This window comes from Eptatretus burgeri, chromosome 17 (assembly GCF_056783735.1).
Source record: "Eptatretus burgeri isolate ZD-2024b chromosome 17, Ebu_testis_v1, whole genome shotgun sequence".
NCBI classification, from domain to species: domain Eukaryota; kingdom Metazoa; phylum Chordata; class Myxini; order Myxiniformes; family Myxinidae; genus Eptatretus; species Eptatretus burgeri.
In genome coordinates, this window is record NC_140977.1 from 49,220,468 (window position 1) to 49,292,556 (window position 72,089).

Sequence of the window (72,089 nt, forward strand, 5' to 3'; positions counted from 1 at the left end):
CATGGGGGACATAAGACAAGAGAGGAGGGAGTGGGAAGGACAAAACAGTGGGGAATAGAGACAATAGATCAGTGGAAAGGAGAGGGATGGGACGGTGAAAATAGGGACTAGAAGATGGACATTACAGGGAATTTCAGGAAGGAAAGCAGGGAATTTGAAGGTGGGCTTGGGTGGATTATCGGGGGTGGAAAATATCGAGGATTTGGATGGGGGATGTTAAGAGGTGGTGGTGAACAGCTGTTTTGAAGGCCTGGAGAGAAGAATGGGAATGAATAGAGTGAGGGAGTTTATTCCAAAGGCGGGAAAAAAGAGGAATGAAAGAGTGAAGGTGAGCAGTGATTCGTGATTTTGGTAGTTTTGCCAGAAGGGGGTTGTTGGCGGACCTTGAGCGCCCTGTGGAAATGTGGTGGGGACAAATTGCATAGAGAGCTGAGGGGCGAGGCTGGAGAGGAGACCGTAAAAGACAGAAAGACCACCGATCAACCTGCGGTGAATGAGGGAGAGGCCCAAAGACTCAGCCTCATTGCGGGAGATGCGAACGATCCGAAATGCCTTGGTTTCTACAGGGTGAAGCCGAGAAAGGTGGGAGGCAGGAGCACCAGCCCAGAGGGAAGAGCAGTACTCCATCAGGCTGCGGACAAAAGCTTTGTAAGTGGTCAGGAGCTCAGGTGGGCCAAGGAAAGACTTTGCACGACGGAGGATTCCCAGTCGGTGACTGGCTTTGGAGGCGAGGTTTGAAATGTGGCTTTCCCAGGAAAGGCCATGGCAGATAGTAAGACCCAGAAGCTTGAAAGAAAGGACTTCTTGCAGGGATTGTTGAGAAAGTGGATGGGGGGGGTTTTCTAAACGGTCCTTTCGAAGAGACAAAGTGAGAGTGTGAGATTTGTCCGGATTGAAAGACATGTTCCACATGTTGGACCAGTTTGTAATTTTATCCAGATCTGCAGTGAGCGAAGAAGCTGCTGCTTGCCGGTCTGCGGGATGACCGATGGTACGGCAGAGGGTGGAGTCATCAGCAAAGAGATATAGAGGATCTTCCAGAGAGTCAGAGAGATCATTGATGGAAACCAGAAAAATAACAGGGCCCAGAACGCTACCTTGAGGAACTCCACCTTGGACATGAAGAGGGGATGAAAGAACTCCATTTAGGGCCACACGGTGACTGCAACAGTAGAGGAAGTCTGCGAGCCGTGAGTGGAGATGGCCTTCGATACCATCGGAAGAGAGTTTGGTGAGCAGGGCAGGGTGCCAAACTGTGTCAAAAGCACGTGATATGTTCAGGGATACGGCTCGGATTTCCTGTCTGGCATTGAGGACTTCCATCCATTGTTGGGAGAGCAGAAGCAGCATATCCAGGGTAGAGTGACCTGGTCTGAAACCAAATTGATGATCAGAAATCAAGCCATTGGAGAAGAGGAAGGATTTGATGTCTGAAGCGATGATGGATTCCATAACCTTGCTGATGATTGGGAGAAGGCTGATTGGTCTGTAGTTGCAGGGATCTGTTTTTGCACCTTTTGTGCAGGGCAGTGAAGTTTGCTGATTTCCAAGTCGATGGCAGATGACCTTGAGCAAATGAGAGGGTGAATGGAACAGAGAGAGGGTGAGAAAGAGCAGAAGAGTAGGCTTTGAGGACACGTGGGCTGATGCCGTCTGGACCGGTTGCAGAATCTGAGTCGAGGTTTGACAGCAAGCTCTCCACCTTGTCAGGAGAAAAGGACACAGAGTCCAGTGACAGTTGTGTGCGAATGGGTAAGGTGGGGAGAGAAAGTGATGGGTTTTGGACACAAGATTTAGCTACAAACACCGAGTTTAGGCATTCAGCTTTTTCACGTGCGGTTTCAGCAGTGCGGCCTTTTGAGGTAAGGGAGGGGATGGAGGGGGAACATTCACCAGAAACAGATTTGATTGGATGCCACCAGAATTTTGAGGCGGGAGAGAGGTTTGAGAGTTCAGACTTGAGATGAGAAAGATGTTGTTTTCTGTCTCTCCTGAGGGTAGATACACACTTGTTCCGAGCCTCATGGAAGGAACTGAGATTGCCCTCAGTTGGGTTTGCTTTCCATGAGGCAAAGGCAGGTTGTTTCAGGACAACTGCCTCACCACAAGCTTCAGTGAATGAAGGGCGGGAGGAAGGGTAGGACAACTGAAGACGAGAGAGGATAAATCTGTGCATGAGGGAGAGCAAGTTTCTTTGAAAGAATTCCCAGGATGAGTTGATGTTGGAGAAAGTAGTGATAGAAGACCAGTCTATAAGTTGGAGGGCTGCTTGGAGACCCTGCCTGTTGGCTTGAGTGAAATGCCAGACTCGACGGCGGTGAGGTGGTTCTCTGATAACAGCGAGAGAGATGTCCACTTTGACAAGGACGTGGTCAGAAGAACCGATTGGAGCGGGGGAAGAGCAGCAGATATTGTCAGGGAAGTTTGTCAAAATCAGATCCAGAAGAGATGGAGCACCATTAGTTGAGATCCAGGTCGGGAAGTTGACCGATTGAGTCAGTCCCAATGAGTCACATAAAGCTTTTGCTGAGGTGCCATGACAGGTGAGAGAGGTACCCACACCAAGCCAACTGGCATGATGACAATTGAAGTCGCCACATATGAGGAAGAGAGAGTTTGGATGAGAAGATCGAAGTTGGTCCATGTTTTCGGATGGAGAGGTGTAGATAGAGTCATCACTGTTAGGTGGATGGTACAGTACACATATAAACATGAGGTTGGAGTGGAGGGGAAGCCGTGGCCAGAGGTATTCCTGGGGGTATGGGGAGTGAGGGCAGTGCATGGAGAGTGAGGAATAGAGTCTTTGATGAAGAGAGCAACACCTCCACCAGGACGAGGCTCAGGTCTGTCATTCCAGAGCAGGGAGCAACCAGGGAAAGATACTTGGGAGTCAGACAAATATTGGGGGAGGAAAGTTTCTGTTAGGCAGATTATGTCTGGTTTGTCAGTGGCAACCTGTATGGAAAGATCTGAAAGGTTTGAGCGAAGGCCTCGGATATTTGAGGTCCACACTTTTAATGAACAGGGAGGGGAGGAGGCTTTGGGTGCAGGGGGTGGGGGGGTAGGGTGGGGGGAGGGGGAGGATAGGGCAGGGGACGAAGGGGGTAGGTAAGGAAGGTTGTTGAAAGAGTGTGGGGGATTGCAGAATAGGTAGTGGAGGGGGCCGGATGAGGAGGAGAAAAGGCTCTGTGGTACTGGGAGAGATGGGTGACACGAGAGGAGGAAGAAGGCAGTTGAGGATTTGAGGGGGTGGAGTGAAGAGAAGGAGGTGAGAGGGCAGTGGAAGGAGGCAGCTTTGTGGATGAGAGGGGGGCAACTTTGAGAAGGATGAGTGAAGGGGATGAATGGTGGGACAAAGGTGAGGGGGGAGTTTTTGAGAGAGGTGAGAAGGAGGCTTGGAGGGAGAAGAGTGTGATGGTTGCTTTGAGAGTGAGGAGTGAGAGGGGTGAGTTGGCAATGAAGTTGGAAAAAAATAAGAATGGTTAATGGAAAGCAAACATTCATAGCAAACGAGTTTTTTTTTAAGTTTTAGGTCAGAGATGCGATTTAACACAACTCTTGATGGATGCAATAAAGGCGAATTCAGAGAATGGAGAGAAGAAGCACTGTAACAGTTGGATTTTTTAGGCAAGGTATGAAGGAAAGGTCAAGTTGAGAGCAGTCTGTTTAAATAGTAGAAGAGTAGTGCATTATGATGCAGTTAAGTGTATCACACGTGTGAAAGACGAAGATGAAGCATTATAAGAGATCGCTTTATTATTATTATTATTATTATTATTATTATTAATAATGTTTGAGAGTTTTCAACACATTAGGTCATGGAAGTGTTGTCGAAAAAATTGAGGAAGAAGAAGACGAGAATAAGAAGAAGAAGAAGAAGAAGAAGAAGAAGAAGAAGAAGAAGAAGAAGCAGAAGAAGAGGAAGAACCGAGAGTCGTGAGTGAGGAAGGAGAAAGATCGCGTTTTTTTTTTTTGTTTGTTTATTTTTGTTTTTGATTTCAGAAAAGAATTAGTGTGATTAATTGGAAGGTATGGGGGACGTTAAGAAAGTGAGGAAGATAGAAATTGAAGGTAATGGAGAGAAAAACAAAACACGATCGTACCGTTAGCCGTTAGGCCTCAAGCCTCAAGGGTAGGCCTCAAGCGTACGGCATGCCAAAGTCAACAAAATGTCATCAAATAGCACGATTTTTGAAACAAAACCAAACTCGGAACACACAGTAACATGTAAGTAAGAAAATAAACAGTGAAAACGGAACAAATAACGACCGGAAACCTAACTTTGAGATCGTCAGCAGAAAGCCCCGAAGGAGACCTGTTGACGTTCCAAACTCGGAACCGGAACTTCCACAACAATATCGTGATGTCAATTTTTTTTTTCGGAAGAATTTCCAAAATCGGAGATGGTTACTATCTGCGCGTGAGCTTTCTGCATAGACTTGGCAAGTTTCACGAAGATCCGATGAAAATCTGGGTTGTGAAACAAAAAATGTCAGAAAATAGGAATGACGTCATAAAATTGATATGACGTCATAATGATGTGTCATATGTGCAGTAATTCATCTCTGCTAATTCCCTGTTTTATTCCTGCAAACAGAATTCAAAAAGCTTGCCAAGTTTCAGAGATAATTTTTTCGGCGATTTCCATTAGCGGAGATATTTTGATGTCATAACTTTTATTCTCGAAGGAATTTTCAAGATCAGGGATGGTTACTGTCTGCACAGGGTATTTTAACATATATATGCCAAGTTTCAGGAAGTTTTGATGAAAACTGGAGGCTGTGAAACAAAAAAGTCCACAAGAAGAAGATGAAGAACAACAACGTGAGTAAGACTTTGAGATCCTCCACGAGGATCTAATAAGCAGTCGGCATCCCCACAGCAAGCAGGCATTCTCGACGCTCAGTACATTCTGCCTGGCCTTGTACGAATACAATTCAGGATCAGCATCACGTAGAAGGCCCCACCCTTGCCCAGGCTCATGAATGACCTTGGAAAGACGTAGGTCATGCCTGCCTGGTGTAGGTGTCAGGATTCGTACCTTCTTCTATTAGCTTTGCTTGTTCCCAAGTTCCTTACTTATTTTTTTGCAGGCTTGGTGTTAATCAAACTAAACTCTTGGCTGGCTGCTTAGAAAATAATAAAAATGGAAGAGTTTGTGCAGAAATATGATTATGATTAACCTTGAGTAATCCAGAGGAGCGCTGTGAGAGCAGAGCAAAGGGAGTGACCCGTTACTTTCGTATCTCTGCATTTGTTTCACCATTCTTGTAATGAAATGAGCCAACTGCTTGCAGATGGTTAGGTTGAAAAGACAATTGTGAGATAAACATTTGTCCAAAGATAAAAACGAGTATAACGAGTAAACGAGAAAAAGAAAACCGTCTCGAGCAGAGCGGCACCCTCCGGGCATCCTCAGTTCTTAATTGATGTTCCTGGTGTTTGACGTGCTCCGTGTGCACGAACCTTGGCAAATAATAAACAGTTTTCTCTCAAGTACATCAATGTCTTCATGCCTTGGTGAAGGGTGAGTGGTTTGCGACAAAGGTCCGTATCTGGTTGTCACTCAAAAATTCCATCAGAGATATCACGCTGCCAGGTGTCGGGGGATCAAACACTGTGTGGAGAAGTGGCAGGTGACTCATGGCATCTGCAATTGAAATTGTGGAGCCAGGTCTGTACGTTATGTCACAATCATAAGTTGAGAGGGAAATGACCAGCGTATGATCTGAGCCGGTAAGACCTCTGAGGTAGTTATTGTTGGACCAATCAAACTAAACAGTGGTTTGTGGTCCGTGTAAATCGTGAAATGTCGACCGAAGATGTACTGGTGAAATTTCATAACTCCGAATCCAATTCCAAGTCTTTCTTTGTCCAGCTGACTAGTTCTCAGCCGGGGATAGTGTAGAGATGTGAATGTCATTGGTCTCTCTATGCGATCTGGCATGATGTGTGACAAAACAACACCAACCCCGTACTGAGTCGTATCACACGGCAGGACCATGTCTTTGTCTGGGTCGTCGTGAACGAGCACATTTGAAGACTACAGCATGTCTTTTGACTTCTGAAAGGCTGATGACTCTGCAATGTCCCATTTCCAGCTTACGCCTTTTTGAACAGACAATAAAGTGGGCGAAGCATGGTAACAATGTTTGGGATATAACCGCTGTAGTACTGCAGCATGCCAATGTAAGCCTTGACTTCAGAAATGTTGCTCGGAGCTGGGACGTCTTTGATTGCTCTGATCTTCTCTTCAGTGGGACGAAAGCCTTCGGCATTGACACGATGGCCCAAATAGGTTCACACACGGAACCATGAACTCGCACTTGTCTCTCCGCAGGTGTAGTTCAGAGTCAGAGATAATGCAAAGCACACGTTCGAGGTTATCAAGATGATGAAGCTCTGAGTGCCCAGTGACGAAGACATCATCTTGGAAAATGACGACGTGTGGTTCAGCAAAGAACAGGCTATCCGTACAACGTTTGTAGATTCTGCAGGACAACTTTGGTACCCCGAGGCTATCCTGACAGGCTAAACAGCTTGGAGGTGAGTGTGTGTTCCCCGAGGCAATCCTTTCGGAGAAGACAGCTTTCATTTGAGTGTGCGTACGTGTCACACACACGAACATTAATAATTATATTCGTGATGAACATAAAGTGCAGTGCTCGACATGCGGTAAAATGGCTCCAAAATTCCTTTTTTCACTCTTTTCAAGGTAATTATTGTCGGCCTAATATTATTTTATACCATGAGGAACACCAGTAGATTATATTTTCACGACCTCGGCTGAAAGGTTGTCCTCAAGGTACACAAACTCGTCTCGAAGCTGTCTCGCCTGGGTTTGAATCTCGGCCCAGCTATAAAATTCCTTTCTGGTGTTTCACAGACTGACTGAATCATCAATGTGTGTGTCGTGATTCCGATGGACGACTGGGCGTCTTGTCTTCCGACATTCGTTGATGAACATTAAAGATCCCAACGATGCCCTTCAGGAAGAGTGGGCGAGCTATCACCGGCACCAGTACCAAGTTACAAATTCCTGTCCAAACTTCTGCTGGGAAGGCAATGGCAAACCACCTCGTATAACCCTTGCTCAAGAAGCTGCTTCAGCGACACAGACTCCCAGGAACGAGGATGGAAAATCAAATATCAAACCAGATTCGGCACATGAACACATTTTTCCATGTTTTATGATGTCATTCACTGTTTCTGCTGATCCAGGTGAGCTTCAGGTCCCGTGGTTCTATTTTTCTTTCATCTGATGTTTAGAGTTTGATGCTATTATGCACACAACCACTTTATACATATCCTGTATTGTCATATCCTCAGTGATGTATTTGGGTTTGTTTGAAATGTAAATCTTTATTTGTTATTTTCTGCTTTGTAGGAGCATCCAGGTTTACCTGGCATTGATTCACTAACATATTGAGAAAACACAAATCGGGTCATATCATCAATTTAGTTTCTGATAAAAGGACGATTCACTCTGTTCCACATCACTCGGAGATCATCTCAACACCTGTTCACCTGATTTTGATCAATCCTGTTCACTTGATTGGAAAGAGTCGGTAAGTTTGGGGAATCGTTCGTTCTCATGAAATTAGTTTTCTTATCCAAGATTATCTTGTTTGATATATCGAGTTGTGCTGGTTCGTTGTAATGAGGGATTATGGAGTTACTTTGAAACTTCTGTTGTGACAATTTTATTGCCTTCTCGATTACCAGGTTCGAATAAACTCTTCTCTTTCTTTGAGGGAGGGTCTTCGGTTTGAGTTGTCATGGCAATCTGAAAACGATGAACTGTGTTGTGAAACATGCTGGTTTGGTTGAAACCTCGGAATTTGAACTGCATTGTGTGACGACTTCATGCTTCTTCTTTGTGATGCAGCACAAGGATTCAGGGTCGATGAGGCCACAGATGTGCCACTGATTAAGTGCCGCCTGAAGGTTAGAGCAGAAATTGAATTTAGTTTCTGGGGGATTTGGAATGTCTCGTCGATTTTTAATGAAGAACACTGTGGGATCTTGAACGTCGACTGACTATATCTTCCAGATGGGATACCCAGTTTGTCTTACATCAGAAGGATGGCACAAACTATAAGCATTGATAAATCGCTCAGTCTGTGAAGCACCAGGATGATATTTCATAGCTAAGTCAGGGATCAAACCTCCGCTCAACAGCTTCGAAGAGAGTGTGTGTACCCAGAGGCTATCCTTCCAGGCAAGACAGCTTCGAGGTGAGTGTGTGTTCCCAGAGGCTATTCCAACATCCCTTCTTTTTTTATGTTGAAGGCCGCAGGCACGGACTGAATCGTCCTCAACGAGGCCAAGCCTGAAATAAAATAACTGCATGAATAGAAAAGTAAGGAAAGAGAGAATCGTCTAAGTTTTTGAGAAAGTAAAAAATCTGCTTTTTGAAAAGATGTCATAAGTGTTTGGGGAGACATGAGAAGGTAAACAGTTACAGAGTTTGGCAGTGGAGGCGAAGAAATAAACATCATCACAGTCCACCCTTGAATTGCCAATGGCCACACAATAATCATGTGATATCGTGGCTTGTCGAGTATTCCTTGGTCTCGCAAATGGTGGAGGTGCGCAAACAGGAAGTTTTTGCGAGCAGACACCGAAGTAATTTCTGCTGAAAAGAGAAAGAGCCGATTATGCGATGTAATTTGAGCGGGTCGAGTTTTGAGGTCACATTGGTAGAGTTCACAAGTCGAATAACTTTGGATTCAATTCTGTCCAGTCAGTTTGTGGAGCTGAAACCTCCCCAGATGTGAGAGCAGTACTCCATACAAGGACGAATCAATCCTTTTTATAGTTGGAGAAACTGTTCAGAGGAGAAGAATCTTCACCATCTGAACAGGACTCCAAATTTCTCTGAGGAAGACTTAACTATTTGCGCAATATGTGGATTTCAGGATAAATTTCATGTTAGATTAATACCGAGTAGGTTTATTGTATCACATGGTGTAATTGTGGAGCTTTCAAAGGAGATTGGAGAGTTGAGAGGAGTTTTAGAGAGAGAGAGATGGGAAGAAATTGAGTTTTTGAAACATTAAACTTAACTTGATAACATTTTCCCCACGAGGAGATCTTGTCCAAATCCTAATTTAAAGAGGTGGCTGTGATGAAACGAGATGTGGATCGAGTGAGGGAAGACGGGGCAGATGGGAAAGACATGAAGTAATGTAATGTTGAGTCATCAGTATACGAGTGCATTTGGTTATTTGTGGAAGAAAGAAGGTCATTGACAAGCCGGTAGGAGATGAGGGATTCACTAGGATCGAAGCGCTGGATACGATGCTTTTTATTCTGACCGATCCACCGACGAAGATTCACTGCCAAGACGTATTGGTTCACACACAATTGTTCCTCTGCCTGGCAAGATTTTTCCTGTTGCGTATTTTGCCAACTGGCACTCCTCATAAAAAATGACGGTAAATAGACACCCTATTTTTGAAGGACTACCATTTGAAAAATAAAACCGAAATCAAAAATCGGCTTGAGTAAATTAGGGACGAATTAAGTTAAAAATAAAATGTGTCATTATTTTTGTTGACATCACCTCAGATGACGACAAACAGAGGGGACGTCAGAAGAACACAAAACGAGAGATAGAGATAGAGATAGAGATAGAGATAGAGATAGAGATAGAGATAGAGATAGAGATAGAGATAGAGATAGAGAGAGAGAGAGAGAGAGAGAGAGAGAGAAAAAAAAAAAAAAAAGAGAGAAAGAGAGAAAGAGAGAAAGAGAGAAAGAGAGAAAGAGAGAAAGAGAGAAAGAGAGAAAGAGAGAAAGAGAGAAAGAGAGAAAGAGAGAAAGAGAGAAAGAGAGAAAGAGAGATAGAGAGAGAGAGAGACATAAACAGATCAACAGATGTTCAGGGAAATACGAACCAGACCGTGGGGAGCGCAAGAAGACTTCCTGGTTGGTTGTTTTTGATGAACCTGGCCGTGTAGCGGACGATAACATAACGGGGGGGGGGTGTAGAATTTTTTTTTTAAAAGATATTTTTCAAATTCCACATAACTGGATTTATACCATATTATTAGAAATCCACAAAGATAGAAATGCCGGTGATTCCATTTATTTTGGATCCTTTTCACTTTGGTCAAGAACATTTGAATCGAGGAGAGATCGGAGGTGGAACGACGGTGTAGTTCCTTACAAACACTGTATACACACCTTAAATGACGGTAATTAAACACCCGATTTTTGAAGGACTACCATTTGAAAAATAAAACCAAAACCAAAAATTCGGCTTGAGAAAAATTTTCGAAATATCTCGAAGTGTTTAATTCCGAAGTCTCGTTTCTCCACATTCAAAATTGTAGGACAAGTATTAAAAATAGTGAACGCGGTTTTTCGGCCGCTGTCGAACAACGGGTGGTTGCTTAGCAACAAAACTCAAACGCGCACATTCCCAGCTCATATGGCACCTGTTCGCCAAGTTTCATCGAAATAGGTTTGCTGGTTTGTGCTGTGGAGCCTCGCGTTACACACACACACACACACACACACACACACACACACACACACACACACACACACACACACACACACACACACACACACACACACACACACACACACACACACACACACACACACACACACGGAAAACCCAACAATAAGGGATATCTAGCGAATCCAATAAAAATAACGAAGAGTGTTAGGAACAGAATGGAACCCTGAGGTACACCGCTGTTGATGTCAGTGCTGGATTAACCATGAGGCAGACAAGGCATGTGCCTCAGGGCCAGCCAAAAATTATTTTCACAATAAATATTTGTCTGGTTTTGTATTAAATATTTTGTTCTTGAATCAGTTCATCTTTTGTCTGGGGTCCATTTCCATGAGCCCGAGATCTAATTTAATTTTTTCAGGCCATTCTCTAAAATTTCAAAATGCGCCTTCGGGCCAGCCGAGACTTAATCCGTCACTGGTTGATGGGGGAAGGGGGAGATGAAGTGCCGTCAACAATTACGGAAATAGATTGGTCGGAGAGAAAGCTCGATATGAGAGAGCAGAATGAAGGGGGAAAGCTGAAAGAGGGAAGCTTGGAAATCAGACCCCGATGCCAAACTCTGTCAAAGGCTGTTGAGATATCAAGACCAACAACAAAGGATTTTCCAAAGTCTCTCAAAGAGGTCCGGACATTCGTAATGAAAGAAAGGATATCACCTTTAGAGATGAAAAGCCTGGTGTTGGCTTCGTGGTTCGGGTGGCGGCTTGGGATCCTAGGGTCCTGAGTTCAATCCCCGTTGGGCCGCTGAATTAATACACCAGGAGGTTGACTCAGCCTGTCATCCTTCCGAGGTTGGCAAAATGAGTACCAGTGCATTGGTCATGGGGACACTGCATCAGCAGCAGCGCCGTGTCCAAACCAATGATGCAACCAGCAGCCACAGGCTGCACTCGACAGAGAAAGATACCTCGAGATATTGCCTTGCGAAAGCCACATTGGTGGTCAGAGAGAAGACTGTGAGATTCAAGATGCTTGAGAAAATGGGAATTGAGAAAACCTTCAAAGACTTTGGAAACAGGATAAGTCAGATCAATAGGACGGTAGTACGAAGGGTTTGAACGATCATCTTTCTTTAAAATAGGTTGTACGAAGGCATGTTTCCAGGCAAGAGGAAAAGTTTGGGTTTTTCAACAAAAACGAAACAACGAGCAAGCACTGGGGCAAGTTCTGAAGCACATTCATTCAAGACACGGGGAGGAATGCCATCTTGCTCGTCGGCCTTGCTTTTGTCCAGAGAGTGAAGTATTTTTTTGACTGCATGAAAAGAGATTATGGGGAGGGACATTGGATTGGTGAGGGGAGCATCAGAGGGAGATGGAAGGTTCGAGTCATCCAGTGTGGAGTTAGAGTCGAAAAGAGAACCAAAAAGAGTTGCTTTATCAGTTGGAGAGACAGTGATAGCATCATGGGAATGGAAAAGCAAAGGAAAGGAAGAGCGACAGAAGTTGTTGGAGATACTTTTAGCTCAGGACCAGAAAGATCTATTAGTGGAAGAAGATGAGAGGTTGTCACATTTCTTTGAATGAAGGAATGCTTTACCTCACGATTAACATGTTTGCAATGATTTCTGGAGGATATGAAAGCTGAATGCGAGTCAGAGGAAGAAGACTTTCCATGTCCGAGATGCGGCATCCCTTATACGAATGGTCGCAGAGCAGAATTGGTCGGAGAGATAGATTTGAAAGAGAAGGGGATATAAGCCTCCATTCCTGCAACAATAACCTCAGCTACACGTTCAGCAGAGATAGAGGCATCACCCAAGGAGATGCAGTCGTCTTTCCAGGGAAAGTCAGAAAAGAAGTTTCGTAAACCAGTCCAGTCAGTTTGAAATGCCAATACTGGCGTTTCGTCAGAGCAGTCGGATGAGAAGTGGTGGAAAGTAAAGGGATGTTCACAGGATTGTGGTCAGAAGAACCAATTGGAGGTATAATTGTGTAGTTGTAATGCAATGGACTGGAAGTGATGAACAAATCCAAAGTATTGGTGGTATAGTCACGAGGATCTGGGATGGGTGATAATTTGTGGAAAGGGTGTGTCATAATTTGTTCCAAATCATTGAGAAAGGAAAACGTAAGAGCTTCAACTCCCCACCCCCCCCCCCGCCCCAACATCTGTGTGGGATGATTTCAAACACTCTCTGTGGTGTCCACTGAAGTCTCCCACATGGAGAAAATCTGCTTTAGGGTGTTCAGATGTTGAGGCCTCATGGCAAGAATTAAGAAAATCAAAGAAAACTTTCTAGTTTGTCGAATTTGGAGAGCAGTAAGTGAAACAGAGAAAGATGGTGATGGTCGGGAGACAAATCTTCTATCATCCCATGGTGTCCTTCGTGAAGAGGAGGCGAGCTATCCCCGGCACCCGGCACCATGGCCAAATTCCAAATTCCAGACATAACTTGTCAACCGTCAAGCCTGGTCAGCCGGTTATGAAGACTCGGGCAAAGCTTCCCGGTGGCTGACTCCATAAAAACGGTGGGATAATGACGGTCGCTGAAGAAGAAGAAGAATGCAATTATGACGTCATAACAAGAACACCAATGACGTCATAAAAATCACTCATTTATCATATTTGCTTTGTGCCAAGTTTCAATTTCTTCCTTTATGCAGTTTCAGACTTTCTGTTTTTAAAATACGAGTACGTGCCCGTACGTGGCGGTACGTGCAAACCAAAACAAAAAAAATCCTTCGCTCTCGTAAACGACAACTGGATTGGGGTATTGTGTTTATCTACTGTATAAATGTGCATAAGAAGTCGAGAAATTATTAGAATACATTGAGTCATCACTATCCGGAATTCCGAATGTTGTGACCTGAAATGGGGAACGTGGCTGAGGATCCCAAAGGCCACGCCTACGCAGCAACGTTTTCTGTCATTGGTTGGTAAATAAATGGCCATAACTTGAGAACCACTTGTTCGATTAATATCAAACCTTGAAAAGGCACATCCTCAGCACCGCAGCAATATACCTGGCAAGTTTCAATTACATCGGACCAGTGGTTGTTGAGAAACAGCGGTCACAGACACACACACACACACACACACACACACACACACACACACACACACACACACACACACACACACACACACACACACACACTGCTGGAATTATAGATCGATGGCTGCCACACCACGTGACTTGCGACGTCATTATCATCATTAAAACATTATGCATGAGAATTCGCACCAACGTCGAAAATCTCGTCTCAATCCAACAAGCAGTTTCTGAGACGAACACGAAAGTTCTGTGCAGACAAACAAACAGACAGACAGATAGACAAACAAACAAACACACAGACAGACAGATAGACAAACAAACAAACAAACACACAGACAGATAGACAAACAAACAAACACACAGACAGATAGACAAACAAACAAACACACAGACAGACAGATAGACAAACAAACAAACAAACACACAGACAGATAGACAAATAAATAGACAAAGAATCGGACCCAAATGCAACATCTCCTTTGACGAGGGTAATAATCTCTGGATCACCTCCATCACAAAACCCACTCCAATGTGCTGCAGGACCATGAAGTTGCTGATATTGAGTACGATGCTCCTTTCTCTGGCCTTCGTTGGGTCGTCAACCATGATGGAGGAACCAGAACCAGGAGAGGATCATGATGGACCAGATCAGCGAGGACAACCAGACGTGCGTTCTTCTTCAACATTATACAAACGTCGTGGTCGTCCTTGGTGGTAAGTTTTAACGTAACATTCCCGATAATCTCATTTTCCCACATTCGACATTTCTCTTTTTCTTTCAGTAATTTTTCTGCAAACGATTTCACAGTAAATGAGAATCAATAACTCCATGGATATCTTCACATTTCTCTCCTCATTACACGTCATCTTCATTTCCTTTCTTCACCAAACGCACACCCCTCCCCCCTCTCTTTGCCCCAACCAATTCTCCACCCATCCCTTGCCCATCCCTGCCACCGTCTACCCCAAACATATCTTCAACCCCCCACACCCACCCCTCCCCCAATCTTTACCCCGACCATCTCACCCACCCCTGCCATCTCTCCACCCCTCCCCTACACCCCGACCATCTCTCCATCCCCCTGCTCTTTACCCCCACCACCCATTTCCCCTCCATCGCCCCCCTCTTCCACCATCTCTCCACCCCCCCACCCATCTCCTCTCCATCTGCCCCCCTCTTCCACCATCTCCCTCACACCACCACCCCCCCACCCCCATCAACTTCTTTTCTACAAATCAATGTCTTGCACCTTCAGATTTCCACCCCATCGGTGTTTCTCCACAGTTGGTAGTCTCTGAAGAACCCCATCCCGGTGATGAGATGAGATTTACCCCGACAATCTCACCAACCCCACCCACCCCTACCCCCTCCACCCCGATAATATCACCAACCCCCACCCACCCCTACCATCTCTCCACCCCTCCCCCTACACCCCGACCATCTCTCCATCCCCCTGCTCTTTACCCCCACCATCTCTCCACCCCACCCCCCACCACCCATCTCCCCTACATCTACCCCCCCTCTTCCACCATCTCCCCATCACCCCCCCGACCCATCCGTTCATTCACCATCTCTCCCTCACACCCTCCCCACCCCACCCCCATCAACTTCTTTTCTACAAATCAATGTTTTGCACCTTCAGCTTTCCACCCCATCGGTGTTTCTCCACATTCAGTGGTTTTGGAAGATCCGTTCTCTGGGGATGAGAGGTTGATGGATGATGGGTCACCAAGAGGAAAGTGCAGTTCCGGTTTAATCATCACAAGAGTCGAGTGATGAATGTTTTCATCGATTACTCACAATGTGTATTTAATTTCACCAACTTTTCAAAAATATTTCTTGATAATCATTTCAAATTTCCTTGTAATAAATGTGATCTTCTCGGGAATATGAAACAGGGTGGGGCATTTATATCTGGCATATTTATCATCATTTTGGCGGGAAGCAGTGAGGGTGTGGATTATATTTCCCCCCACAGTGTTGTAGGTGATACATGAACGTTTTGAATGATGGAACACTGTGACGTACACACGATAATTAACCTGCATGTATCGAATAATTGAAGGAAAACATCGCTACAACAACCATCCATACTCTTGTTCAAGATACATCACACGAGGTGATGAACAACATGTCGATTCGTTGTCGGGAATGAAACAATTCCAATGAGGCTCATTTGTCAGATGTAACTTTTAAGCAACTTTATTATATCTCAAATCAATGTGATTACCAACCACGTGCTTCACACAGTATTTGTCATGTCGTTTAATTATTTATAACACGAATAAATGTGTCAGGTATACAATCTCCCCCCCTTCCCCCCCGCCCCACCTTGTACTTCTCAATCCATGAACCACTCGTTGATGGGAGACAGCCGTCCGGCAGGTATCTTCGTATCTCACTCAACATCGAGGTGTGTTATCCTGGGTTTGAGTTCCGACGTTGGATAAGTAGCTCGATATCTTACTCAACATTGATGTTTGTTATCCTGGGTTCGAGTCCCGATTCTATGAAATTAAAACCATCATCTGACACCGTGAGAACAGGTGATGATTCCACCCAGAGGAACATCACACTTCATGGAGGATGTCACGGTTACTGTTACAGTTACAGGAGCTGTGTCTTTCCTTTATATTTCGGGTTGTTTTGTTAAAGATACCATGGTAAAAGATGAAGTGAGAAGAGTTTGGGGTGTGGAGTGTGGTGTGTGAGATCCACATTGCATCTAAAATGTTAATATTTAATGATCCAGTGGAAGGGAGGATCTGCTTGATATAACTTATTGACATTATTAACCAATCTCATGAACAATCCGTGTAATTACATCTTTCCTTCTCACCCCAAGTGGTTCATCAGGTTGAATAAGAGTTCCAAGACCCGGACCGGACACACCTCCTCACATCTTCTCATCCCATTCTCCCAACAAGACACCTGTTTCACGTTTTCCTCTGCTTGATGTTCCTGCGATGTGTTGATTGTTAACAATGATTATAAACATGAACAGTTTCTCATCAAATATCAACCCTTTATCACATCAATGAATGTAAAATCTCTATTTCATGTTTGTCCATCGATCATGTACCTGGAGCTTACAATAAACGCTTCAGCTCGTCCCTTTGTGTTTTCATTACATGGTCCGGTACCACGCCGTCCCCTCGAGTGTAATTAACGTTGATTCGGCCATTTTCGAAGCACATTGCTTCAGTGTGGCCAATCCGCGTCAGCAGACATCGTCCACGTGACACCACGTACTTGAACCTCCAAAACACAAGACGGTCCATGGGAGAAATCCTCGGTGATTATCTTGTTTTAGGAGGGGAGGTTAATCGCAGGTTCACATTTTGTTTTACTTTCCCTTTTCTTCATTTTATTCTTCATTCCCTTTTCTTTCCCATGGGAATTCTTCCATAAGATCACACTCTCATGAACAGATTTATCCCATCACGACTACAGTTCCCATACACATCCTCTCACCACTGGAATCGTGAATCCTGTGGTATGGGAGTTGTGACATCGAGTCGCGACGTTCAGCGTTGTGTTGGGTTCACCTGTGTTTCATCACGTGGTGCCCCATCCCGTGACGAGGTGCTCCATCCCGTGACGTGGTGCTCCATCCCGTGACGTGGTGCTCCATCCTGTGACGAAGTGCTGCCTTGGGTTTTTCAGAATCATGCAACGTCGCATTGCCTCGCATCACGTGCTGCAGGATCACAACACACGTGCAATGTATCAGGCAGGGAAAGCAGTTTCAGTGCTCCTTCAATCATTTATTGTGTTCCACACACAGAAACCTCAGAGCCATCCGTGAGTCGAGCTTCGTCGTGCTGCAGCTTCGTTCCCGCCTCCTGATGACCGCGCTTCCGGTTGATCTGATACATGAATACATGACATCTTCCACCTCACATTTCGTGTTAAAATGCATTAAAGATGAACACAAGGGTCATGAAGACACTAGTATATAATACAAAGATCATGAATGTATGAGTATTGGCAACAAATCAATGCGGATAGGCCCCTTTGGAACTCTAGATGATCATTGGGGTAAAAGCCAACAGAAGGCCCCGCTGGTGATGCTGCAACAGCGTTATTAGGATCAGTCTCAGGGAGTGGTGCAGTGCCATCTGCATCAACAACGTCACTCGTCACAGGTTCAGGATGTGGCGAGACATCATTTGTGAAGATGACAGGATAACAAGACCAATACCAGACATGATCAAGGTGCCTCCGGAAAACTCGACTGTCCTCGAGGTTGATCTTGTGGGATAACGGTCCCTCGTTTTTGTGAACCCTCCCTGGAAGCCAAGCCTTTCCGCGACCAAAGTTTTTAACAAACACCGGGTCCCTGATGTTTATGGAGCACTGCACAGCATGTTTGTCATGATGAAATCTCTCTTTCCACTGACTTTGAAACACGACTGACGCCATGTCTGGGCTTGGAGAATCCAGTCTTGTACGCAAACGTCGTTTCATCAGAAGCTCAGCTGGTGTCACCCCCATTGTAGTGTGGGGAGTGATGCGGTGAGCAAAAAGCAAACGCGATAGTCTGTTCTGAAGGCTTCCACCATGTATCTTATTGAGACAAGACTTGATGAAACTCACGGAGCGTTCAGAGAGTCCATGTGAAGCTTGATGGTGTGGACTCACAAACTTATGTACTATACCGTTCAGATGGGTGAATTCAGTGAATTCAGAGCTTGAGAAACAGGTTCCATAGTCAGTGACTGTCATGCGTGGCAAACCATGAGTGGTAAAGCACCGGCACAGCCTCTCTGCAGTCGCGTGTGAGGTTGCTGTATGCGTTACATTGGCATCAATCTATTTCGTGTGAGCATCCGTAACAATTACAATCATCGGCCTTTGACGGGTCGAGCATAGTCAAGATGAAACCTCTGCCATGGTTCAGTGGGCCATTCCCAGGGGTGCAGTGGTGCCTTTGCAGGGGCATTTCGACTGCTTTGGCATGGATAACAATGTTTGACACATGAATCGATGTCAGAGTCAAGATGAGGCCACCAGACAGAGTTCCATGCTAGCGATTTGATTCTTACAATGCCTGGATGACAATCGTGAGGCTGATTCAAAATCTTTCCGCGCAAGTTTGGGGGAATGACCACTCAGCATCCCCACAACAGGCAGTCATTCTCGATACTTACTGTGAGAAGTGTTATTAATGGTCACATTTGAGCCATAGTCAAAACATATATATATATATATATATATATATATATATATATATATATATCTATATATATATATATATATAGAGTAGTTTGATGTATGGATTCGAACCAATTTTCTTGTATCCTTTGAAATGTATTTTAAATCTTTATAAATTTAGATTGCACTGTTTCCTCAAGCTCGCCCACCACATGTCCTTTACTGGAAATGCTACACTTTATCTTGGCTTTCCCAGACATTCCACTCCTATGAAACTCGGAGGGGGCTTTGTTTTGACAGTGATAAAAAGCCGAGATTGTGCGGGAGAATTGCCTGAGAGACATTTTTGAGTGCAGGCTCAGGGCCCTTGTCAAGCCACCCAGAGAAAGATTGAAACCAGAGATAGATTGGATCTAGAGATAGACTGTATATATATATATATATATATATATATATATATATATATATATATATATATATATATATATATATATATATATATATATATATATATATATATATATATATATATATATATATATGAGAGTTTTTGAATGTGAAACTTCAGTGTGGTTGGTGGCTCTCCTCTGTTTGGTTTGAGCTGCTTAACCACCTCCGCATACGTGTGCTTCTTCAATAAACTGGGTATTCGAGAACTTCCTCTCTGACTCTTCACCTGCGGCCAGAGAGAGGGTCTTCACAGTTGGTGATCCAGATGGGACCCGACGGACTCTGACGGTGTGGACCGGAAGGGCTCCACTTGGTGTGCAGCGATCACAACGGTTCCGTTAAAAGGTCCGTGACAATCGCACGTAGGGCACCTAAAACAGGGAGCCCCAGTGAGGTGAAGACTGTACACTCGGTGGGTAGCGCCCCGTCGGACGCAGCTTCATAGTCTGCTCAAGTCACGAACTGATAAGGGTAAAAACACATGAGGAGAATCAAATGCGGTTTGTGTGAAGGAGCACAAGGGGCTGTCAGGCTGTGTTGGGTGACCAGAATGGTAAGAGGATAAGGATTATCCAGTGAAACAAGGAGAAACAGGTTCAAGTCTTGTATTCTGTGGTGTTGTGTGAGGCCACGTGAAATAAGTGTTGTTGTGTGAAGAGGATAAAAAATATCCACGTGAAATAAGGAGAAAATAGGTTAAAGTCCTGTTTTCTGAGTTGCTGTGTGAAAGACAAAAAGGTTAAAGTCCTGTAAGAAGGCTTAAAGGCTGTTGATCAGAACGGGACCCCAGGTTCCGTGTACTAAAAGGAGAAATGTTTCAAGGCTATACGGCTGGTGATAAGTTAACAACGTAACATGGGAAATAACTCAAAGAGTTACCAAAGAGAATGAGAGAGGAGGGAATGTGATCTCTAAGTCAAGGAATCCATACAAGATAAAGAGATGGAGATATGAAAAATAATTGAAGATCATAAACCAACTCAGATGGAAGCTTGGAGAGCGTGTGCAATGAAGGAACTTTGAATTAACGAAAGACGCAAGACAGGAGGAAATTGTTCCAAGTGTGCCAGCAGAGCAAGGCGGGGAAGGGCGAGCTGCGCAAGCTGCTGTCGTGGTATATCAACCGTTTAAAGAACATGAATTTTGGAATGTTAAATGAACCGCAGACGATTCATGAAGGTAAAAGCACAGTTTGCTCATGATCACTGTGCTGAGAACAATGAAAAAGTGGGGTGGGGGAGAAAAGTATACCCTGCTGTGCAGTGGAGGAATGTGTGTGCTTTGCCTGAAGGATGGGGTGGCAGGCAGGAACACACCCTGCTGTGAACTTGTCGGTGTGTCGAGCGGTGTGTGAGATTTGGCTGATAAAGGAAAAATAAGCTCGAGGCGGCTCCTCTTTGAAATAGTGGACAAACTGGTTTTGGAAGAGAAATATTTTTGTTGTGAAATTGAATGAAACAAGGAAATTAATTTTTGCTGGGAAAATATTGACGCCAAAGAATTGCTCGATTTTTATTTTTTGAGGGCGGGTGCACACGCACTCAGGTTATAAAAAAAATGACAATTCTTTGAGCACAACAATGCTATTTTGGTGTTGATGGAAATAAAATGGCATGCCAGCGATGGCTTGCTGGCCGGGGTTTAGTGAGTACTTCGTGTGCTGGTTGGCACCGGAGTAGGAAGATTTATTGTTCATGGTAAGTGTTATTGATTCGAAACGTAGCACCAAGTGAGCCAACCATGCAGATGTGCCAGAGGGCACCACATGTTGGAGCACACAGGTACAGGTCGCTCGTTATGGGATGGATGAAGGTGGAGTGAATTCGCTGCAGGCAGATCCATGAAGGTGAGCGTTTGCATGTAGGTAATTGCCAGCAGGTGAGAACACTGTGCTTGTCATGCACGGTGAGTTAAAATGGTCAATAGGAGGGGGTATGAGGTACTTGTAACTTTTTCATGTGTTTGGATTGCTGGCCCTCAAGCCTGACTTGCGAAGCTGTCGGATTATGTAAAGATTGTTTGTGGATATTATTCTAACTATTACGGTTTTATGACTGATAAAATAATATTAAATAATTGTGTGAATTACTGTGGGGATTTGAGATTTTTGCTTCGAATCGCTGTTTGGAATGAGGAATGAATCAATGTGAATGGAAGGATGCACAGTGGAGAGCATTTTGTGAAGGTGTTTTAAAATTACACGGTAGAATGTGGAATGGTCTTGCTCGGTCGCCATGTTGGTTGGCGAACTTGAGGGGTGATGATTGTGGAGATCCTGGCGTTAATTGCTGTAGGGAGGTTTTGTGTTCATATTAGTACATCCTGAACCTCCATGGTTTATAGTTAATGAGAGAGAGGTGTGCAAAAATTTGTATTTGCTTGGTTTGATAAGATCTGAAAGAGCAGAGTGCATTTGAAGAACAATGTGAGCGTGGAGTTGCAGGATTAAAGGGTGAGGATGGAAATAATGGACCTCGATGACACGCTGGAGCACCTGGTCCTGCCGGACCAGCTGGAGCTCCAGGACACAAAGGTGAAATGGGACATAATGGTCTTGCTGGCCCCCATGGCTCTGCTGCAGTTATGAGTGAGCAAGGAGGGGTAGGATCTCCCGGACCTGCTGGAATGACCGGAGGTCTTGGCTCCAGCAGTCAAAATGGAGAACAGGTGTGCAAGTGGAGTGTGGATTTGAATCTCAGTTGAGCAAGTGGATGAGATGAAATTGAAGTCCACCTGGGAGGCTCGCTCTCGCCGCCGGCATTGTGAAGGTAATCCTCTAGTTGCTCAGCCCGGCAAGGTCTCCAGGGTTTGGATTTGAATTGTAATCATTGTGCTTGGATCATGAATGAAATGGTGAATTATCCCTCGGATGGATTCAAGCAGGCAAAGAAGGTGGGGGCTACTGTGTCGAAGTGCACACGCCGTGCCCAGTGAACTCGGCGTGCTGCCTTCATTCGTCGGTGAATATTAAAGTTAATAAATATTGGTACGTAAAAATCTAATTTTGTATTTGTCTTCTGACGTCAACGTCAGTTGGGATTTTAAAACGCGTTTTCGTAATCATCGCGGCCGCCGTAGCTGCGAAGAGTTGTGCTTTTGCTTGTCTTGGAATGACATTGGTAAATGAATGCTAACGTTGCCTGCACTACTGCTGGGAAGGCAATGGCAAACCACCCAATGCAACCTTTTGGTCAACTCAAGCAGGCAAAGATTCCTTGCTTATCTTGAATGAAACAATGGTAACTTGGGTGTGAATGATGGAATTCCTGCAAGATTTGATGAATTAATTAACTGTGAGATATTATCATTGCAAATACCTCATGATGATTGATCTGTGATAGTGATCTTTCTTAAATGTCAGACATCCCAGAGCCAGGACAAGGACGTTCGGCAAGCTGCGCACTTAACAAAATGGAAATGCTTTTGGGGGAAATTGCGGGCAGGGCTGGTGCTCTTTGAACACGCGGCCATTGCGGGCCTTGTCAAGAGGGAATACCAGTCCGCTGCCTGCCGGGATCAAGCTTTCTGTACATAAGCGGACAGAAAAGCATGTCTGTTGTCTTTATATGAGCCTCTATCTGTCAAGATAAATTCATTGGATTTAATTTGAAAAGAATTTTATTTCATTGTCACAATGACGAACCATAAAAGCCGTTTAAGCGAGATTGGAAGACTAAAATACAAATTGCATACATAATATATAGATTTCTGCTCATGCTGTTCAATTCGCAACCAGGTGACGCATTAACGGATATCCGCCCCTTCGGATGGACGAGAATCGGACGTCCAGTCTAATAGCGTTGGTTTGCGAGCGTTTGGGTTCTCGCGATGTCCTTGGGAGACGGTTGGCGGGTTATCGCAGGCATGAGGTATGATCTCGGGCGAGCTCTCTCAAGCGCCAAAGAGACCGGTGATCCAAGCTTGAGGTGAATACTATGGTGTCTCGGGTTGTACGATGTGTTGTGGTCGAATGGCAGCTCAGCTGCCGGGAGAGCTATCATTTCTTGAAGCGCGACTGTGTCGCTGATGCGGTGTCCCTCTACCGGTGCATGCACTGGAGCTGGTACTCATTTCGCCGACCTCGGGAGGGATGACAGGCTGAGTCAACTCCCTGGTGTATTAATTGAGTGGCCGACGGGGCTTGAACTCAGGACCCGGGCAGCCCAAGCCGCCACCCGAACCACCGAAACAACACGAGGCTACGAGTTAAGTTTACCTTCAAGCAAGTAAATTACCTGAGTTAGAGAATTCCATGAATGAATCGTTGTTGTCACAGTCAAAATTAAAAGATTAATTTTCAGTGAAGCTTTTTATGTTGTTAAAACATTCGCACTGTTCTGAAAATATATCACACAACTGATAGGTGCTCGTTTCTTCATTTGTAAATTATAATCGCTGCGAGAGGAGATTGTAAGCAGCCGCTAACAACACACATGGCCGTCATGAACAGCACAAAGGTAAAATTAACGCGTCTTCCGTGGAGTCGCGTCTCTAAATTTAGTGGAGCCTCAGTGTAATGTTTATAAAATCTATAGTAGTGTACAATAATGTCTTCGGCCTTCACATTAACTCACCACTCACCCAGAACAACTTCCAGACCTGCAAGCTCTCTATTCATGGGGGTGCCCTGAACAGAGGTACCATTTAAATAATCTTTTAGGTCGAGCAAATAGTCAATGGAATTCAAGGCAGACTGTGAGCTTGCTCTGCTGGGTGTAATTACTGATTTTGAACACATCACAGACCAGTTTCCATCAGTGAAGCAAGGAGTATTAATTTGTTCATTTAAAGATTAACGTTATTGAAAGGATGGGTGTCATATTGTTTGGACAAAAGCGCAATTTCAAATTGCCAGAGGTATTATTGGAATACTATGTGAATGATTGCAGGGGAAACGTCTTGGTCCTTTTGGGGGTACTGGCTACCGAGAGCGATGAGGTGCCAAAGGCAAGGTTGTAGCTGTGCAGGACCCAAGTAACGTATTGGGGACATGTGTTGAGTGGAACCTTGAGACTATTGTGAGATGAAGGCTTGCAGGCTATTCTGAATGTTCAGAGGTGTTATAAAACAGAGGGAAATAAATGATTTTTTATTTTATATTATTATTATTATTTTTTTTTGGGAGGAATGGCTGGCAGTGGGGGCCATGGGTACCTGATCTGTGTACCAATCTGGCAGCCAGGAGTACTTTACATTGAGGTCCCCATAGCTCAGTTATTTTATTAAATAAAGGTGGATAGATGTCTCCCTTTCCCCTATGTCTGGTGGGAATAGGGTGTATGTGTGCTGTGAGTTGTTTTGTAGTTGGTTTCTTGTATTCACCAACAACAACGACATCCTTTCTGGCTTCCTTCCACCATCGGCCTTTCTGACGCGCATACGTGCCGAGCGCCTGTGGGGGGGGGGGGGGGTTCCATTGACAACCGACGCTACTACCTGGTGCTTGCAGCGGTATCGAGTTGCAGGTTCGAGTCCCGCCGAGCCGAATCGTCAAGGGCCACATGAGGCGGGACGGTCCAAGGAAGCTTCTCACCTCCAGCTCACCTTCCCTCCGAGCTGGGGGTATCAATAAAGACCCGACAGGGTCCATTTATGTTTGGGGGTGTGTGTGTCTGGTGCGGGCCAGTCCTTTTTATGCTCCCCACATCCCTGATTATTATAAGTACAATTCCTCTATTGAGGGTGTGAATTCCCCGGTAGCTTTGCCGCGTGGGTACTTAGGTATATTGAAGTTTGGCAATTAACCCTACCCCACACGGTCGAATTATTGGCGATTCATGGTCCTGTAAGAGACCTGTGCCTTCCAGATTTATCCGAGGGCCACGACCCAAATTCCGGTGTGTTCGGTGGAACCGACTCTACTGCTCCCTCTAGCGGTGGTGCTCGCTGCCAATACTCAGCCCCCCACAACAATAAAGTCTCAAAAGGAAATACTTTAGCCGATTTTGCAGCAAAACCAAAAGAAATAGCAAAGTGCTAATAAAGAGAAAATGAGGAAAGGGCGCCGACTACTGACGACAGTGCAGCACTACAGGAGGCAGCTGAGAAAATTGAAAGAGCCAAGTGGGAGAAAAATAGATTGCTTTTATAATACAGAAACAAAACTTTGGTTCTCAAGTAAGGGTAAAGTGGTTGCCCAAATGGTGTTTGCTCATTTGGCTCACAAAGGTGAGCTGCACGAGCAAAAGGAGGGTGATGTAGAAGTAGGTGCTGAGAACATGCTACACCCAAGGATTTGCAGCGGTGGGAGAAAATCGAAAATTTAGAAAATCGAAAATTTTAATAGAAGATATGTGTATTATCAAATGTAGAAGGTGTGCTGCTTTTCTTGGTTGTTGGTTGCATCATTGGTTGGGGCATAGCTGTGCCGCTGGTGCGGTGCCTCTAGTTACGGGCTGAGTCAGCCCTCTGGGGTTGGTTCAGCAGTAAATGGGATTTGAATAGGGGACTCGAGGATCCCAAACCACCACTCCAAGATTGAAGGATTGAAGGAGAATGTTGCATCTGGATTCCGGACCCTACTAATATAACCAACCGGGCAGTAGTCCAGATGAGAGAAGTTCAGAGGGCCCTCACTAACGGGCGAATGGATCGCGAGGAGGGTTAATGGTGGAGATCCATAATCCAGGGCTGGGGAGGTTGGTTGAAATGTTGTGAAGCCTCACCCCTCGTTCAGGCCGTTATAATAATTACACACGGAGAAAGACACCCAGGACCTCCATATGGGATCACAACCAGACCCCAGGGACCTGGAACGAGGCTTCCAATACCCCCACCATATAAGAACGGATGACTAACCCATGCTTTTGTCTTATAGCGCAAGCTGCGACTCCTGCACTGGAGGAGCTTAAACCACACCTTGAGTGTTCACATTGCTGGTCGCTTACACTTTATTACATTTTCATATTGTTGCAGTTAGTGTTTTGTCGAATTACCTAAACAATACTTTGAATGAGGGAAATTTGTGTAATACAGTTTGATGTGATAAATGCGATAGTAATTAGGGATGAAGATGGTAGGTGATGGCCCAGGCCACCAGTAGTCAGGGACTTCCCATTTGGGGGTTTACGGCATTCGCAAATCCCATTTGGCAGCAGCGGGAGCCGAGGGATGGTCAACTCAGCCGCCAAATGAAGGCTCGCCTATTCGGTGAGCCTGGGAGAGGGTGAAGAATGGTCAAATGTGACCAAGGAGGGAATGTGAGAAGTGTTATTATCCCACCCCCCGGAGGGAGGGAGCGGGATATTATAATCCTCTGGTTTGTTTGTCTGTTTGTTTGTCTGTCTGTCTGCTAGCAACTTTACGGCAAAACGGCTTTCGCAAACACTATCAAATTTAATCCACAGGTGGGCAATGAACCTTGGACGACCCCATTAACTTTTGGGTCCAATTGGATCAAAGGTCAAGGTCACGAAAAGATCAAAATCGTTTTTCGCTCATAACTTCGTCAAAAATGATGTGATTTACTTCAAACTAAGCTTTTAGTGAACCTTATTCTATTTGTCACTAATAATCATACCCATTCCTAGAGTGAAAAATGCATATTTGTGAAGATCGGTGGGGTCTGAAGTTTTGGGGGTCAAGGTCATCGGTCAAAATTACAAATTTTCCATTAAAACTAAAACATGGTGACGAAAATACAACTTTACGGGAAAACGGCTGGCTCAAACACTGTCAAATTGTACCACAGGTGGGAAATGAACCTCAGATGACCCCATTAACTTTTGGGTCCAATTAGGTCAAGGTCAAGGTCAGGTCACGAAAAGGTCAAAATCATTTTAGGGTCATAACTTTGTCAAAAATGGTTTAATTGACTTCAAACTAAGACTAAAATATTCCTTATAATCAACATTCACGTTAAGGATACACTAAATTTAAATTTGATCTCCAAAATAACTTTATGCCTTAAATAGGTGGGATTTGTTGTGCCTGACACCACTTCTTTATGGTCACATTTGAGCCACAGTCAATACATATTGTTACGAATTCGCGCCCGCCAGTGTGCGATCGGCCGATTTCGACTAATAGCGACCGCGTCGCCCACCGGACGGACAATTCAGTCATGACCCTCCTGGAACTATTGCCAGAAACCAGTCACGGGTGGGGGTTTAACCTCACCACAGCCCAGTCTCCCCGTGCGAAATAGGGTCACTCGCCGGATGTTGATATACCGAAGTACTTGCGCGGCTAACCTACTGAGGGGCCGTACCTCAACGCAGGTCGGCTTGGGACACGAACCGCTTAAGCGGTCCGTTCCGTTCTCAACGATAACCGAGCGGGTATTTTCGCCGACCTCGCCGGATCCGATTCTCTTAAACGGGTGTTTAAAACCCACTAATCATTCCACGATGCAAGATGGCATTTCCAATGGGGGGAAGAGGACGCAACGAACGGGATACATTTCACACAAGGACATTTATTACTTACACACACATCACAAGCAAGGCAGTCATGCAATGTACAGGCGAGAAGCAAGAGGCCGCAAAAGAATGATGTAAAACCAGGACGGCCTGCCACGCTGTATCGAACTATTTCATTCCTTATGTTATATATAAAGGTGCTTATCACAATAATAACAAGATTTTTACATTTCAAATATTAAGTATGCTTTTTAATCGTTTTTCAACTGAAAAGCATAAATTGAATATTTTAACATTAGTGTACTCATTTACTTCACCACACGCGCTGTATTGAAGGATTTCACTTGTTGACCTCCACCATCTTCGAAGATGGATGGAGGTTACTGTTTTCACCCCTTTCTGTTTGTTTGTTTATTTGTTTGTGAACAGTATTACGGAAAAACTCCTCGACGGATTTCGTCGAAACTTGGTGGGGGGGTGGGGGGGGGTTAGGTATGGTCCAAGGATCATGCCATTAAATTTTGGACTTGGTCCCCCCACCCCCCCAAAAAAAAAATTGTTAGAGAATTTTTTTTGCATTTCTACATGTTTTAAGTGATTTCCAACCCCCCCCAAAAAAAATTGTTACCCCCCCCCCAAAAAAAAATTTAGAGAAAAAAAATTTTTTTTTCTGCATTTCTACATGTTTTAAGTGATTTCCCACCCCCTCCCCCAAAAATTTGTTCGAGAAAAAAATGTTTTTTTTTGCATTTCTACATGTTTTGAGTGATTTCAAACCCCCTGCCCCCCCCCCCCCCAAAATGTTGGAAAAAAGAACTATAACTGTCAGCACTGTTGACATCATATTTAATGAATAAGATATAAGGTTCACTTGAGTGACCCAGCAGTATTGGCGGCGGAGGTTTTGCACTCTCCCGAGTGCTCCCCCTCTAGTTGGTCATTGAATTTAACCACCAATTATTTTTGAGGTCAAATTTGTTTTACGGATTTTGTGAGTATTGTGTTCTGCACGACATCTTGTTCGTTTGTTTGTCTGTGAACCAAATATCAAAAAACCCTGAGGACGGATTCGGACTAAATTTTTTTCGTTCGGTTTGGTGTGTGATAAGGACGAATTGATTGGATTTTGGTGAAGATACAGATCCGGACATGGATGCTGGAATTTTTTGAGTTGAAACTTCACCATTGAAAGATATGGCCAAAATGATATGCAGCACGATATCTCAAAAAAGTAATCGACTGATTCTGACAAAACTTGGTGGACCATTTGGGTGTGTGACAAGGAGGAATTGGTTAGATGTTGGTGAAGATCCGGATCCGCTAATTTTTTTTTTAGTTTTTTGTTTATGTGATTCCTCACAATTGAGAGATGGGCCAAAAACGAGACGTAGCATATTTCAAAAGGTTGTGGATGGATTATGACAAACCTTGGTGGATGAGTTGGGTAAGTGGAGAGAACAAGCCGATTAGATTTTGGTTAAGGTACGGATACAGATCCATCCTATCAGTGGGATACAAAACACAAACTGTTCAGCCTGGCTGAGGTATGCACTCTGCCGAGTACTGTTGTCGCTTTCTTTGAAATTGTTTTTCTCCGCAACCGCTTGAGTGATTGATACAAAACTTTCAACATAGGAGTACTGATCCATGGAGAATTGTTTCACAAAGTCACATGATGATTGGATGGAAAATGTGCTGGCATTCCAAAAAGTCTTTTCTGTAGGCAATGGTTTTAGTGTGTTTCACGTATCAGGAATGAAAGGCCTCGGCCGAACAATAATTATTAATTTCATTTTCCGACAATCAGTGAAAATTTAATCAACTTTCTTTCCATGAGATTGTAATGGAATTGGTGATCATTGCATAAAGAATGTAATATTACTTCATTGTGTCTCAAGTTATTCATGAATAGCAGTGTTTTATTATGCACAGCATGTACAGCAGTGTTTTATTTTATTGAGCAATTGGTTCACTCTGTCTGTCTGTCTATGTCTTCAGATGTCAGGCTATAATTGAGGAACTCATTAATTTTAATTGAATGTTGTATTTTGAACACTGTAGAATGCAAATGGGAAACTGAATCGGAACAAGAGGGTGCAGTTTAGCAGTACTTTATCTTTGAAATTGACAAGTTGTGCCAATTCGGAGTTCGGAGTATGGGACCGAACGGTGGGCGAACCTGCCTCCCTCTCCTGCTCGCATCTTGGCGCCAGAACTGGCTCCCTGGCGGCTGTGAGCGGACTTGGGCCTACACCAGGAGGTCGACACCAGACGAGCGCAACGCCAGCTCGTCCGGCGCCAATCCAGTGACTGTTGCGTCGACACCACGGGCAAGCTTGACCACCAGCTACTGTGTGTGTGTGTGTGTGTGTGTGTGTGTGTGTGTGTGTGTGTGTGTGTGTGTGTGTGTGTGTGTGTGTGTGTGTGTGTGTGTGTGTGTGTGTGTGTGTGTGTGTACCTGGCGCCTTCGAGGGTTTGAGATTTGTACATCCATTGGAATTGTTGTTTTCCCCACGCCCGAACCCACACCACCATCCCGTCGAATCGCCCCGGATCCCTCCTCTTGCCGAGTCTTATTATTATTTCTGGTTTGAGAAATAAACATTATTAACTCAGTGAAAAGCGACTCGTGCCACCTTCCTCGGCCCGTTTGCTGGAGAGCGATTAAAACCGCCATCTTTGGGTAATAAAAAATAAACCGCCTCCATCGTTTCGGCTCATTCTACGTTGGCGGGACTGTTAAAGTCCCGTGGACGTCACATTGGTGTCAGGAGTGGGATGTTCGAACCCCTCTAAATTATATTTGGTATTGGGAGAATATACCAGGATTAAAATCTCGCCACGAATTGGAATATAAAATTACTACAGAAAAGCGTGCGAGCGCGGGAAAATTTTGGCGGGATTTTTCAAATTAAATTTAATTGGAGGCAAACGGGACTTTTGCACCATGGCGGATGTGCAGATGTTTGAGGAGGAAGGCCACGTGTCTGGGGAAGAAGGGAGAGACGGGGGTAGGATCGGAACCTCCCCCATTCCGAGCGTGGACCGTGCTTCATTGCCTGTAATGGAGCCGGCAGCGCCGGAAACCGGTGCGATGTCGATCCAGACGATGTTGGAAAGTTTAATGAGTGCAATTACAGCACAGAGGGCAGAAATGACGGCACAGGAGGCCGAAATGACAGATCAGTTGGGTGCACGGATTGATTTAATGAGGGATGAATTGGGGGAAAAGATGGAGAAAATGAAAACTGAAATGCAGGATTGTGGATGTTAAATTGGGGGAAATACAAAGTAAATTCGAGGATAGATTGGAGGAAACAAAGGTAGAAATTACATTGGAGGGGGAAAATATACGGAAAAAATTGGTAGATAAAATTGATGCAACGAACATTCGGGTTGATAAAGTGGATGAAGGCCTGGAACGTCATCGTGCCTGTGTGGATGCTCGTATGCAGCTGCAAGTAGAAGAGTGGGGAGAGCTGAGCAAGCAAGGGATGAATTTGGCGGAGGAGGTAAAAGGATTGGAGGCTCGTTTGGACGAACAAGATAAAATTATGAGCCAAGATGAAGACTTGGATAAAAGCCTGGTAGAGCCGTCTTTTGTAAGTAGAGTGTCCGGGTTGGTTGAGGAGCAGCTACAAACTCGCGACGGAGCCTTGGAGGAGGTTGTGCGGGCCCAGAAGATCCTGCGGGAAGAGGTGAATCGGTCCATTCAACGTTTGGAACAGGAGGCAAAATTGACCCATGAGACCCTCACCACAAAACATCTTTGGCCACAGGGGGCTCCGAAATTGGATACGCAGCCACAAGGGTGTTTGATCCCTGGGCTGGATTCGGACAAGGGAGAAACTGGGAAGCGGGCCACCGGAAAAGTGATCCCCCTGGTAAATTTTGACGGGTCAGGGTGCCTTGAAGCTTTTCTGATGCAATGTGAGTGTATTTCCTGACTAAACGGGTGGAATGAGCGGGAACGTACAGGGAATTTGGGAGCAACGTTGCGGGGACCAGCCGCAGATGTGTTAAATGTGATCGCGGAGGGATGTTGACCAGCTCCCACATTTGCGAGGCGTTGAGCCGTCGGTTTGGGTTTGCAGCAAACTGTGATCTGGTGCGGGCCCAGCTCCAGCACCGCAGATTAAAGTCGGGCGAGACAGTGCAGGAGCTGGCACAGGACATTTACCAATCAGTCAGGATCGCGTATCGGGACCTAACAGTGGAGGCATGGGACAGACTGGCACTAGAGAAATTTTTAGCTGCTCTTCCTGACCCTGAGGTCCGAGCGCTAGTGGAGCTACAGGATCCACCCACCGTGCACCGAGCGGCCGAGTGCGCGGCCAGGCTGGCCTCGTGGAGGCGGCCGGGTCGGGTGCCCGAGAGGCCATCGGTGACGATCCGACAGGCGGAGATTCGGGATCAGGGAGGGGGGCTGGGAGAAATTGGCATTACCCAAATGTTTCAGGAAATTTGCCAGAAACTGTCAAGTTTGATAAAGGGTAATTCGGCAGTAGGTGCGCCACAACGGCAGGGACAAGCTCAGCCAATAGAGCAATTCGATTATGGTCGAGGGGGTCCGGAACCGGAAGAGACATTACACAGATACCCACGGGGACCTTTTATGGGGAGTTGTTTCTGGTGCGGGCGAAGAGGACACGTGCAACGATATTGCCGGTACCCGGCGATGGAGGGACCCTCCAATAGACTTTTAGACTCGGAGAGGATGAATCCTCCTGCTGAACCGCCAGGTCTATCCGAGGTGCCCTTTCATAGGTCGAGTTCGGAGATCACTGTCGGGGGTCGGGGAGACTAGATCGGGCTGAGCATTTCGGGCCGTGCTCGGCTGGTGAGATTGTGGCGAAGTGCCCTCCTTTGGTGAAAATAGTGATTGTGGGAAAATTGGCATGGGTTTGTAAGTTCTGCTGGGTTTTAGAGTGACAATAGGGACAGTGGGTAATTGGTAACAAAGCAGGCACGAGTGGCTGTCCAATGGCTGGTGCGTGGATCGGGTGAGAAGTGCTGTGTGAGTTGTTTCAAGTTAAGAAGTGAAATGTATGGTGCACACATTTATTTTTTATTGGACATGGTGTGGTAACAGGGAAGGTCATGGTCGGTGAAGTGTTAGAAATGCAGGTGTCACATGTAAGGCCGATGGGGTGGGGGGAGTCATGTGGGTTTTATGGGTGGGGATGATGGGTTTGTCCGCAGGGATTGCTGAGGCTCACGGTGAGTGGGAATTGCGACCCCCTTCAACGAGATTCACCCCTGGTGGCTAACGGTGACAGTGTCTGGAGGCAACTGGGAGAGGGTCTGGTTGGGCGACCAAGGCGGGTAGGACCTTGGCGACCCAGGAAGGCCAGAGGAGCCAGTGAGACCCCTTCCAGTGTGTTGTACGGGGTTAGAGCTGATGGCTACCAGGGGGGTGGGAATCAAAGGGAGCGGGGCGGAGAAACGTCTGGGTTGGACTAAAGCTTACCTGTGGGCATGGTTGCACCTGAGATGCCCCCATCATCTTGTGGTAACCCACCCCATGGCCATGACGGGATTCAGCCTGCATCATTAAAATGGGGACCATGACCGAGAAATGTGATGATGACCATGGTGTGAGTGTTGTGAAGATGTGTGAGTCCCACTCGATCCCACACAACTTGACATGTGCAGCAAGGGCATCATGTCCGCATAATTTTGGGGTCAAGCAAATTTGAAAATTGGCTCCCCAGGTAACGCTGGGTCTATTAGCATCCACTGGGGGACGCGGTCACGTCTAAATATCCCGTGAATAGTGTCGTTAAGGCTTAGAGTAGGAATGTAAAGTATAAGTGTTGTGTTTTTGTGGAACCTTTTGTTTCCCCTCCCCAGATCACTGGAAGAGCGTTGGACAAGAGCGATGACCCAGAGGATGGAGTGCAACTTCGCTCAGTGCTCTCATGTGATAAAATAAAAAAATTAAAAAATGAATGATTGTTTAGGCGAGGATAAGGCCATAAGGGGTAGTACATTAAGCAGGATAGTTAAGTTAGCTGCGGCTCGCTGCCCATTGTCCATCCTACTTTATTTCGTTAGGTTAAATAGGTGTGAGTCAGTTAGTGTTAAGGCTGGTACGGTAGCGCCTGTGATATACCTTGCAGGAGCTGCGGTACCAGAGGAGGGGGCAGTGTTACATCTGAGGGGGGGGGTATGCATTAAAAGGGTAATTAGGATGTTAAATTAGGTATGCCATGCTGTTCGAGTTGTCCCAGGATCTCGATGTAATAAGTAGCAATTCAGTGGTGATAAGTTGTCTAGTAAATGTCCATTTCTTTAAGGGGGAAATGATAATTGTCACGTAATTAGATAAGGAGACGGGTTAGGGTAAGTGTGTATGCGTAAACCCTTTTAGTATTCCCTGTAGGCTTGCCTTGACGTAACAGGACAGTGCTGCGGATGGCTCCGCCCCGTGATCATGATTGGTGGAAGGCGACGGCAGAGGGCCAATAAAAGGGCTCGATTGGAAGTGACGAGGACTCGAGTATAAAAAGGTTCTGTTCGGGAAAAGAAGGAGAGGAAGAGTCATAAAAAGAAAGCGTCTGGTCGAGGCTGTTGGTCTCGGAGCGTGCTCTCTCATTGCGCTGGTTCGTTCCTCGATTCGTCGTGTCTCGTGGCCTTGCTGTGCCTCACCTCGGTTGTTTCTGGAGTTCTGCTGGCTCGGAGTACGGGACCGAACGGCGGGCGGACCTGCCTCCCTCTCCTGCTCGCATCCTGGCGCCAGAACTGGCTCCCTGGCGGCTGTGAGCGGACTTGGGCCTACACCAGGAGGTCGACACCAGACGAGCGCAACGCCAGCTCGTCCGGCGCCAATCCAGTGACTGTTGAGTCGACACCACGGGAAAGCCTGACCATCAGCTACGTTGTGTGTGTGTGTGTGTGTGTACCTACCTGGCACCTAAGAGGGTTTGAGATTTGTACATCCATTGGAATTGTTGTTTTCCCCACGCCCGAACATACACCACCATCCCGTCGAATTGCCCCGGATCCCTCCTCTTGCCGAGTCTTATTATTATTTCTGGTTAGAGAAATAAACATTATTAACTCGGTGAAAAGCGACTCGTGCCACCTTCCTCGGCCCGTTTGCTGGAGAGCGATTAAAACCGCCATCTTTGGGTTATAAAAAATAAACCGCCTCCATCGTTTCGGCTCATTCTACGTTGGCGGGACTGTTCAAGTCCCGTGGACGTCACGATATATACATATTTTTTTTTTAATTTCTTTACTCCATCTGCCTGTCTGGCAGTCAAACAAAATTGAAAATCATTCTAAACAGGGAACTTACTGTTTTTCAGGATGTCACGAATAACTAATGTATCGTGTTAAATAAGGTGGTGTAAAAGGCGGTGAACCTCTGAAAAGTTTTTATTTTTATTTGACAGCCTTATTTTATTTCAATATGCGACGTTCAAAATGACGTAATCCACCCCAAATTGCTGAGTGAGCATGTGCAGAAACCCCTCGTAACAATGTTCATTGGGACGGCCTGGACGTGTGTCAAGTGTCTCAGATAAAGATTGTAGCGTGAAACGGCTCACAAAGCATTTAAAGACGCCAAAAATACTTCGTAAAATTCCTGAGAGGAAGGGTTGTGCCAACAAAAGATTGGGAGAACTTTCTGATGAACTTGGCCAAAAAATTATTTTGCAGCCTGTATTGCAAAAGCTCCCGATGATATGCCCCCGTGAAAGGCGTGAAGGTTCATAGACAGGCGCATTATACTCAAATCTTCAAGCTTCTCAACACCGATGGAAAGGTCATATCAGGGACTTGGCAATGGTCAGGGAAAGTTTTAAAAATTATATTATTTACTATTAATCATGTTTGGGAGCGGGGGAAGTGGGGGTGAGAATGGGAGTTGTGTGGGCTGTGGGTGTGCCATTATACCGTCAGACCCCACTATTTTCTGAAAAATGCTTTGTTTCAATGGAAAAGGCGGGGGGAGGAGGGATAGGTTTCTGGTGCTTCATGATTCATGATGGAAAATCAAAAATCCTGTGAAAAACCACAAATATGCCTGAGAAAAAAAAACTGCGAAAACGCAATGCACAGTGCTGTGAATGTTGAAGCAGGTTGCATATTATAAACCGTGAATATGTGGGGTCTACGAATGGCGAATCGGCGAACAGCAGTGTGGAAGTAAAATACCTAATCCCATCTTGTGAAATGTGAACATGGATATATAAGGTGATAGAAAGCTCTGTGGATCGCAAAGCATTGGTGTTTCTGAATTGATTATGCTGAAACAATTTTTTTTCATATTGGGATAAGTGCTCTTTGTTCACAAATTACAGACTCATTTTTCTTTATTTGCTTTCAAATGCTTTTAAACAACATGGAGGTATGAAGTCTGTTGTCAAGCATTGGCTAAAGTCACTTTCTCACCATATAAGGAATGGTTCACCAGAAAACATCATGAGTAAAGGCACTGACAAAGTTGAGACAATGATTTAATATGCCTGAAGCATAAAACATGCTTAATAGGTCTCTGACAAAAAGAAATTCCAAACTCGTTATGTTTTTAGAGTGGACTGCCTGCAGTTTGTGAGTTACAATGTTTACTTGACAAACCACGAGTGAGTCGGATAGAATCTTTGTTCAAATATACTGTGGGCTTGTTAGTTCCATATAACTGCAACACATCTTTTAAAACTTAGGATCATTGATTAATATATTGTTTGCCTTTCTCAATGTTGAGAAAGTGCTTTCCTGAATCCACTAGTAAATGCTCAACACCACCACTGTACTACTCAAAGCGAACATTTCAAACCAGATGATTTTCAAACCATATGGCAAAAATAATAATGAATGTATAATCCCCATACTGGCCCAAGCACATCTGGGCTTGGTGAAAGATCTCGTTCTTTGTCCATGCTAAGTTAAAATGAAATATGTACCTCTATTTTATGTTTGATGCTCTGATACTTTAAAATATACTTGATCGTGGATCTTTGCATCATGATGGTTGTTTTATAAATCAATAGATAAAGTGTGTTAGTTAACTGGGTAACAATATAATATTTTCTTTATTTCACTTGGTTGGCAAGTTAAATTATATAAAGCTACTTTGGTTGGCACCAGTGAGATGCAGGAATGCTTAATTCTAATAACAAATTTGCTTTGTCATAAATCTCTATGAATCAGATGAACACAGGGCATTGTTATGTTGAAATGAAGTATACATTATATAATAGTCGTGAAGGGGTAGGACGGCGAAGCAATGCAAGTATCTGATAAGGCTTGAAAGTACTCGAGGATAAGTATTTGAAACGGTCATGCCCGCATTCTTGAAAATGTTCTGTTTAAGTCTCTTTTCAGAACGTGATTGGTCAATTCGCTTACATGTGATTAGATCACCCACCCCATTTCTGTTCACTCTAAAAGAAACTCTATTTGGAACTTCAAGCCAGAAAGCAATCACATTGCCTTAATTGTCTTTCTCCATGATCATGTATTAAATAAATGATTCAACCTGTATTGTGACCGGAGTTACTTGAGTAAGGTTTCAAGTTTTCCACCACGGCAGGGTCCGACAGTATGTAATTTGTTTGGTAGCAGGGCCAGAAGATAAATTATACAATATTTTTGCAGATATTGGTGAAAGGAGAAGCATCTGTTTGTGTCCATGTTATATCCACCGCCTCTGCTTGATAATTGTATTAACATGAAATGGTATGAACTCAACACCTCTCATCCATGGATATTTCTTGTATTCATATACTGTATTTCCTGAGTTCGATTTGTATTCAGGAGCAGAACAATTATGGTTAACCATTTTGAAATTGCCACTCTTTCATATAAATGCTGATAATTATGTTTAAAGGACTATTTGAATCACAGATTTCGCACTAGTAATGGCTAGTGAAAAGTGCCCTGCGAGCCCAACCAATTCAATGTAAACACATACAGAGTGCATATGCAAAAGGCCTCATTTAGCATTCATAAGTCATTCAAAAGTCATATATTGAATTATATACTTGAACACTAAAGAACACAGATCGCCTTCTTGGCACTTTCAAAAACCTTCCGTTTTGCAGTACGGTACTTGGACATTTTACGTTATCTTTTAAATTAAATTTAAATTAAATTTAAATTAAATTAAATTTAAATTTAAATTAAATTTAAATTAAATTTTCCGCTCGCAGACCTTTCCCATGTCCTTTTTTCTCAAGATTGTGTGGGGTAAGGTGTTTGATAAACTGTTTGTTTGTTTTTTTTTAAACATTTTTTGGTACTGTTACCCTTTCAGCTATCCAGCTGAGCCGTAATTACCCCTCCTTAAAATCACTATTTGATTGATGGACTATTTGGACTATTTGATTGATTGACTATTTGATGGTAAGTATGTGCTGAATGATATTATGATTGACCATAGGTGGACGTGTGGTCAAATCTTCCATCTGGATGTTCATTCATTTTGCAATGGATAGTCCTTCGGGCTGTATGCTGTCTGTCGGGAAAGCTACAAAAATCTTTTCTTTGGTTTTCGAAGCACAAACCATGCAATGTCCCGATCTCTTTTAGCTTCCACCACAATTGTAACGGTCGACTCTCGGCTCGCTCAACTGGTGCGGTCTGCCCCAAGCCGTCTAACTGTTTCCCTGAACACTGCTGCTGTCTTGCGCTCCCCCCCAGCTCTTCTCAACTCCACTCATGCACTCTCCTCCACCCCCCCCCCCTTCATGTCTGTAGCTTTTGACTGCGTGGGACGGCTTCTGACTGCGTGGGACGGCTTCTGACTTCTTACTGCATGGGATTGCTTCTGCAGCCAGAACCAGCCCGGGGACGTTTATATTCCCTGGGCTTGTCCTTTACCTTCACACACAGTCACTGAAGTGCCATGTTTGCCTTCTGTCTGGGGGTTGCTGATTTACAGGGCTGCACAATTCATTAGCAAAGTGAACACATATGACAGATTACAAAGGGAAACATTTTAAAGGATGAGTAGGGAAGGATGATTGGGGCTTAGACACATTACGGAAGGGAGGGAGCACTTTTAATTTATTTCGAACACACTTCGACACATGTCCTATCATTATACACAGAGACCAGGCACTTGTGCTCGACGTTTGTTTATGAAAGAACTACTCTATGTTACACCCTTTGTACTTGATGGCCATCCCTGCAACAACATCATCATTAAATGGACATTTATCCTCACTTTGGATCAGATTTGCTCCAGCAGCATTGTCAACCTTCGATGTGCCATAAGAAGAGTGTCGTCGTGTTGAATGAATTACTGAAATATCCCGAAAAGTCCCAAAATGCAGAGTTACCACTCCAAGGGGGTAATTACCCCCAGGTTAAATACTCCTGATGTCGGAGTTCGGGTAACGGACATTCGCTCAACTAGGGTTTGTTCCCACAAGCCAATCAGTTACGAGTAAAGGATGGGACGAAGAGAGCGGTTCTTCGCGGCTCAGGCTGGAAGGATGAACATTTGGTGGTTACTTCTAATTATTTGGCTGAAGTGAAAAGAAAAAAATATTTTATGTTCGAGCTACAAGCTTGTTCTCGCTAAACGTCATTTTGCTACCAGGAAAAGTTTTTGAAGGTAACCAGGTGCTATATTTGATTCAGGTGTACATTATTTCATTCACCAGATCCCCCTCCCCACTGTCTCCACTGGAAGTTTGGGCGTGGGGGGGGGATTGGGCTGATTAAAAAATCCAATCTGCTCCCCTGGCTGCTTCAAACTCGCTGGGATTTTAGGCGATTCACCTGATAGGTGGATTGGTTCAACAGATACTGAGTGTGGTGTGGAGAGACTGTGTCAGGGGACATTGGCAGTTGAGACATTGAGAGAGTTGTGATTCAGAGAGTTATAAAGAGATTGCGAGATATAGATAGTTTGGCAGTGGTATAGTCGAGGAACTACAACTTGTCAGGGAAAGGAGTCATGTCCAGATTTCGGAATTGGTTCATTTGTTTTTGTTCGTAATTGGAAAGTTTTCTGTAAGGCTCACTTGGATGGATTTGAGAGTAGTAGAGTAGCGGCTGAAACACAAATCCTATCCAGGTTCCTCCTGATGACTCCATTGCAGTATTTGGTCTTCCATTTGATTGGTAACTGCGGATTCAGTTGCTCGCTCAGTCCTGCATGAGATTCCAACAGGTGGCTTTGGTTCTGCAACGGTTCCATCACTTCATGAATCCAAGGTTAGAATTCTCTTTTTGTCATGCTGCAGATGCTCTCAACGCTCTAATATTAACCCATTTCCCAAACTGCTGGTGGTGTCCACAGGGCTCCATCACTGTTTCTATAAAATCTGACTGGCATTGAGGCGGTTTGTGTGTCCTAAACACCTTCAGGGTTCATGTACCTTTGTCTATTGAGTCGCTCTATGTTACCGACACCCCTGGGGTGCATACACTGTGCCAAATGCTCGTCATCTAATGCAACGGTTCTTCCTGTGGCTGAAAATGGTCATCTCTCCTTTGACGTACTCTTCTCATGTCCTGCTTTCAACACCCTTTCGGCAGGATGTTATAATATCCTGATTTTCATTCTTTTAATTCTTCTACCCCATTTGATTTTATTTCTTCCCCCTTGTCTTTAAGCCCTCACTTTACTGTAGCCTTGTAATCAATTATTATTTTTCATTTTTAAAAATTTATTTATTATCCTGTGTGTTTCAGGTTTTGTCCTTCATGACCTTTCATAAATTATTTGTTTATATTCAAAATGGTAGTGTTGTGGAATTTATTTGTTAATGTTTTATTTGTTTTATCACTTTTAATTAACCGTTTAACCGACTCGATGCAAATCCTATTATTCAAATGAAAGACACCGATTAATTCACTACCACAACGTGAAAGTACATCACATCAGAGTTTTATTATACTTGATACTTGGCTAGTACCAAGGAGTACAACCCACTTGTGATGCTATACATCTACAGATGTTTGCACTCAAACAAGATTACAATTTCTGGTACTTATAATGCTTTGCTGGGATAGTGGAGGGGGCTGTTAAACCTTAAACAAAGAACTCCAACTGCAATACGTGTCTTCTCGGTGAAAAGCAAATGATGTAATCATAACAAAAATTACTGTCATCAACCAGGTCACTTTGTTCCATAGCAAGACATTCCTTTTTATCAACATTTAGGGCAAGAGACTCTTGGCTAAAGGGAAGCATCACTGACAGCCAATTCGACTTATAGCATAAAATTAAATTTATAAAACACCAGCCATGATTACAATTTAGAGTACATTAATATAATTATTTTCTTCCACAATTCCCCCCTTTTTCCTTATAAGGAAAATTTCGAATAATTATATTACACATGATCACCAAAACCCATTCCTGGAGGAGAAAAAATACATTACACAAGTTCAATCAAAATGGCAGCGATTGCTCATATCAGAAGAATGCTGGATAACGACCATTTCAATAGTGTCTCAGCCAGGTGAGTGAGTTTCCATTTAATTTATGGCCTGTTCATCAGCATGTGTCACACATTGAAAAGACATGCTACCTGCAGTCAGAAGATAAACAGGTCAGGGTGTAGCTAGAGCACGAAGCACTCCTTGAGCTGAAGAGAAGGTAGATCTTGGCAAGTACGAGCTTGAGCCTAACACTGGGTTGAAGGAGATTGCATTGAAGCAACCACAGCAAGTTCACGATGTATTTGCAGCGCAGCAATCTGCGAGTGTGGTTGAGGACATTCCTCCATGTTTGCCTGGCCTGCCTGGCATCACAGAACGGCGATGTTAGGACTTTGTTTACACATGTGGTTTGACTTGTCCAACCTTCTCAGTGGGTTTTATTTTTTTTATTTTTTTTTCACATTGCTCATCTTATCTCCTCAGGAAGGGAGTAGTTTCATGATCACGTGTTGAATGCCCAATCACCCAAATCTGGGTTCTCTCCATCGTCCAATCTTTCGGTGGAAGTTCTTTCCAAAGCTTCACGAGACGAAATCGTACATTGCCTGGTTCAACTGCTCTCAACACTCCGAAACAAACAAAATCAAGGTTAACATCGATTAAACATGCCATCAGTAAACGTCATGAGCTCATGTATTTCAACAAGACTGAGAAGGTTCCTGCAGAAGTGTTCAACTTGCATTATATGTTATATCAATATTTTATCCCTTTCCTTATTATTTCCCTAAATGACAACTAAAATATACAGAAATCTTAGTTGTATGTACATTCAAAACATTCATCTCATTTGCTATTTCCATTTAATTTTCTTCCACAGTAGTAATCATTTGATCCTGTGATCCAATTTATTTAACTCAAAAGTAAACATTTTATGAGGTTCGAGAATGGTTTTCTGCTCGACGTAATGTCATTTTAGCATTTATTTAAGTGTTTGCATAGTGTGATGTTCTTTTGTTTAAAGTGGGTTTTGTTTCTCTGCAGATCCTATAGTGGTGATGAAGGTGGAACCTGAAGTTTCAGGTGGTTCTCCCTCACAAGGTAAGAATCCATAATAACATTGTGCTAGTTTAAGGTAACGAAACTGGATGATGGGATTGAGTGTTTTTTGTCTTGAGTATGGGGTCCAGCAAATTACTTTTGTCATTGTCTGCCTTGTTTGCCTTGACTTGCTTTTCATGGCATTTCCAGAAATACTGGGACAGCAACTCTGAAACTTATAACGAACTGTCCCAACCTGCAGTATGGAAATTTTTTGTCATTGCAAAGCAGTGTGTGATTCCAGATTGTGCAGGAGTTATTTTATCTCAATTGTGACCGTGACTTTGATTGATCTCTAACTTTGGTGACTTACTGCCAGAGGTTCACAACATTTCCATCATATTGGGCCTTCCAAGTCAACTTTGGTGAATGTGCTCAGCATATGGATCAGAACACGTCATTTCAAGGTTCAAAATTATGTAGGTCATCCAAGGTTGTTGACAGGTCCTGCCAAAAGACCCTTGAAACGAGGAATGGTACGATATTATGCCTGTTATCAAATGGCAGTGATAGTGTTCAAGACCTTGCTTCCAAAAGTGGAAGATTTTGTGGTTTGATATTAACCATGCAAATTCTGGTTTTGTCCCAATACTTTAATAATGTCATAGTATGTTTACACTCGCTGAAGGAGAGAGTATTGCATTTGGGTCCGTTTGTTTGTTTGTTTGTTTGCTTGTCCGCACAGAACTTTCGTGTTTTTCTCCGCAACCGCTTGTCTGATTGAGACAAATTTTCACCATTGGTACGACGACTCATATAGAACGTTTGAATGATAATTATGACGTTATAGGTCACGTGGTGTGGCAGCCATATTGGAAAAACGGAAAAAAACTTTGGATCTCTATCTTTGAAACCCGACCAAAGAAAAAAATTGAAAGTTGGCACGTTGCAAGTACTCTTCATTGGGAATGAGTGTGATTTTTTTTTATGACATCGTAGGTGCCATCGTTATGGCGTCATAATTGCACATGAAGAACACTAAATCCAATCAGTATGAAAGTTTTTGAGGGTTATCTGAGGATAAAATGGTCCACAGAAAAAATTTTTGGTGATGTCATCGGTCACGTGATTCAGCAGCCACATTGTTTTGTTTTTTAAACCTTCAAAAATCCTCTTCTCTGAAAAGGCTGAACTGGTCATCACTGCCAGCAATTATAAAGTGGCAGTTCTAATTATGTCTCTTATTAATTACATAAACACCAGTACACAAACACCACACAACACACCACGCAAAAGAAGTCGTGGCGAAGGTCTGCAATCTATGATTACTCTTTTTCTTGTTTTACAAGTGCTTATGGTGAGCTGGAAGTGAAGGTAGAAAAATGATTTTTGATTGTTCTTTACAAGACAAATCGAGGACTACAATTCCTATCCCAAAAAATATTATTCCATTATCATCTCAAACTCCACTAAAAAAGAAGATTACATCATAGGTAAATGCTATAACTGGAACAGACTGGAACACAAATGGGTCAAAAAGCTTTGAAATGAATTATCGACTAGAATAGTACTCGGAAGAGCGCATACCTCTGCCAAGTTGAACAGTTTATGTTTTGTACCCCACGGATAGGGCCGGATCTGGATGCGGACCTGAACCAAAAACCGAACCTGACCCAAATGGAAGGTTGCATGTCCACTCGACTCTGCCTAAGCAGGAGGTTAATTGCCTTCACACATCTCTGAATGAGGCACTAAGGGTGTCCATGGAATGCTGATCGTCTACTCTGTACCAACCAATGAACTTGGCTGTTGATAATCATCTGTGCACATCAAACTGACATACCACCAACACACCCTTACCTTGAGTACCTCCTTCCACCCCCCTTCCCCCATTCACTCCCCCCATTTATTGGGACTAATTCAAGCCTGTACTATCTGTACCGGGTGAGCCTGAGTCATACCAAACTTCACTCTTCTCTTCATCTTCTCATACTCTTGCCTATCTTTCCCATTTGATTGATTACACATCATGTCCTGTGTGTAGCGACAGATGAGATTGTCTTATGTGGGTTCCATAAGTGTTTAGGTAATTACTTTCCTTATGTATCTTTTGAATGTGCTTCCATTGCTTTGATTGTAAATACCTGTCATTGTGCTTGATTTGATGGCAAATTAATGTGCTCCATTTGATTGTGTATAAATGTGTCCTTTATGTGTAATTATAAATTAGTGTGTTGATTAAGTAAATGTGCTTGTTAAGGTTTGAGACATTTCTGACCAGTTCATCTGTCTTTTCTTCCACTGGTCCAGCATAGTCCGCACGTTAGTGTTAGCCTGGAAGTTTTACCCCACATGACTTGCTCTGGTTAGCCAGCGCACACCCACTGTATCGCTCGACAGTAATCTGGTTGCATGGTGAGGGCACAAAACTCGCTTGGTGCAGTCATCCAAAGGTAAGGTAACATGCGAAGTCATGACACCTTGCCAGAATTGGCAGTACCAATCAGTGTTCGTGGTTGCTTAATAACCCACAGGGCCATGGAGTTATTCTCAGCTGTTGGCCTCAGGACTGGGAGTTTGGGACAAAACTTCCCCTCGTGGTGAACCCCGAACCTCGGCCCGGAACAATATTGTAGATCATTACAATAATAGAGTCGGTGATATTGTTAGAATTTACAGATGCAAATCTCATTTTGCAACAGGTTATATTCCAAAGATGTAATAGTGAGCTTTTTAAGATTGTTGCTATTTTGGACACAGTTCCTTGGACTTGTAAATTATGTGATTTGAATGGAGAAGAGATTTTAGGTTCATTTTATTCACAGGATTTACAAAAGACAAAATTCACAATCGTACAAAAAATCCTCGACAGTAAAATGTTCTGAGAATACTATTAAGAGACTTGGTCAAGTCATTCCTTAATTCAATGGGGAAATTTAAAACTTTTTTTAAATGAGAAATCAGTGATGAAATGGGACAAAGTTTTGTTTCACTTTTTATTTTGTCAAATTGGATACAAGTATATCTTTTGCTTTTTAGAAATCAATGGGGAGGATAGGACAGGGGGTGGGGGTGTATTTATTTATTGAATGGCATATTTGTTTGATTAATGAATATTTTTTTCAGTTATGTGATTTTAAAAAAATATATTATTATTATTATTTTTACCTTTTTCAATTGCATATTGTACAATCAATTTTTTTCAATTTAATTATTTCATTTTCAAATATTTTCGATTTTCCCCAATATTTAATTTAACTTCAATTTATTTAATTATTTTCAAAGTTAAAAAAATTTAAATTTATTGTTGATTTAATTTTCATTTTTCCCAATTTCCTTTTTTTTTCCACACAAGTTTTGATTATTTCATATTTTCCAATTTTAATATATTTCATTCATATATATGTATATTTCAATTTGCCTCAGAACTCATTTTCGTACTACGAATACGATTCAAACTCAGGCTACACAGCTGAGAGGTGAATTAGCGTACCTCAAGGACTGAGGCCATCCTGCCAGCCCAAGTCAACCACAAATATCATTTATTTATATTTACGGAATTGAGATGCATGTGAGAGATGCATGAGGAAGGGTCAACAGACTGACAAAGATTTTGCCATCAGACAGTCTGTCCTTGTGCTGCGTACCATAGAAAACTTGAGCAAGCTATATTTCACCACGCCAACTTGGTGTCATTGTTTTTGTGAAGTCTTTCAATTCATACTAACAGTTTTGTATTGATCAAGACTGCTTTGTAAACCCCATGATTGTGCTCCACTCACCAGGATGATGATTGATGAGTGTATGCCCTTCTTCAGATACACTTTAATCCAAATATCTCCACGTCGAGTTGATAAATTGCCATCATTGTTCAGAAACAATGTTGAAATTCTGAATGTGAGATGTATTCAAAATCATTCCGTACTGCCCTAACATTGGATTTTGTGCAGGTAAAACGAGTCCTGTGGAAGACAGAAGTGTCCACGGTAACTCTGCTCCAACTTCAAATGGCGACCAAGTGAAGGAAGAGCTGGGTGAAGATTTCTTCTCCACAGATGGTGAGCATAAATAAACTTGAGTAAAGAAAGACTTTTCCTGAGGATATTCTGTGCCTCGTTCCACCTTGTATGCATTTCTTATGTCCAGGACGTAGGGAGATCATTCCCTTTTCAAAAATACACAGTTTCCTCTCAAAAATCGTTTTCCTTTTGAGAATGACAAAACTAGGTTTTAGAAAGGTGTGAAAGGGTTATTAAGAGTAGTTTTAATTGTATTCTGAGAGGATTTGCTGTGATTTGTGTTAACGATGGTTTAGGAAACATAACCAACATTGCAGTCTCTCAATCGCAGCTGCATGCAAGAGTAGTATGGTTTCTGGTTTGTGAGAGGGTTGTTCAGATACGGGACCATGTAATATAATGGGTACGTGACCCGCTCTTGCAGAGCAATTCTTCCAACTGTTGCCACAAGTATTTCTACTACAAAACCTTTCTTTATGGCCTTGAGTAAATGAACGAATGAAGGAAACAAATGCTTTCCTTTAATGTGCTCATTAAAAAAGAAAAAAACTCATTCACACTGTTTTGTTGAACCACAAGGATTTGTGAATGTCACTGTTCTTGGCAACACGCACACTACGTGCAAAGATCTGCTGGATTCAATTAATCATTCAAATTCTACAAATTGGAAAGTCAAACTGAAATTTGATGACAGTTTCTCCATTGATTTTTCTGTGATACACAGCACAAGGACAGAATGTCTGATAGCAACAGTCTGTTTATTTATTTATTTATTTATTTATTCACATCTGACATGACTGTGGCAGTCAAGGCTGTTGGAGCCCCCGCTCCAGTTATGCTGAAGGCCACCACATAAGCAAAACATCTCCAAAGGGGAAATAACACTGGTCTGCGTCATTTCAGAGGTCTAGGTTTTCTCAACGGTCTTCATATGCTTTTTGCATTCTGAATTATTTCTCATTTCAGTTTCTCATTTCGATCTCAGCTTGGTTCTCATTTCGCTCAATTAGGTAAAGTTTTTGCGATCTCGATTTTAAGGAAAAAAAATAATCAAAATTTTTGTTTTTTTAATTAGCATTTTTAAAATTCAAAATCAGACTTACATTGACAGAAAATGTACAAACTATATATAAAATGATGCACAAGTACCGTTAATGTGAAATTCAACATTAAAAAGACGAAGGAAAACAGCGACAGCTGGAGCGACTGAAGTTGGGTGTTGCCAAAAACAACAATTTATCTATATTTTTCTGAAATTGAAATTAAAGTAATTGAGAAGGCACTTTCTTCCACATTAAGTGTACTTGTGTGTCATTATATGTATAGTTTGTACATTTTCTGTCAATGTAAGTCTGATTTTTGAATAAAAAAAAGCTAATTAAAAAAACAAAAATTTGATTTTTTTTTTTCCTTAAAATTGAGATAGCATAAAAACTTGACTTGATTGAGCGAAATTAGATACATTTCTGAATTCAGCATGCAAAAAACATACAAGGACCGTTGAGAAAACCTCGACCTCTGAAAAAATATTTCAAATGCAGCCCAGTGTAATTAGTTGAATGAAGATGAACATTTACACAGATTTGCATCCTCTAATAGCTTAGCACCATTTTAGTTTTGGAAATCAAGTCCCCGATTTAAATTGCATCCCTCATTGTTCACCGTGGCCAGCTGTTACTAATTATTCAAAGTCAGAGAAACATAATTTTGCAATTACCTTGAAACTTTCCTTATCATTTATCAATTGTCCCATGAATTACGAAGTTTGAAATGGACCACATACGCTGGAGTTTCTTCTTTGTGAAAGTAAATGTTCTGTGTAAAAGACTGGTGATTGGCTTCCAAGTGAATTCTTCATGAAAGTGTAAATTTCCTGAATTTTATTTTCATGCACACTGTTGTGTAGATGCTGTTTGTGCAATCACTGTGACAAATATCTCTTCTTCCTTCTTTTTTTTTTTGGACCACTCTTCAGAGAGATGGACGTCGAACTTCAGGATGTTGTCCAACACCAACAATATTCATCACTTCACCCAGAGTTCTTTACATCAACACAAGAAGAATCATGGCATGTATTGCAAGTGTTATGAACAGAAGAGTCTTCATGCACTGGAATACTTAAAGACTCAAACTTGTGAAAAAATACACATGTGCACCATGTGCGATCAATCATTTAGTTGCTTATCAGTGTATGAAGGACACATCCAGGCGAGAATCGGTTCAAGTGCTGTTTTTGTTTCAAAACATCCCCTTCTATGTCAGCCTATCAGAAACACATGAGGACTCGCAGTGGGGGGAAGGCATGCACGTGTCATGTCTGCAACAAATCATTACTTCTAAAGTCAGACGACCAGGCAGACATGAGGACACATTCTGCAGAAAAGCCCTACAATTGCAATATCTGCAAAAAATCATTTATTCGATCTTCAAACTACCAGAGACACATGAGGACTCACATTGGGGAGAAGCCATATACGTGCAGTGTGTGTAGAAAGTCCTTCACTCGGAAAGGAAGCCTCCGGAAACATGTGAGGATTCATATGGTGGATAAGCCATTTCCTAAGCCATTTCCGTGTCCTGACTGTAGTAAATCGTTTATGGATAATTCTAGCTACCAAATGCACATGAGAATACATACTGGAGAAAAGCCATACAAGTGTAGTATGTGCATTAAATCCTTCATTCAGTTGTCACAATGCCAGGTACATATGAGGATCCACACTGGAGAAAAGCCATACACTTGTAGTGTATGTAATAAATTATTCAGTCTGAAAGGAAACTACCAAGTTCACATGAGGATTCATACTGGTTAGAGGCCATTCAAGAGGCCATAGTGTTTGCCGTAAATAATTTTGTCAGAATTCAGCTCGCCTCTTGCACTTGAGGACCCACACTGAGGAGAAGCCATATAAGTGCAGCTTGTGCAGCAAATCATTCATTGATTGGTCAGCCTGCCAGCTACACATGGAGGTCCACACTGGGGAGACCACAACGGAAACAGAGACTTGAGAAGCAGAGAGACCGACTGAAGATGAAAACGGGTCAAGCAGAACAATTCAAGAAGGAGAAACAGATGTCCAAAGCTCAAGAAAACAATCAGGTAAATACAAAAGAAATACCACATAGAAAACAATGGACCAGAACCATTAGCTGCCCATGATAAGCTCCCAATACGACAGATAGCGGGGGGGGGGGGGGGTAGGGGGGACGGTGATGAGGCCAACAACAGAAGAAATCAAAACTGACAGTATGAAAACAATCCGAAAAAGTTCTCCCGAGAGCTAGGGAAACAGAAACAAAATGTGACAACTCCACCTGAAAAAAACAGGATCTAGAAAAATTCTAGAAAGGTATACTGTATTTGAAGATGAAAAACAACTCAACAAGGAAGCAGATTGGATACGACACTTGGAAAAGAAAAAGCAACATCTACACGAAATGCATCCAATGACAATTGACAAAGACAAAAAATTTGAAAACATCTTGCAAAAGCACTGAACTTCAAATGCCCAGGCCCATGGGACTCCCAACTTCTGGCTAAAGCAGCTACATGCTCTCCGCCCTCACTACCTTCGAGCATTTAACAAACTCAACCAAGGGGAACAGCAATCGGATGAATGGTTCACAGAAGGAAACACTCTTTTAATCCCAAAATCTGATGAAACCCATGCACCCCACAAATACAGACCAATAACATGCCGACCAACAACACACAAGCTTTTAACAGGTGTAATCACTGATGCAATTTACGACCACCTCACTCAACAAGGAGCTTTAGAGGCACAGCAGAAAGGATGTAAAAGGGGATGCTATGGAAGAATAGACCATTTATTGTTACACAAAACCATCCTCGAAAACTGTAAGCCCCGACAGACCAACTTATCCACAGCCTGGATAGATTACAGAAAAGCCTTTGATAGTGTCCCACATTCATGGATTATAAAATTCAGGAAAGTATACAAAATTGACCCTCAGATAGTCACACTGATTGATCTTAATAGCCTCTTAACACGTCAAAAGGAATAAGAGGGATTCTCCAGAGACCAGTAGGAATTGGCCCGATCCCAATTGTGAGATGGTAAATCGCAGTAGCGCAGATTTGGAGGAGGCCCAGCAGAAGGCCTCCCTCCCCCTTGTCTTCCCTCTCCCAGCTCCAATACAATGCTGGCACTTCCTCACTTGGAAGGAAAGATTGAAATCCCAGAGTAAAGATATGACATGGTATCTTACAAGGTGACAGCATTTCCCCCCTCCTGTTTTGTCTGGCTTTGGACCCAATGAGTAACCTCAACAATGAAGAAGGACATGGATAAAATCTGACACGCAACTGAAAAATAACAAAAGAAATAAGAAAGGTGACACACCTACTGTACATGGATGATCTAAAACTCTTTGCACAGAATGATTAAGTGGCAGATCACCTAAAAATAGTAAAACAGTACTCAGAGGGCATTCAGACAGAGTTTGGTCTTGATAAACGTACCAATTGCACATTTGTACAATGAAAAACAATAAGAATCTCAATTGAACAAAGCACGATATTACACAAACTAGAAAATGAAACACCTTACAAATACCCCGGGATAAAAAAGGCCCCCACATCAGGTCAGGTCAGGTTTGGGAGCAGCGCCGGAGCAGTGCGTTGCTGTGTCCACTTTCCGCCAGTACTCCAGGGGCCTCTGACTGGCCATACCCGAGGCAGATGCCTGGCCTATCCCTACTGCTTGAGATGCTGATTAACCTGCTGCAACCATGAGGCATGCAGTCGGCCCATTGGCCTCCACTCACGGGGCTCCCTTTGCTGAGAGAATCTGGTGAGCAGGATCAGCTTCAGGAAACATGAGCCACATGTCTATACAGCCGCAGCTGATGCTTACGGATGATGCAGGTAACAAATGTCATTTGAGTCTCTCTCAGCAACTGCTCGTTGGACACAAAGTCCGACCAGCGATAGCCAAGGATTCTCCGAAGAGACCTGGTACCAAAGGTATTAAGTCTCCATCTCAGATCCCTTGTCAGAGTCCAAGTCTCACATCCATAAAGCAAGACTGGAAGCACCAAGGACCTGAAGACTCAGGCTTTCATCCTCCTGCAAAGGTACCGGCAGCACCACACCTCATGATCCAATGAATCCATGACACCCCAGGCCTGACCTAGATGTTTATTGACCACTGGCTCATAGCTATCAACTGGCTCTCTGTGACCTCAACATCCTCACCACAACCAGGTACAGACAGGATAGCAGAATCCAAGATCTCATTGAAAGCCCGAATCTAAGTTTATACCTAGGAAACCCCTAATCCCAGTGGCTCCGACTCCTCAACCAGCACCTCGAGGGCCCCCAAAAGGATACCCAGAGTCTCCGTAAAGATGACTGCATCATCTGCAAAATCAAGGTCAGAGATCTTAACATTCTCAAATGATGCACCGCAGCTTGATCTCTCTGACATCCTCCCCAGAATCCAGTTCATACAAGCACTGAAAAGTGTTTGGGCCAGTACACACCCCTGATGAACTCTAGCAACAACTGGAAATAAGTCGGAGATCGTATCTTCACATCTGACAGCACTCTCAGTCCCAGAGTATAGTTCACCAATCAGATTGATCAGTTTTGGTGGCACCCCACGAAGACCAACAATCCTCCAGAGGGCATCCCAATTCTCTCAATCGAACGCTTTGCAAATATCAACATAGGCTGCTAGCAGGCACTGCCAAAATTCGCATCTGCATTCGGTGAGGACCTGAAGAGTAAGGATACGGTCAATCGTTGACCTCTTTGGTGTAAACCCTGACTGCTCTTGGTGCTGGTGCTCAAGAAAATGGTGGCGAACCTCATCAATAATTATCTGAGCAAAGACCTTACCCGGCACCAAGTAACATCACTGATAACCAACAGCTGGGTGGATTAGCCTGGTACAGCTGCTCAAAGTAACTGGCCCAGTGGTCCTTCACTTTGGACTCCTTTGTCAAGAACCCACAACCCTCCGCTCTAACTACAGTTACGTACACTGAGGGGTGGGCTTGGAGGAACGCAATTCACAAATTCCCCTGTAAGCAGGACAACAATCACTTGAGCACAGGTGATGCTCTACCGAGCTGGCCCTGCGACTCTGGTCTATGGCATCCAGTGTTCCTTGAGAGACAAAATTATTTTTCACCCTGCGGTGAGTTCCAAGACATCCACTGGCAACATCAAAGATTGTGGGCTTGAAGACACTCCACCACTCTTCAGGATTCCCCAAAGCACAGACCCCCCCCAAATCCTCACTCAGTCTGTTCGCAAACTCCTCAGCTGTGCTCTCATCCTTGAGCTTGCCAACATCCAGCCGAGGCTGGGATGGTGCCATTCTCCCGGATTTAAGCTGCAACTTCAGAGTTGCAACAACAAGCCTGTGGTCTGTATTGAGGAACTGAGTACTCCGGTAGACCCTGCAGTTCTGGATCATCCTCCAGGGACCATCAACTAGCACATGGTCAATTTCCTTTGCCACAACACCAGCTTGGAATACCACGTCCAGCGATGAGCCTGTGAATGCTGAAACCATGAACCGGCCAACCTAAGCGGGGGGGGGGGGTGGTTGGTGGGCAGTACGACTGGAGAGGGATCTACAAGGAATGAAAAAAGTAGATCTAAAATGAAATGAATGCAAGTTCTTGAGATGCGAATTGTTGAAAAAAGATATGAATGTAAACCACCAAAACCTGTTTTTGTTGTTGGTTTCTTGTTTGAAAACAAAATGCTGTGAATTTGTGCTTTGAAAATAATTAATAAAACAGTTTTTTTTGTCTACTAATTACCCTCGGGACCATTTATTTACTCTGTTCACACTGGGTTTTTTTCCCCGAGCACGCAAAGCAATAAGCGGGCTTAAGCAATTGGTTCATGTCCATCCCTCTGATCAGCTTATGATCTTTATTGTCCCGTATTCAAGGAAATTCCTCTTCAGTGACACTGAAATTCAAAACATTGGATTTTGGAAATTCTTTATTGTTGTCCATATAAAAACATGGACATTTTCTTACCACTGGCCATTCAATACAATACAATACAATTCAAATTCAATACAAGAATCGTCTCACTCACCAAAGAGAAGTCGTCCGTCAAATGAGAACGTCCTGAAATGTGTGTGCCTGTCTTTTCCTTCGCCAGCACCCAGCCTTGCCGTGCACCCACTTGCCAACAGCCTTGAACGCCAGTCGACGTCACCCCCAAGAAACAGGTATGCCAAGGGCAACCGTCTGACTGGAACCGACGAAGCAGCTAGTCATCTGACTGGAACCGACGAAGCAGCTAGTCGTCTGACTGGAACCGACGAAGCAGCTAGCCGTCTGACTGGAACCGACGAAGAAACCAGCTGCCTGACTGGCAAACTGTCTCGTGACTGACCCGTGCCTCACTCGTTGGTGACTGAGCCGTCCCTCACTCATTGGTGACTGATCCGCGCGTGCGCCACTCACTCTCACACGCCAAGAACGGACCTCCCCCTCTTTTATATAGGTGGCCTGTCTGGGCCAGCACAGACTCCCCCCAAATTCACCCCGCCCCACTTGCACACCGTTACCATGACAACCCGCGCTCTCGTTATCATTCTTCACGGTGTCAAACGCCGATCTAAAAAGGGTGGGTCTCGGCGTCCATGAAAGAAATGTGTGTCAATGTCGCTGGAAAAAGGCGGGCGTCGGCGTCCATGAAAGAAATGGCATGCATAAATGTGTCTGTCGTAAAGAGAAAAAGCTTCCCATAAGAGAGGGGATCTATTCTTTACCCTTCTCAACGCATCACATTTAGAATCCCACCAGACATGGGGATGGGTCTATCCTGAACATGCATTTAAGGAAATAACTATCTGAGGACCTGGATGTGTGGATGCATTCATCGGATCGGATTCTGAAATCCGTAACATGATATATCAAAAAAGTTTAGTAATTCTGGCTTCCAGACCATGTGTCTTAATCAAGTTGATATTTAAAATATATATTCAGCATCACTACTAGATCATAATTGTGAATTTTCACGTCAATTGATTTAGCGGTTACAGAGAAAACATTATTTAATATTTTCTTCAATCAAATATGGCTGCCAAACCATTTTCCCTATGATGTCATGTGTGTGAACCTTTTGTTCCATGGATAGGCAGTCATACGTGTAAAGTATCGCCTCGATCTGTTCAGCCTCTTCAGAGAAGATTTTTAAAGGTTAAAAACAAAAAAACAATGTGGTTGCCAAATCACGTGCCCAATGATGTCATCAATTTTTTATCTGTGGACTATTTTATCCCTCGATGACCCTCAATAATTTTCATGTTGATCAGATGTAGCATTCTACATATGCAACTATGACGTGATAAAAAAAATCACACTTATTCCCCTTGAGGAGTACTTGCCATTTGCCAGGTTTGCATTTTTTCTTTGGTGGGGTTTCAGAGATAGAGGTCCAAAGTTTTTCCATTTTTCCAACATGGCTGCCACACCACGTGACCTATGACGTCATCATTATCAATAAAACATGATACACGAGTAGTCGCTCCGAGGTTGAAAATATCGTCTCAATCCGACAAGTGCTTACGCAGAAAAACACTAAAGTTCTGTGCGGACAAACAAACAAACGGACCCAAATGCAATACCCTCCTTCGGTGAGGTTAAAAATGGGGGTGGAGGTGCTGGGTGCATGCCACCCTGTCCACACTCACATTAACAAGTGAATTGAATTTGGTACAAAAGATAGTCTGGAGCAACAGCGAGAGGTAAGTGGAACACAAAGGTGAATACCTGAAAGATTAAAACAAGAAGAACGGTGAAGCAGGTGTGATGGGTCTTGCATTATTTTGTGGCCCTTCAACATAGCGCACTTTTTGTACAAGGTACAAATTGATGGAAGATCTGTTTGTATCACATGCTGGGATCCAATCATGTAGAAACGTAACATGTCAAAAGGAATAAGAATAACAGGTAAAATATGGAAGATGGACGAAACAACAAAATGGCTAAGAATTTGAATTTAACACTTGAATTGCACAGAAAAAATTATTTTGCACGACTAATCATGACAAGGTGCATGCAGGCCGTACTGGCTGCATGTGGTGGCCCAACACTCTATTAAGTGACTTTACATTGGTGTTTCCATTTTTTTTGTCCACTACCTGGATATCGATACATAGAGTGAGAGGTTGAGGCATGCGAGAAGGTACAGTATCAGGTTGAAGAAGAGGCCATCTATATGGATGGCTATATATGATAGTTTGACACTGCATTCCATAACTTGATCAATAATGTCTCCATCTCCTCTACTGGGACTAAATGTCGTATTATTTTCGTGTGTTCGGGTGATTCGTAAGACTGCTTCAGTAGCGCTAAACTTTTGGATTAAACGATCTTTAAAATAATTATTTTATTAAAACTGATGTTTTCCTGAACACTTCACGGGGTATCGTGTTCTCTGAACTCTGTTGTTGAGTAAAGTAACAGAAAGAAAGACTCATCAGGTTTTAAGATCAAAAGTTATTGGGCTGGGAAGGTGGAGGGAGAGTCCCTATATTCGAGGACTATGTACTTGGATGTGTGACGTGTCTCAAACAATTTCTGGTCATGGAGGCGCCATTTTGCTTGCATCAATTACACAGAATTGTAATGAAAAATGTGATTTTTTTTTTTTGTCTGGAGTTAACATAAATGAAGTTGTGGATTAATTTCTGCTAATTCCTTGAAGAATGTAAATATTGCATGATTGGACCACACAGGGTAGGTGTTCGAAGGTCATCAGGTGGTATTTTATTTTGGAATTAGTTGTTAATTTATTGGAGACTTCTCCCCAAAACCTGCACAAGCTGTCTAATCATGGGGGGTTATCATTTGAACATGAATTTACAATCTGCTCGCTCCCTATGGCCGGGACTTGAGCAGACTCGCCTGGTATGTTGACTGGATTGAAGAGGGAAGGAGCATGGGAAACACCGTAGAAGGAGACGCGCTAACCAACCACAGTTTGGAGTGGAGATGTTGAGAGACTTGAGGAGTGTGTGGAGGATAGGGTTTTGGAGAGTCGAGATGCGGTGACAGTAAGGAGAGCGGTGAGACAGTCGAGATGCATCACCTGGGAGATCAGTCGAGAGGAGAGGTTGGCTCTGCTGGTAGCCCCAGGTAAAATTGCTCCACCTGCTGCACGAGGCTTCAAGCACTGCACGAACCTGCATGCTATTGGCTCCCTTGGGGCCCCTACATGGTTTCTGCGAGACCATCTGGACAAAGGTAATTCCAACCTCAAATTAAAATGAGGTGTGCAGGTTCTTTGCTGATCTTGTCTTTCCTACTTCCATGGTTACCTGTGCACTGAAACATGTCTGCAGCACCGGCAGACAGACATCTTTACAATCTTCTGAAAAAAAAAAACAATAAAGAAAGGATGCTGTTCACATTGAGTGAAGAGTAACTTCAAGTTATTCTTGAATAATCCTGAAACTGCTTCAACTTTCCGACAACCCTATCTCATTTATTTCAAATGGGATAGAAATTTGCAAATCCCCTGGTTAAATTACCATTATGCTCCAACCTCCAAATAATCTATGGACTCGCTTGCACTCTCTGCAAGAAGATCGAGATCGGTGAAACCAGGGAAAGACCGGGCGATCGCTTCTGTGAACACTTGCCCGATGTATGAGCCAACAAAGGACCTCTCCAAGTCAGTTGCTGGACACCTGAATCTTCAACGTGGCACTCTCCAGTATTTTCCTCCATTTCAGCATCATGGCAAAAAACAAAGCCTTATCTTCAAGATCAGCATGCTGGCTCCCCACGGGATCAACGAGCGCTTTTCATTCACTTTGATCTGCTGTCTCAACTTTTCAATTATTTCCCACTCTGTTTTTACCCTTTAATTATCCTTTATTTCATTCTTATCTATCTTACCTCTACTTTTTCCTCTTTTCTCTTCTTCACTTTTCCCATCTTCTCTTCTCTCCTTTTACCTTTTCCTCTTATCTCTCCTATTCCCATTTCCTCTCCACTCTGAGACATGCACGTCTGACTCACTCACCCCTCATGTCATCTCGTCTTCCTCTTTTGCTCTGATGAAGGGTTAATGCCCAAAACGTCAGCTTCTCCTTGCTTCCCATGGAGGTTAACACAATTTGATCAACATGCTGTTGATGCCACCTGGTCGTTTAATTTTAAGCCATTTTTCCATCACTTCAATTTTGCCTTCTCTACTTTATTCTACTCTACTGACACTCTCAAAGCTCTCGCATGGAACCACAGCACCGACCTGTATGCTGTTGGCACCCTCGGCTCTCACACGGTTTCTATGAGACCGTGCTACCACTGTGGCAGATTGTGGACCTTGAGCACCTTCAAGGTTTTTGTGTCTGAGCTCAGTGTGTCACTCTGTCCACCTCCACACCCACCACCATCCCTCCCTAACCCTTCAGGGCCTGTCCACTGTGCCAAAGACTCATTGTCTGTTTCAACAGTCCGACTGGTGGCTGAAATCTGTCATCTCACATGAGACATGTTCTTCCTGCCTCCTGATTTCTGTGTCTTGCTCTCGACTCCCTTCGAGCAGGACTTTCTTGATGGAATAATAAGTGAATGGTCACCAATAGAACATGAATTGCTGCCAATGCCAAAAGTGAAGGCTTTGACTTGTGCTTTTGATGAAAGTTCCTTTACACAGACCTCCATTGAGGATGATCCCTCAGCAACCCATTATGGAACTGCCAAGCTGATGGAGGGGCAGACTTCAAGTCAGCCGAATATGGCCACAAATGAGCAGGCACTCCTGACTTAATTTGCCTGGTCGTTGTCTTAATGGTTAGGGTGGTGGGTATGGGATCTTTGGATCATGAGTTCAAATCCCCCTTGGCTGTTGAATTAATACCAGGTGGGGTTGACTGCCTGTCATCCTTCTGAGGTTGGCAAAATGAGTGCTAGCTTGCTGGTATCCTGTGTCAGAGTGGCGACCTGTCCAGGATTGTGCCGAAAAGCCAAGGAGACTGCTTAGGCAGCACCGACACTCTGAACAGAGTATGGTCCCAATGGGTGGATGGATGGACTCCTGGCTTCTCGAGCAGTGGAAGACTGTGGGGACCTATCCCTGCTGCCAGAACGAAGCAGTGGTGTGTCGCAAGAGGGTGAGGCTTCTAACCACGGAGCTGCCCTGGAGGTCCAGTGGGGATGACTGAGTACAGCAGGAGAACTTGGCATAGTCGCAACCCTGAGTGTGAGCACCTTAAGCTGGTTAACTCTGTCCAGACCGCATAAGGACAGACAGCAATGACAAGGGCGGTAGATGACAGTGGGAAGCAAGAAAGGAAATGGCAATAGGAGAGTGGAGATGATGAGGAATATTCTGTGCCATGGAATAATATGCCTGTGCAAGAGGCATGTACCTCTTGGATGGAATAAGTTAATGGATTAATGGTTATACTGGAGAAACAGTCATAGGGCATTGGGGGCACAGAAGCAATTAAATAGCCTCAGAAGGTGGAGGAGCGTAAGATTAGCGTTAAAAGGTAGGAATAACATTATCTTAGAAGCACGCACACACACACACACACACGCACACACACACACACACACACACACACACACACACACACGCACACACGCACACACACACACACACACACACACACACACACACACACACACACGCACACACACACACTTCCACACACACCTGCATGACCGGGTGTACCGTGGAGACCACACGTATGCCTCTACCCCCTCAACATCTATGGTAAAGACATTGATGAGGCGTTTAAATGTAGCGGCGCTGTTTTTTAGGTCAAAAGGAAGAACATTATACTGGTAAAGTCCATTTGGTGTCACAATAGCCGAGATTTTCTTTGCTCATTCAGTAAGAGGAATCCGCCAGGACCCCTTCAATAAATCAAACTTGCTGACATACTTGACTTGAACAATCCTTTCAAAGCAAATTAACAAACTTATATTCCCTAAGCGTGTGCAATATGTATGTGAAGTTTCCCCTTGATCTGACCAGCCATTCTGGAGAAGAAGGTTAAAGGTTTTAGGGTAATTTCAATATGGCCACCAAACCATGTGACCTCTCAATTAGAAATTAACACACTTCTGAAAGGATGTCTGGGGAAAGTGTATGTGAAATTTTGCCTCAATCTGTCCAGCCGTTCTGAAGAAGATTTTTAAAATTTATTAATTTTCAATCCAACATGGCTGACGAACCATGTGACCTATGACATCATAAATTTACATTCTGCCTCCAATCCTCCAATGGCATACGTGTGTGAAGTTTCGTGTTAATCAGATGAGGTGTGTTTTTCTATCCAAGATGGCCGCCAAACCATGTGACTTGTGACGTCATAATTTTTACTATGTATGCAGACATGATGGAAGATGATAGTTGCAAATTTTCGCTTCGTTAGGTTATGTGATTCCCGAGAAAACGTTATTTAATATTTTTCTTAAATCCAACATGGCTGCCAAACCGTGTGACTTATCAATTAGAAAATATCACAAGGCACCAGTTCACCACTTGCTTGATATGTGTACCAAATTTCGTAAATATATCTTGAGGGGATTTGTAGTTAAGCTCTGGAAACGAAATGTGACGGACGGACGGACAGAACCCATTTCTATATTCCCCGCCAACTTCGTTGGTTGGCGGGGGATAATAATCAATCCTTGGATTAGATAAGAGTCATTTCTTGACACTGCAGTGACCCATTTTAAATCAGTACAACAATGGAAACTGCCATCTGGCTTGAGTGTCAGGATGCAGGGTGAACTCCATTCATTGTCACTCGGTTAAATGATGGCATTTTCAAGCATATGTTCGACCTCCTTATGAAGATGTTCCAACTTGACTGAGTTCATCTCGTATTGGTGCTGTTTTCATGGCGTGGTGTCACCTACCTCTACATCATGATACACCAAGTCGGTACGGCCAAGGACAACCGTAAACAAGTGGGCAAACTCATGAATTAGGTCTTCGACTTGATCCTGCTGCTCTGATGTCAAATTACTTAATTTCTGATCTTAGGTATCACCTCTGGGAACCGAGTGGAAGCTCACATAATAGTCAGCACGTATTGATTACCTGCCTCAATTTACCTGCCTTGGCTAAGGGACCGATACAATCAATAACAACCCGACTGAAGGGTTCATCAAAAGTTGGAATGGGTTTTAACGGCACTGATGGCATTTTTTGATTGGGTTTCCCGAACCATCGGCATGAGTGACAAGATTTACAAAACTCTGCAACATCACGTTGCAAATTCCACATGAGTTTCACCATCTTTCTTCCTACACTGCCTGAACTTCAGCCTGTATTCCTCTGGGGACCAGTTCATAGGCTTTATTAATTTATTAATTTTTACCTCGTCACACTGTGTACACTACCCAATAGGTAAAGCAGAGTAAATATTTTGAGCTTTGCCTTCAAAAACACTTTGCAATAACATAGTCCAAGATTCCTTAAGCCAACCCAAGGTTTGTGCCACTTTTTCAAAATGAAGGGTGTACTTATCTACTTCTCTCTCATTAAAGGAAGGAACAAGTCTAATGTACATGCTTAGTAATGTCCCAACACTTTTGACCGGTCGAGCGAGAGAAATGGGAAGATGTGGTCCTATTTTTACTCGGTAATTCTAATTCCCTTAGTTTAAACTCTCCCTGAATCTCCAGTTCTTTAAGTATTTTGCTTTCCCAAATCTCCAGTTGGTTCAGCTTGTATTCCCTTTCTCTTTCGTTTTCTCGTTCTTTGAACTGTAATCTCCAATTTTTTGCAATTCAATACTTTCAGACTTCTCATCCATTAACATTTGGAATGCTGATTCCTCCAAATGATTCTCCTCAACCAAATGGTTTACCACCAACGACATAATTTCAGCTTTTCTTAGATTTGGTTTCACTTCAAAGATATAATACTCAGCCAACCCCAAAAGCTCAAATTTATTTAACGTGCGAAGTTGTTCCTCATCTGGTGATTCTCAACCAACTTCTTTACATCAAACACCATTGTAAACATTTGTTGGTTTCACTCCTTTTCTTTCAATTAATGTATTATTATTGGCAATTTGGTTTGCGCTCCCAAACGAGCCCCCAATTTCTGTTATGTGTCGACTTCAGGGCACCACAGCGAGTGCACCGGAAACCAGGAGGGCGTCATGGTAGAAAATAAATATAGACACTGATGAGCCCTTAGTGTTGTTTTAATGGTGAAATCCACATACGACAAGAGACCAAAAGGGAACATCATAAGAAATATTTATTAGTCCCTTATTAATATCTACCTTAAACACACTAATATCATTTAACTGCAACAATTAATGACTTTCCTAAGAACCCCCAAATAAAAAAAGTACTAACGTTACAAACAGCAATGCAGATATATGTTAACTCATGACTCTCGATGTGGCAACTGAGTTTATTCAAGCAGTTCGCACAGTAAACCCCAGCGGCATGTAAATGGGTGCAAGGTCGGTGGTGAGCCCCGTTTTGAAGGTTCAACGTCTGGACAATGCGCACAAATGGTGAAGCCGACACAGGCAGTCAGTCCCTCACGTTCAACCAATCCTCAGAAGGTGAATCACTGAAGCATGGAGAAGAACCAGAGTTAGCTGGTACAGCTGCACCAGAGATAGGGAAGAAGGGAACTCCAAGCTGAAAAAGATGAGGTGATTGAAGGACAGGAGAGGTTGGAGGGACGAATAAGTTCCGAGGATAAACACTGGTGAACACACCAAGTGCTTTCTCAAAATGGTGCGAAAATCACCCATAATGGCACCGACGAATGAATATAAGGAGCAACATGGAATTGTCACCACGATAACTGGAGTGCAATGTCCCACAGGGAGGTCCCACAAATAGTTGAGGGAGTTCAGCTGAGAGGAATACCTCCATGGGTTTGTATAAGAAGAGAAGCTGACCAGCGCACAGTGGGTGAAAGTGGACCCATCATGAGAAGGTGAATACCTCAACAGGTTCACATACAGAAAACCCTGATTCCTCCTTTCCTGGGTATGTCAGTTTCAAAACAGAGAGTCGCAGTTCAAGAGAATGTGTCGACGACTTCTTGCTCTCCTCATCCTCCTCTACTTCTTCCGTTCTGAAACTGCTGTTTTCTTTTCACTCCTGTGTTGTTATTGGTATTGTTGCTGTTGTTGTTGGTACTTAACAGGAAATTAACAGAAAATGTAACCTTTTCCTAGCACAATTAAATGAATATACTGGTCCGTAACACAAAGAAAGGCAACTACTTGATAGCTTTTTCATGGAACAGCAGTTTTTGGTTTTTGCTTTGTGTATAATATTTGTAACTTGACTTCTTGTTTTTTTTAATACAAAGTGGAGGCTCACGTTAGAGCTTGAAGACAACAAAAGAGATCACCATGGAAGGCAGGGGAAATGCACCAACAGAACAGAGGGACATTTGGAGAAAGAATGGGCAAGGGCAAGATTGAGACAGCTCGGGGAGTGGGAGGAGAGAGGAGGAAGAGACAGTGGGTGAACAATCTGGATACAAGCTGAAGCACAACTAAGAGAGTGGAAGAACTCAAGAACAGGAAGGGAAAACCGGAATGAAAGAGTAAAGGAACATCACTTGGGAAGGTCGATAGAGGGAGAGGAAAGTAAACCATAACATGTAAAGGAAGGGTCAAAGAGGGTAGAAAAGATCACGAGTTGGGATGGGGGATGATTTTTTAATGGTGAAATGGTAATGGTAAGGTGCAGTGGAGATCACATGTCTGCCTGGGCATGGGGACATCTGTCCAGGAAAGTCTGGCCTTGACCATTTTATCCAAGCCCTCCTGGACCCAGACCTCAGGTTACAGCTGTCTGTTTGGCACCGTGAGCGAGACGGCCAACACTATGGCCCGGTGGGAGGCAGCAAGGCCCCTGGTGCAGGGGAGTGAGCATGATCTGGTGACAGGTGGGCCCAAAGAACAATGGCGGGTCCGGGGAGGGGGTCGCCCGAGAGCGGCGAACCAAGAGAGGATGGTTTGGGAGATGATGGACCAGCGATTGGTGAGATCTGGGACATGGCAGGCGGCTCCAGTGATGGCGTTAAAAAGACCATCGGAAAATGCTTCACCCAGGAATTTTTTTGGCGGAAATTTGGAATTTAGGAGGCATACACCTTACCCAGTATGGTGTTATAATTGCGACCAGAAGCTTGGGAATGTAGGTTTCTCTGTGGGTAAAAACCTGGACCCATCAGCCCGCCAACTCCCACAAGTGCAGCCCGGACTAGCCAGCCACCCCCCACCAGGCCCCAAGAAACGAATAAGTGCCGGGCATACAGAGCCATGCCATTCTGGACACAGGAGCAAGTGCCATGATCATCAGCCCTGTGATCCTGAATTTCAGTGCAAAGGATTGGGACCTGATCCAGAGAATAGAGGTATGGGTGGCCGAGGTGCGCGACCCAAGTCTAATAAGGTTGGATTTGTTGACTGCCTGTGAGTGAGCGATCAAACTGGGCCGAGGCGTTCTCCAGATGTGGTTTGAAGAGCTGCCATTAGGGGGTTGTGAGCACAGACAAGAGAGCGGAGCTGGAGGCTCCCGCTCCCGTAACTATCCCCTGGGCACGAGACAATAGTCTCGGTGCAATGAAAGGCTCACTCGACCTTGTGAGAGCCCTGTGGCCTGATTGAGACATGCACGGACAGGCCATCCTGGAGCCATGCTCACTTAGTTGTGAGCCGTGCCCCCGTGAGCACCAACTGTTAGATGGTGGCGATAAGGGTAATTCACCTTCATACAGAACCACAAACCAAAGGATGTGGCATGAAAGGGGCCGGCTGTACCCCAGTTGTAAACATTGCGGAGGTGAGAAACAAAAACATCCTGCCGGACTGACCCAAGAGGGATTCTCCAGAGACCAGTAGGAATTGGCCCAATCCCAATTGTGAGATGGTAAATCGCAGTAGCACAGATTTGGAGGAGGCCCAGCAGAAGGCCTTACACAAGTTAATTAACTGTCATTTAGACATCTCTTTGTCTGCCGAGGACATTGGATGTGTGGGCCTGGTGCAACATCAGATCCACACCGGTGAGGACCGACCTATTTGTCAGCCCAACCGACAGTTACCTGGGAGTCAGAGGGAGGAAGCTGATGAACAGGTAGAAAAGATTTTGAAGCAGGTGTCATTGAGCCCTCAGGAGTCCTTGGATGTCACTGGTTCTGTTGGTTAAAAAGAAGGATGGCACCACGCATTTCTGTGTCGACAATCATCAGCTTAACAACATGACACTCAAAGACTCCTTCCCCTGCCGAGAATTGACGATACCCTCGATGCCGTTGCAGGCTCAAATTGGTACCCAACTTTGTACCTCAAGAGTGGGTATTGGCAGGTGCAGATACATCAGGCAAGAAGGGAGAAAATGGCATTTCCCCCAAGTAAGAGACTGAATCAGTTCACTGTGATGCCGTTTGGTTTGTGTCACACCCCCGCCACCTTTAAGAGGATGATGGAGCACGTACTCGGCGGCATGCCATGGCAGTCATGCCTGGTGTACCTGGATAAAACATTTGAACAAGCTATAACCAATTTGGGCCAGGTGTTTGGGTGCCTCAGGCAGGTGGGTTTGAGATGGAGTATAGAAAAATGCACTTTGTTTGTGAAAGAGGTGGCTTATCTCGGTCATGTGATCGGTCGCAAGGGGTTGAAAACTGGCCCAGGTAAGATCACGGTGGTAGAGGCATTGCCCGTACCTTGCAACATCAAAGAGGTGTGGAAGTTTTTGGCACTCTGTTCCTATCCTATTATTAGTGCTTTGTGTCAAAATTAGTGGCGATAGCCAGGCCCCTTCACTGGTTTACGGATAAGGGGGCGATGTTTAATTGGACATGGGAGTGCAACGATGCCTTCCTCAAACTAAAGGGGTGTTTGACATCTGCACCTGATTTGGCTGACCCCACCGATGACGAGACCTTTACCCTGGGCACAGATGCAAGCCAGAAAGGATTGGGTGCAGTGTTGTCTCAGACATGGGGGGGGGGCATGGAAAGAGTGAATGGTGAAAAAGAATGATTGGGAGAGGGTGGTTCCCGCCCAAGGAAACCCAAGGTAAAATCACTTTCGGAAGTACAAAAATCACTTTGTAAAACAAGTAATAAAATAAATAAATAATCACTTCCGGTCATGAATAAAAGAAAAAAAGCTCCGAAAAGAGTTTTAAAAATCAGTTCGGGGGGAAATTAGTCCATTACAAAGAAAGTCATTCTGCGGTTGGTATCATGTGTAGAAAGGTGTTGTTTTGCAGGTGTGCAACGAGTATTGACAGGCTGGGAGTGTTGCTCACAAGAGGTGAGTATTGTTGAAGAAGGCACCCCGGGTGCTGGAGGGTCTGTCGGCCGAGGTAGGCCGTGAGCCCATGATAGGCATGCCAAATTTGTGTATGGCCCTGGGTACCCGTGGAGAAGGGACCCAGAGCACAAATTGGCAGTGAGGGCACTGGGGGGGAGGGGGGCGTGGGGAAGCCGAGAGAGCTCCCCTCAATAATTTGGATTGGAGCAGGAAAGTTCGGAGGCGGCCTCAATGTCCCGGGGATGCCATTGTGTGAGTACATAGGTGTGCAGACCTGCTAATGGAGCCAGCAGAGGGTAAGGCCATAACTAGTGTGAGCATCAAAGTGCGGAACGACGGGTGAATTAGGTTGATGGAACCTGACCTGACCTTTAGTCAGGTCAGGTTCGATCTGTGACCTGCTACAGGTACCATGTAAACCTGTACTAACCTGTTCCATGGTCGGGTTGTCGGCGACTAAACCGTCTCCCCCACCAGGTTTTCTGGTGAGGAGGGTGTTTGGATATGGACACCCAGCAGGATTAAAAACAAAACCTGTCAAAGGGCGGAGGAGCTCCTTGTGAGCCAACGGCCATCCATATCTAGTGCCCAACTGTGTCTGCGGACGTCCTCCTGCAGTTGGGTTACTTCTTATTAGGAGGTTGGTGGCAGGATTTGCACTCCAGCCACCGTAAAACGCTTCATTCCGCAAAACGCAAAAACGCAAAAAAATCTGAAAACCCACTCCGTGGGAGTACCTCCTGTGCAGCTTCCCTTCGCAGGGCAGCTCACCGGATGATGGGATTGGGGCAAAGCCTTCGGGACCCCCAATCTTTGATAGGAGGGAAACCACGGGGTAACATCCCTGGGTCAGATTGCGGGAGAGTGTGTCGGAGTGGTGCTGAGGTGTCGTCCACCAGACGGCGGTCTCCTTGGGTTAACCTGAGGCGGTCCCTTCGGGTGGGTGCCTGGAATGTCCTATCCCTAAGAGAGGATGATCACCTGTCTCTGTTATCATCTGAGCTCAAGCGTTTGGACATCGGGATTGCAGCTCTCTCTGAGGTTCGGAGACCGGATTGCGGCGAGATAATGGTGGGTGGTTACACCTACTATTGGTCTGGTTGCTCTGATGGTTACCATACCCAAGGAGTTGCTGTAGCTGTGTCCAATAAGCTGACCCCAATGATAATTGAGGTAACACCGGTCAACGAGCGTATTATGAGATTAAGGATTCGTCACTCCTTAGGTGTCATTTCCCTGGTCTCTATTTATGCTCCGACTGAGGCGAGTGATCTCACCGTGAAGGATGCATTCTACGCCACACTCGAGTCTGTGGTTGATCAGTGCCCCAGACGAGATACACTTCTAGTCTTGGGGGATTTCAATGCATCGACTGGAACTGATAGGGATGGTTATGAGGTGTGTGTTGGTCCCCATGGGTCAGGAACTATGAACCAGAATAGCACTAAGTTCCTTGACTTTGCAAGAAGTCATGGACTTAGGGTGGCTGGTTCATGGTTTCAGCGCCCGCAAGCTCATCGCTGGACTTGGTATTCCAACGCTGGCGGTGTGGCAAAGGAGATTGACCATGTCCTCATTGACGGTCGCTGGAGGATGATCCAGAACTGCAGGGTCTACCGGAGTGCTCAGTTCCTCAATACTGACCACAGGCTTGTTGTTGCAACTCTAAAGCTGCACCTTAAATCCTGGAGAATGGTACCATCCCAGCCTAGGCTGGATGTTGCCAAGCTCAGGGATGAGAGAGTAGCTGAGGAGTTTGCGAACAGGCTGAGTGGACACTTGAGGGGTCTGGGTGCTTTGGGGGTCCTGAAGAGTTGTGGAACACCTTCAAGACCACCGTCCTTGATGTTGCCGGTGGATGTCTTGGAGTTCACCGCAGGGCAAAGAAGAATTTTGTCTCTCAAGGGACACTGGATACCATTGACCAGAGTCGCAGGGCCAGGCTGAATGGCAGAGCCGAGCTGTTCAGGGAGCTGAGGCGTAAAACTGTACGTGCACTGAGGGTGGACAAGGAGGCCTATGTGCGAGGAATCTGTGAGGGGGTAGAGCATCACCTGTGGACAGGTGATTCTCGTCCCGCTTACAGGGGAATTCGCGCATTACGTTCATCCAAGCCCATCCCTCGGAGCACTGCAGTTCGAGCAGAGAGTGGTAGGCTCTTGACAGAGGAGTCTGAAGTGAAGGCCCGCTGGGCCGGTTACTTCGAGCGGTTGTACCAGGCTGATCCCCCAGCTGTCGAGTTGGACGTCAAGGGTGTTACAATCCCTGTTGCTGACCCTCGAATCAACTGTGGTCCACCATCGCTTGTGGAAACACGGGCTGCGGTGAACCAGTTGAAACGGGGCAAAGCTCCAGGGATCTGTGGCATCCATGCCGAACTTCTCAAGGCTGGTGGAAATGCTGCACTCGCGTCGTTGCATGCAGTTTTGTGCTCTGCCTGGAACACAGGCATCATCCCAACTGACTGGAAGAGGGGCCTTGTTGTCCCTCTCTGGAAAGGGAAGGGTGATCGCCAAGACTGCAACAACTACCGAGGGGTGACGCTGCTCTCAGTGCCGGGCAAGGTCTTTGCTCGGATAATTCTTGATAGGGTTCGCCACCATCTGCTTGAGCACCAGCGTCCAGAGCAGTCAGGCTTTACACCAAAGAGGTCAACGATTGACCGTATCCTTGCACTTCGTGTACTCACCGAACGCAGACGAGAGTTTCGGCAGGGGCTGCTTGCAGCCTATGTTGATCTCTGTAAAGCGTTCGATTCAGTGAATCGGGATGTCCTCTGGAGGATTCTTGGTCTTCGTGGGGTGCCACCGAAACTGATCGATCTGATGTCTGAACTCTACTCTGGTACTGAGAGTGCTGTGAAGTGTGGTGGTACCGCCTCTGACTTATTTCCAGTTGTTACTGGAGTTCGTCAGGGATGTGTACTTGCCCCCACACTTTTCAGCACTTGTATGGACTGGATTTTTGGGAGGATGTCGGAGAGATCAAGTTGCGGTGCATCGTTTGGCAATGTCAAGATCTCGGACCTTGATTTTGCAGATGATGCAGTCATCTTTGCGGAGACTTTAGACATCCTCTTGGGGGCCCTCGAGGTACTGAATGAGGAGTCGGAGCCGTTGGGATTACGGATTTCTTGGGTCAAAACAAAGATCCAGGCTTTCGGTGACATCTTGGATGCTGCTGTCCTGTCTGTGTCTGTTTGTGGTGAGGATGTTGAGGTCGTGGATAGATTCACTTACCTTGGCAGTGATATTCATGTCTCCGCAGGTTGTGAGCCGGAGGTCAATAGACGTCTGGGTCGGGCCTGGGGAGTCATGGATTCACTGGATCATGGGGTGTGGCGTTGCCGGTACCTGTGCGGGAGGACGAAAGTCCGAGTCTTCAGGTCCTTGGTACTTCCAGTCTTGCTCTATGAGTGCGAGACTTGGACTTTGACCAAGGATCTGAGACGGAGACTTAATTCCTTTGGTACCAGGTCTCTTCGGAGAATCCTTGGCTATCGCTGGTCGGATTTTGTGTCCAACGAGCGGTTGCTGAGAGAGACTCGGATGAGATTTGTTACCTGCATAGTCCGTGAGCGTCAGCTGCGGCTGTATGGACATGTGGCTCGTTTTCCTGACGCTGATCCTGCTCACCAGATTCTCTCAGCGAGGGAGTCTCATGAGTGGAGGAGGCCAGTGGGCCGACCACGTGCCTCATGGTTACAGCAGGTTGACCATCATCTCAAGGAGATGGGGATGGGCCTGGCATCTGCCTGGGGGATGGCCAGACGGAGGCCCCTGGAGTACCGGCGGAAAGTGGACGCAGCGACGCGCTGTTCTGGCACATGCTCCCATACCTGACCTGAACCACATAGGTTGAAGAGACACATTGGTGAATCCTGGGGAAGTTTAATTGTTGATGTGACAATGGATAGGGTAGTTTGGAATGTTGTGTTTGCCCCTTCGCATGATGCACCACTCAGGTAACCACTGGCCGATGGATTCACCTGTCTGGAGAAGCCATGAGACCTGCAGACATATCTCAAACTTGCGCTGAGGTTCCCATAGATCCACCTTTTCTTCCAAAGGAATCCTCAGGGGATTAGAGGGATTTCATAGGAATTTGGCACCGACTCGGGGAAACCCAAAAGACACACATTTAGTTAGGAGACATTGTGACGATTTAAAGAGGGTGGGCGAGGGTAGAGCAAGCACAGATAGGGAATGGGGGGCATGCACTGTGTCGAGGAAAGGCCGATGAGATTTAAGGGGGTGGAATGGTTAGGTTTGGGCCGAGCCCATTCTCAGATCGGCCGACACCGCCACCACCACCACCTTCCTCGGGTACGTGTGCACCGAGAAACCAGCCAGCGATGCTTGCGGAGCCTGGTTTGCCACGTTGCCTTGCCTTTGACATGCCTTTGCCTGTGCCTGTCGCCTTGCCTGTTGCCTGCCACCCTTGTCATGCCCCCCCCCACCCAAAGGACTGTGGGGGTGCTCCTTACTGCATTGTCATGGACTGTTGTCGCTGACAGCCAAGGACCACATGCGTTGTGGCTGTGCAGATCTGCTGTTCTGTCACCAAGGACTGCTGCGTGTGCAGCCGGTGCTGCTGTGTTACCAACCCAACTCATCCACCAGTTTGGGCCAGATCTGTCCACAGCATTGGTGCTATACAGTGTAGCACATATGCTATACTGTAAATCGTTTTGGTCCCATCTCTTAATGGTGAAGAATGACAAATTAAAAAATTATCCTATCTGGATCCGGATTCGGATCTTCATTAAAATCGAATCAATTCGTCCTTGACACACCCAACCTGTCCACCGAGTTTCGTCCAAATCCATCCGTATTTTTTGAGATATCCTGCTCACAGACAGACAGGGGTGAAAATATGACCTCCATCCACTTTTGACGATGGAGGTAATAAAATCATATAATTTAAAGGATCGTATTATATATTTATATGAATAAATGTCAGTGTGCGTCCATTCATCAGTCAGTTAGTTAGTCAGTCCGTCAATCCATCTGTCCGTCAGTCAGTGAGTCAGTCAGTCAGTCAGTCAATCCATCAGTCCGTCTCCTCCATAACTCCAAAACCATCAAACCTAGCGGCCCTAAACTTTGTTTGCATACTTTGGGAACTCCAAGGTAGTGCGTGAGTGGAAACTGCATGTTTGGGTTCATGTAAACATCCCTTTTGAAGCTAATTAACGGCCTTATTTAATTATCCTTTATCAAAGCTCATCCTTGGTCACCTTGCTGTCCTTTGCTGTGGTCTTAATTTGCCATTTTTTTTTTTTTGGTCTGCTCAACAATACCTTGACTTGGAACAAGCTGCAATGGTTTCTTAATGATAAAGTTTTTTTTTTCACTTTCCTCACTCATATCATCGAAAGTCTGATCATCATACCGACAAATCGCTGGATACATTGCAATGCTTATAAACGCCCAGAGATGCCAGCATTCATGGCTTTATTTAATTTCCGCATATGCCATAACCTCTAGAATCTCATAATCCGAGTCAAGTTTCAAAATTTAAACTTCTTAATTGACCTCAGCAGCAATTCCGACTCCTGAAAAAGTCTCCACTTGTCCAATTCGGACATTGATTGACATTCTGGGCGTCTCCGGGTGCACGATGTTTACATGACCGATTGGCAATTGCTTGCCAAGCCAGCTGTTCCTTATCAACCGTTTTGTTGGAGTGCTTTCCTGAGTGCTTAAGCCACTTGGCGAGCATGGTTGTTCGTTTCCAAGCCATGTCCATGCACTGTAAAAGTATTCGCACTATCACTGAATATATCGATAGACTTGAACAAAGTTAAGGCCCCACTCGCCTGTGTTTGGCCCCACGTTGTCATGCGGTTCCTCAGGTGTGGCTCGCTTGTTGAAAAGGTGCAATTTTATTTTACACGTTTTCCCTTTTTGGATGATCTTCTTTCATTATATGACCTGTCACTTTGACATTGATAGATCCATAAAAAAATTAAACGTTTCGTTTTTAAAAGTTTCTTCAAACGTTTTGTTTGAGTGCTTGCTTGATCTCCACAAGCTTCCATGGTGCCACCGTGGCTCGGTTCTCCATGGGGACGTTTCTGGACTTAGGAAGGCAAAATAAATGAAATGGTTACAATGAGTAAAAAATGTTTTCAGTTGTTACAAAGCAATGAATCGCCACATCACGGCAGGATAACCAAGAGGTACGTACGCTCTCTCTAAGCTGTCGAGCCTGGTTTTGAATCCTGTCCCAGCGATAAACTGTCATCCCAGTGTTTCACAGGCAGGGTGATTCATCAATGTGTGTGCCCTCTCTCAAATGGACGTTAAACTGGGCATCATATCTGCTGGAATCCCCCCCTCTCCTCTCCCCCTCCTTGCTCTCCCCCATTCCTCTCTCCCCCTCCCCTCTCTCCCCCTCCCCTCTCTCCCTCCTCCCCTCTCTCCCACCTCCTCTCCCACACTCCTATCCCTCTCTCTCCCACCTCTTTCCCTATTACTCTCTGACCCCTCTCCTCTCCCCTTCTCTCTCCCACCCCTCTCCCCCTCTCTCCCAACCCCCCTCCCACTCTGTGAAGGGGACTGTTAAGGACTGACGGTTTAGTTTTGAATTTAAAACAACTTCCCAGAGTGGAGAATGTCCGAATTGGATTTGGAGTGATCTGACCGGAGGGTGCAAAGGTCGCTGCATGTGCGAGCATGCATGCATGTCGGCAGGCCTTTGCCAGGTAGATAGCGTGGGTTTTAAATGCTCCCGCTTGATTTTATGTAGAACTCGGCAGTTAAAAAGAAAATGGTGTTGTTTGGGTGCATTTTATCACCCATCCCTTCCCCTCCCTTAATACTGCCTTCCCTTCCCTGCCACTCACATCACTTTCCCTGCCCCTCATTCCGCCTTCCCTTTCCCTCATGCTGCCT

At 44.5% G+C, this 72,089-nt stretch overlaps 2 long non-coding RNA genes across 2 annotated transcripts; both read left to right on the forward strand.

The window, feature by feature from the left end:
• Positions 1–7,445: 7,445 nt before the first annotated feature.
• On the forward strand, positions 7,446–16,646 carry LOC147010048 (uncharacterized). The gene is made up of 3 exons (XR_015052707.1): positions 7,446–7,568; positions 14,073–14,246; positions 16,379–16,646. It is a non-coding gene; the product is annotated as an uncharacterized LOC147010048 (long non-coding RNA).
• Positions 16,647–22,678: 6,032 nt separating this feature from the next.
• On the forward strand, positions 22,679–49,108 carry LOC147010049 (uncharacterized). The gene is made up of 4 exons (XR_015052717.1): positions 22,679–23,066; positions 41,892–41,948; positions 45,839–45,946; positions 47,883–49,108. It is a non-coding gene; the product is annotated as an uncharacterized LOC147010049 (long non-coding RNA).
• Positions 49,109–72,089: the final 22,981 nt, after the last annotated feature.